Source organism: Triticum urartu, chromosome 3, assembly GCF_003073215.2.
Source record: "Triticum urartu cultivar G1812 chromosome 3, Tu2.1, whole genome shotgun sequence".
NCBI lineage: Eukaryota > Viridiplantae > Streptophyta > Magnoliopsida > Poales > Poaceae > Triticum > Triticum urartu.
In genome coordinates, this window is record NC_053024.1 from 429,725,587 (window position 1) to 429,797,675 (window position 72,089).

A 72,089-nucleotide genomic window follows, 5' to 3' on the forward strand; every position below is an offset into this window, starting at 1 on the left:
AACAGGTTCACTAGAAGCATGCAAAGTCCTATCATTTTTCTTCTTCTTCTTCTTAGAAGAACTGGGTGCATCAACATTAGTTCTCTGAGAATCTTGCTCAATTCTCTTAGGATGGCCCTCAGGATACAAAGGTTCCTGAGTCATTTTACCCCCTCTAGTCATAACTCTAACAACATTATCATTTTTCTTATTATTTAATTCATTGAGCAAATCATTCTGAGCTTTAAGTACTTCTTCTACTTGAGTGGTAACCATAGAAGCATGTTTACTAATAAGTTTAAGTTCACCTTTAACTCTAGACATATAATCACTCAAGTGTTCAAGCATATCAGCATTGCATTTCAATTGTCTACCAACATAAGCATTGAAGTTTTCTTGTTTAACAATAAAATTATCAAACTCATCTAAGCATTGGCTAGAAGACTTATTATGAGGAATATCACCTTCATCAAATATATAGAGAGAATTTACCTTTACTAGCTGTGTCTGGTTATCAAGACCACGTATTTCTTCAATAGGTGGTAAATTCTTAACATCTTCAGCTTTAATACCTTTTTCTTTCATAGATTTCTTTGCCTCTTCCATATCTTCAGGACTGAGAAATAGAATACCCCTTTTCTTCGGAGTTGGCTTAGGAGTTGGTTCAGGAAGTGTCCAATCATTTTCATTACTCAATATATTATTCAATAGCAATTCAGCTTGATCAACAGTTCTTTCCCTGAAAACACAACCAGCACAACTATCCAGGTGGTCTATGGAAGCATCGGTTAGTCCATTATAAAAGATATCAAGTATTTCATTTTTTTAGGGGATGATCAGTCAAAGCATTAAGTAATTGGAGAAGCCTCCCCCAAGCTTGTGGGAGACTCTCTTCTTTAATTTGCACAAAATTATATATTTCCCTTAAGGCAGCTTATTTCTTATGAGCGGGGAAATATTTAGCAGAGAAGTAATAAATCATATCCTGGGGACTACGCACACAACCAAGATCAAGAGAATTAAACCATGTTTTAGCATCACCCTTTAATGAGAACGGAAATAGCTTAAGGATAAACTCATAGCGAGTTTTCTCATCATGAGTGAACAAGGTGGCTATATCATTTAATTTAGTAAGATGTGCCACAACAGTTTTAGATTCATAGCCATACGAAGGATCAGATTCAACCAAAGTAATTAACTCAGGATCGACAGAGAAATCATAATCCTTATCAGTAATAAAGATAGGTGAAGTAGAAAAAGCAGGGTCATATTTCATTCTAGCATTCAAAGACTTTTATTTAAGCTTAGCTAATAATTTCTTAAGATCAGATCTATCATTGCAAGCAAGAAAGTCTCTAGCAGTTTCTTCATCCATAACATAACCCTCAGGCACAACATGCAATTCATATCTAGGGGAGAATCTTCATCATCACTTTCATCAATATTATCAGTTTCAATAATTTCATTGTCTCTAACCCTAGCAAGTTGTTCATCAAGAAATTCACCTAGTGGCACAGTAGTATCAAGCATATAAGTAGTTTCATCATAAGCATCATGCAAAGCAGAAGTGGCATCATCAATAACATGCGACATATCAAAATGAATAGGAGGAGTAGGTGTCGCAAGTTTACTCAAAATAGAAGGTGAATCAAGTGCATAGCTAGATGGCAGTTTCTTACCTCCCCTCTTAGTTGAGGGAAAAATCTTGGTTCTTTTATCTTTCAAGTTCTTCATAGTGATCAGCAGATATAAATCCCAAGTGACTCAAAGAATAGAGCTATGCTCCCCGGCAACGGCGCCAGAAAATAGTCTTGATAACCCACAAGTATAGGGGATCACAACAGTTTTCGAGGGTAGAGTATTCAACCCAAATTTATTGATTTGACACAAGGGGAGCCAAAGAATATTCTCAAGTATTAGCAGCTGACTTGTCAATTCAACCAAACTGGAAACTTAATATCTACAGATAATTATTTAATAGCAAAGTAATATGATAGTAGTGGTAACGGTGGCAAAAGTAACGGTAGCAGTTTTGGTTTTATAGTGATTGTAACAGTAGCAACAGAAAACTAAATAAGCGAAGAACAATATATGAAAAGCTCGTAGGCAATGGACCAGTGATGTACAATTATGTCGGATGCGATTCCTCATGCAATAGTTATAACATAGGGTGACACAGAACTAGCTCCAATTCATCAATGTAATGTAGGCATGTATTCCGAATATAGTCATACGTGCTTATGGAAAAGAACTTGCATGACATCTTTTGTCCTACCCTCCCATGGCAGCGGGGACCTATTGGAAACTAAGGGATATTAAGGCCTCCTTTTAATAGAGTACCAGACCAAAGCATTAACACTTAGTGAATACATGAACTCCTCAAACTACGGTCATCACCGATAAGTATCCCGATTATTGTCACTTCGGGGTTAACGGATCATAACACATAATAGGTGACTATAGACTTGCAAGATAGGATCAAGAACTCACATATATTCATGAAAACATAATAGGTTCAGATCTGAAATCATGGCACTCGGGCCCTAGTGACAAGCATTAAGCATAGCAAAGTCATAGCAACATCAATCTCAGAACATAATGGATACTAGGGATCAAACCCTAACAAAACTAACTCGATTACATGATAAATCTCATCCAACCCATCACCGTCCAGCAAGCCTCCGATGGAATTACTCACGCACGGCGGTGAGCATCATGAAATTGGTGATGGAGGAAGGTTGATGATGACGATGGTGACGGATTCCCCTCTCCGGAGCCCCGAACGGTCTCCAGATCAGCCCTCCCGAGAGAGTTTAGGGCTTGGCAGCGGCTCTGTATCATAAAACGTGATGAATCCTTCTCTCTTATTTTTCTTTCTCCCCGAACGTGAATATATGGAGTTTGAGTTGAGGTCGGTGGAGTGTGAGGGGGCCCACGAGGCAGGGGGCGCGCCCAGGGGGTAGGCACGCCCCCACCCTCGTGGACAGGGTGTGGGCCCCCTGATGTGGATTCTTTCACCAGTATTTTTTATATATTCCAAAAATATTCTTCGTTGATTTTTAGTTCATTTCGAGAAATTTTATTTCTGCACAAAAATAACACCATGGCAATTCTGCTAAAAACAGCGTCAGTCCGGGTTAGTTCCATTCAAATCATGCAAGTTAGAGTCCAAAACAAGGGCAAAAGTGTTTGGAAAAGTAGATATGATGGAGACGTATTAGTCACCGCACAAATCAAACGAAGCTTCTCCGACAATGGTGGGCAACCCATGGATGAAGAGCTGGCAATCGCTGAGAGCGTTCGAGCAACCGTTCCTCCGCTGCATACCTTGCAATGACGGAGCCCGTCCAAGCCCAGATCGCGGCCTCCCATGCCCAGCTCGTGGCGGCCTTTTCCAAAGAGATGGCAGACGCAGATGGCGAGATGCTTGCCGAGTATGGTGCGATGGATGCCATGGGGCCCCTTCCCCCGGAGACCGTCGGGCGTGAGCTGGACATGGAGGCGGCGGTGGGGATTGGCAAGCACCAGTCGTAGTAGTACTCTTTGTTTTGTTTAATTAAGAACACCGGTCTTTAATTTGTTAGAGTAATGTTTAGGTCAACTAGCACTGTTTAATTGTTGGACTTGCTCGATTAAGAAGTGCGGGTGTGTTGTAGTCTCCTTTTTGTACCCAAATTATGCAATGATGTGGATGACCACTGTAACCATGGAAATTCGAACCAAATTTTTTGACGTTCAAACTCATCACACACGGGTTAAGCTATCTGAATCGTTTGTGATGTTCACATATCGTACACAGTTCTGAATAAGGGACCCTATCTGATGACACTTTGCGTGCCAGTTTTTTCACTGAAGCGATTCCAGGTTTTCGGCTTCCGTGGAAATATCTACCTCCCCGCCCCCCCCCCTTACCAAAAGCCACATTTCCCCCGTTTCTGCCTTCCTTTACAAGTTGAAACCTTCACTCCTTGCTTGCAACGCCGCCTCCTCCCCGGCGACCCTCCTTCACGCTGCTTGGCCTCGCCTATCCAGGCAGGTAATCCACACCCGACCACCATCCTCCTCCTCCTTCGACATCTCACATGCCCCGACCGCCAGTGCGAGTGCAACACCTTCCACCCAAACCACCGACCCCTCCACCAAATAAGCGCTGCCCTAAGCCATGGTGCATGCAGTATAGCCAGGACCTCAAGGAGCATTTGGCAGCGGAGAAGCAAATCGTGGCCGCACGCGCGGATGAGGTCGCGATGGCTGCCATTCGTGCCGACCCCAGATCTTGGAGGAGCACCTTGCCGTCGAGGCCACCTTCAATGCCTCGCGCGCCGACGCCGCGACGCGGTTGGCTGCTTTAAATGATAGTTCATGCCGTTTTCTCGATGGCACTGACGGTGCCTTCGACGAAGACTACAAGGTGTTTTCTCAGTGTGCATGTGCTTACCTCATCTCGAGAGCTAGCAGGTTGGTGCCCGGAGCGGCTCAGGCAACTCACCACTACGACGAGAGCACCCACGAAGCGGAGGCATCTCCCTCTTCCATGTCCAAGGAGCCAATCGTCATTGATATCTCTGACAACGAGGAGTAGCTTGTCTTATTAGCTCACTATAAGGACCCATGTTTAGTTTGCTAGCTACTGCCTTTCCTTAACAAATTCTAGTGAATTGTGCTATCTACTTTTACCATGCAATCTTCTGCTCTAGAGTATATGTTCTATATGTCGTGCAATATGGCGTTCAGTTAACTGTATGGTTCAATTCTGCAAATGTGATGTTCAATTCTTCAGGGTGCAATTTTCCAAGTTATCTAGCATGCTTGGTTTGGTTAGCTGTCTGGTATTCTGTTAGGAGTATGTTATATTGTGCAATGTGGTGCTCAGTTAACGTTTGGTTCATTTGTTGTGGTGTTTAGTTAATCGATGGTTCAATTCTGCAATGCGATGTTCAATTGTTGTGGGTGCATTCTGTTATTGTATACCATGTGAGAAATAAATCGAATTTGGCTGTACTAAATACATGAGAAACAAATACAATTGCTATATTTCCAAGTTGTTAAGCATGCTTGGTTTGGTTAACTGTCTGATCTTCTATTAGGAGTATGTTATATTGTGCAATGTGGTGCTCAATTAACGTTTGGTTCATTGTTGTGGTGTTTAGTTAACTGCACGTGCATGGTCCGCTGTCCAATAGCACATTATTGTGCAATTGGAGGAACCATTCTAATATTTAGGTTTTTAACAATTTGGTCTTCCACATGTAGGTCCTACTGTTAGAGGTTTTGACCCACTGTTCGACCCTTTTTGATATGGGGAAATGAGTTGTCCATGAATATCAATCAAGTCAAGAAACTCAGAAAGATTGTTAGGATAATGAAATTAGCGACAAAAAACAACAAGATATTTGTTTGCACAATGAACAAGACACCATTCACTACAAGATGGTACTAACTATTATACCTTGCCTTTTTTATTCCTTTGCCCCATTTACAATATAGAGAAGATATTTATGCACATCCTTGTTTTCAGGCCTTTCCAAAGCAGTTCATTGATGATTACCTCTCAAAACGCCTCTATGGTCAGGAGGCAAGGAAGGTTTTCATACAACACCCACGGTTCAATATTGAAGTGTTTCTGAAGAGGACGAAGGACGGACGGTCAATCATCCACAGGCACTGGCCTAAAGTTGCAAAGACCTTCAACATGAATGAAGGATCAATATTCGCCTTCCGCTTCAGCAGTTTTCCAGATGAGATACATCTGTCTATATACCATCTATGATGCTAATTTCGGAAGGTTCTACATGTTGCATGTGAAACTTGTTGCTGGTGCAGTTGTGTAATGGGGTAGCTGAGTGTTGAAGCTATGACATGTTGTACTCTGATGTATTTAAATTATGAAATTCTGCTTCCTTAATATGGAAATGTAATATATTATGTGCTTAATATGGATGTTAATTAGATTAATAAATGGATTATTAATAATATGGCAATTAGTCTGCTAATTGGGTTTTGCTATTGCAAACGATTATTGAAAAAATACTGTGGGCGATGACCTCAGGCAACGTACACAGTTTCTAGGAATAAACTGTGTTGGATCAATGACCAATCACACACGACTTTCTCTTAAAAACTGTTTGAGTTAGGCCACCTTGCGCAAACGTTTACCACATAGAAAATGTGTGTGATGGACAACCTTTGCCACACAATTTCTTCTACGGACCGTGTGTGATGCATTCAATAACGCAAACGATAAGTTTGTTAATATTGTCTGCAATGGCAACGCTATCACAAGCGTTTTAACAGGAAACATTGTGTGTGATGTACATGTGAACGGAAACGTTTTCCTTGGAGCGACTGTGTGGGATGTACATACGAACGGAAACGTTTAGCGGGGACTGCCTGTGTGGGATGTACTTGCGACTGGAAACAATTTTGCCTGTATAATTATATTTTTTTAGCTCTACTGTCCGTATTTCCATATTTCAGCGCTCGCCGGTCGCACAAGAAATCATTTTGCCGAGCTTGTGTGCCAGGAGGGCATATCCCCGACGGTTTCTGGGTCGTGTGGGAAGGACCCACCTATCACCATCACTCACTAGGCGATGGTTCCAAATGCCATCGCGGAAAGGGGTTAATTTTTTTTATGTAGCACCAACGCGTACCAGTGATGTTATTTATTTTTGTGATGAAGTTGTTAGAGTTGCCAAACCCGATGAAAAAGATAAACATAGACCTGTTGTTGGCATGCATGTTGTCTCAGTTAAAGTAGGAGATCATTGTTATCATGGCCTATGTGATTTAGGTGCTATTGTGAGTGCTATTCCTTTTACCTTATACCAAGAAACTATGAATGATATATCACCCGCTGATATAGAAGACATAGATGTAACTATTAAATTTGCTAATAGAGACACCATCAAACCACTTGGAATTGCTAGAGATGTGCTACCTCTTGAGCATGCGTTGGTTTTCCCTTGAAGAGGAAAGGGTGATGCAGCAAAGTAGCATAAGTATTTCCCTCAGTTTTGAGAACCAAGGTATCAATCCAGTAGGAGACTACATGCAAGTCACCTAGTACCTGCACAAAAAAACAAGAACCTCGCAACCAATGCGTTAAAGGGGTTGTCAATCCCTTCACGGTCACTTACGAAAGTGAGATCTGATAGAGATAATAAGATAAATATTTTTGGTATTTTTGTTGTATAGATTGAAAAGTAAAGATTGCAAAATAAACGCGACAGAAATAGCTAGTTGACGGGAAAATAATATGATGTAAAGTAGACCCGAGGGCCATAGGTTTCACTAGTGGCTTCTCTCAAGATATCATATATTACGGTGGGTGAACAAATTACTGCCGATCAATTGATAGAAAAGCGCATAGTTATGATGATATCTAGGCATGATCAAGAACATAGGCATCATGTCCGTGTCAAGTAGACCGAAATGATTCTGCATCTACTACTATTACTCCACACATCGACCGCTATCTAGCATGCATCTAGAGTATTAAGTTCAAAAGAACAGAGTAGCGCATTAGGCAAGATGACATGATGTAGAGGGATAAACTCAAGCAATATGATATAAACCCCATATTTTTATCCTCGATGGCAGCAATACAATACGTGCCTTGCTGCCCCTGCTGTCACTGGGAAAGGACACCGCAAGATTGAACCCAAAGCTAAGCACTTATCCCATTGCAAGAAAGATCAATCTAGTAGGCCAAAACAAACTGATAATTCGAAGAGACTTGCAAAGATATCAAATCATGCATATAAGAATTCAGAGAAGAATCAAATATTATTCATAGATAATCTTAATCATAAACCCGCAATTCATCAGATCTCGGCAAACACACCGCAAAAAGAATTACATTGAATAGGTCTCCAAGAACATCGAGGAGAACTTTGTATTGAGATCCAAAGAGAGAGAAGAAGCCATCTAGCTAATAACTATGGACCCGAAGGTCTGTGTTAAACTACTCACACATCATCGGAAAGGCTATGGTGTAGATGTAGAAGCCCTCCGTGATCGAACCCCCCTCCGGCAGATCGCCGGAAAAGGTCCCCAGATAGGATCTCACGGGTACAGAAGGTTGCGGCGGTCGAAACGTGGTTTCGTGGCTCCCCTAGATGTTTTTAGGGTATAAGAGTATATATAGGTGAAAGAAGTAGGTCGGTGGAGCTGCGAGGGGACGATGAGGGTGGGGGGCGCGCCTGGCCCCCTGGGCACGCCGCCCTACCTCGTGGCCGCCTCGCTACTTCCTTGACGTCCACTCCAAGTCTCCTGGATTGCATTTGTTCCAAAAAAGATCCTCGTGAAGGTTTCATTCCGTTTGGATTCCGTTTGATATTCCTTTTCTGCGAAACCCTAAAATAGGCAAAAAAACAGCAATTTGCACTGGGCCTTCGGTTAATAGGTTAGTCCCAAAAATAATATAAAAGTGCATAAGAAAGCCCATAAACTTCCAAAACAGATAATATAATAGCATGGAACAATCAAAACTTATAGATACATTGGAGACATATCAAGCATCCCTAGGCTTAATTCCTGCTCGTGCTCGAGTTGGTAAATGATAAAAACAAAAATTTTGATGTGGAATGCTACCTAACATAATTTTCAATGTGTTTCTCTTTATTGTGGCATGAATGTTTAGATCCGAAGATTCTAGACAGAAGTTTAATATTGAGAAAAAATAATAATACTTCAAGCAATGCTAACCAAGCAATCATGTCTTATCAAAATAACATAGCCAAAGAAAGCTTATCCCTACAAAATCATATAGTTTGGCCATTGTCGGTGTCAAAACCAGCGGATCTCGGGTAGGGGGTCCCGAACTGTGCGTCTAGGATCGATGGTAACAGGAGACGGGGGGCACAAGGTTTTACCCAGGTTCGAGCCCTCTCTATGGAGGTAATACCCTACATCCTGCTTGATTGATCTTGATGAATATGAGTATTACAAGAGTTTATCTACCACGAGATCGTAATGACTAAACCCTAAAAGTCTTGTCTGGCTATGATTATCAGGATTCAGCCTATCTACGGACCTAGCCCTCCGGTTTATATAGACATGGGAGGGATCTAGGGTTACATAAGGCCGGTTACAAAGAAAGGAATCTTCATAGTTGGTCGCTAAGCTTGCCTTCCACGCCAAGGAGAGTCCTATCCAGACATGGGTGCAGTCTTTGGTCTGTGTGTTCTTCACATCCCATCAGTCCGGCCCATGGCTAACAGGCCGGATGCCCGAGGACCCCTTAGTCCAGGACTCCCTCAGCAGGCCCTGAACCTAGCTTCAATGACAATGTATCCGGCGCGTAGATCTGTCTTCAGCATTGCAAGGCGGGTTCCTCCTTCCGAACTCCAAGATAGTCTTCGGACGTAATGATCGTGTCCGGACCTGTAACATAAGTACCACAACCGTAGAGCATAGTATTTTACGAGTCCAATCTGCTGATAATTTTTATAACGTGACATCATGCTCACCCGGTTATTTATTTCAAACCGTTTCCTATCCCACCGTTCCACGTTTTGAGGTGTGGTTGTTATTGGCATGTCCTGTCGAAGCAGAGATCGCGTCCCCTTATTGCGGGATTCTCATCAATACGAGCATGGGTAACCCAACCGTTCTTTTGGAAAGATTCCTTAGGAATAGGCAAGTCTTCAGGCTCAGGAGGAGGCGTTCAATACCCGGTGCCTTTATAAAGGAGCCAAGGGCCGTCTTTTTGCGCCAAACCTCTCTTCAGCCTTTCCAACCTCAAGTTCTAGCACCCAAGGTTCGACTCCATCACTCCAAGCTTCCCCATCATGTCCAGACCCAGCCCTCAAGGTCGATGGGTGGCCTCCTCCGTTACAGAGGAGGATATCGCAAAGCATCGGGTGGCCAGATACCTGACTGCGGAGATCCCCCACATGCTTCCTGCTCAAGGATAGGTTATTCCGACCCCCAAATCCGGCGAGCGGGTCGTATTCATCTCTCACTTCCTTTGAGGGTTAGGGTTCTCTCTCCACCCTATTGTCTGGGGGCTAATGTTTTATTACAGACTGGATTTTCACGATCTAGCTCCGGATTCTTTCCTCCACGTCTCGGCGTTTATCATCATGTGCGAGGCCTTCATCCGAATCCCCCACACTTTGGCCTATGGCTCAAGACCTTTAGTGTGAAGCCGAAGGTAGTCGACAGAGAACCGGTGGAGTGTGGCGGTGCTGTAGTAAGCAAGCTTACCAACACTCTCTGGCCAAAAGGCTCCTTCACAGAGATTTCCAACCAATGGAAGCAAGAGTGGTTTTACATCACGGAACCCCATAGCACCAAGTGGGCAGCTATACCTGCATTTTGTTCCAGTCCTCCGTTATAGCTTGCATCATGGATCAATAAGGGGCTGGACTGGGGATTAGTTGATGAAGTACAGACTCTACAGAGCCGCATCTGAACCCTCCTTGAGAAGGACTTAGATCTTGTAGACGTGATTCAAGTAATGCTAGTCCGCTGAGCTCTGCCATGCCAGCGTAGGCCTCTCCGCATGTGGGAGTTTAATCCGGAAGGACCACAAACCCTCCAACACTTCTTCGGCATTATGCACAAAGGGATGTGGAAGTTGTTTTTCAGGAAACGAAAACATTTGCCGGACACCACTGAGGACGCCGGCCTCGACTACAAACGTCCAGATACCCCGGTAAGCACTCGACTTTCGAACACTTTGTAGTTAAGTATGCCATAATACGTTACTGAGAAAACTATCCTCTTTCAGGGCTGGATAAAGAAAGCGGAATTAATTAGGTGTTCGGCCCCCCTTCCCGAAGGTTCAGCGGATCCCGTGTTAACAAGGATGTTGGCCCCGGCACTATACCAAATGCCTGTGAAGGAGAGCAAAACGGAGAGTGGGAGGACCAAACATGGCCTCCATTCCAAAGGTATATCAGACATTGTGTCTGAGGGAATCAAGATTCCATCATCCGAAGACAAAAATGAAGGGGAAGTCGACGTCTCTTCCCCCCCATGGAAAGAAAAGGGCCGCTTCCAAAGATTGGAACGAAAAGGCTCCCAAGCGAGGCAAGATGCCTTTGACGGGTGGCCCGGGCTTGGAGGACGACATTATCGCGTAGTCCCATGACGAGGACAAGCCTCAGGCCAAATCGTAAGTGAACAAGGGTGTTTTAAATATGTCCTGTTCCCTTCTTGTAATGTCTAGAATACATGTTTTTTTGAAGTTCGGCACGCAGTCTTCTCCAACAATCCTCTTCCTCAGGGGACCTTCTCCCAGAGATGATGGAAAGCGAGACGCCTCCACTGGTCTCCTCGCCCAATAGGGAGGACGACTTCGAGGTGTCGTCACGGAGGGTCTCCCCCGATCAACAAGTGGTGCAAGGTATGACGAAGACACTACCCGAAGGTGATACTTCGGTGGCCCAGGGTCCGGAGACCAACAATGGAGGTCCCGAAAGTCCGGTCTTCAGTCGGATACGAATAAACAGATCCCTTCAAAGGGAGGCCATACTCCTACAACATCTTCCGGAGACCCAAAGGCGCCGGATATATTGACGAACATGCTGCGGCAGGCGTCTGTCTCAGAGGAACATCGTACCTTGATGGGCACGGTGGTCGAAAAGGTCCTGTCCGTGAAAAGCGGATTGAATGAGGCCTTCGTGGGCTTGCTAAGAGGCTTCGAGGTTTGTACTATAATATGTTCGATTGTGTTTTATTCACAAAATACACCTGTGTATAGATAGTAGCCCCTGAGACTCTGATTGGCTTCCCGAGGGAGGCGATCAGAGGATCAAAAGATATGCCCAGGAAATAATATGGTTAATTGGAACACAGGTTGTGACCTCCCCAGAAACTGTCCGGACTATAGTGGTTTCGGAGTTGCAACACAAGATTGATGAGGCGGATAATGATATCGCGCTTATCAACAGGCGGCTTGACAAGGCGCAAGGTATGTTTTTGGGGCAGCCATGCTATGCACGTGTTTACAATATAAGAATCATGCAAACATTTGTGTAATAAGATGTACATATCTGCAGATGGTGCTGCCGTGGTCGAGATCCTTCGAACTGAGCTAGCCTGGGCCAAGGAGCAGGCCCAGATTAGTAATGCGGCTACTGAAAAGGCATCTGCCGAGTTAAAGGCCGAACAGGCTGCTCGACATCAATACGAGGAGAAAATATCCTCGATGACGCTTGAACTAAAGGAGGCCGCTAGCCGCTGCGGATTGCTCGAGAGGGATAATAAAGCCAAAACGGCTGATCTTGGCAAGGCCTTACGAGGGGCAAGAGAAGCCCGGTCCGAATCTAGAGCGGCCCGGGAAGAGATCCGGCAAGCTGGGGAGATCACGGCTGGTAAGCCCTTTTTATTGCAAACTAAGTTCGGCGATCCGAATTATGCTCGGCTTAACCAAGTGTGGAGCTCTCTAGACGTGTTTTTGGACCTGCCGAAGAGTTCTTCCGATGCAGTGCAGTTTTACCAAGCACAAGAGTGATATGCAACGGAGAAGCTTTTCTGGTCACAATTTGGTGCATCAAAATGCCCTCTACTGCTGAATGAACAGATGTCCCAACGGGCCGAGCTTCAAAGGATGTCCAGTACTGCCATGAAGAATGTCATACTCCGGCTGTGGCCGACTGAGCCTATTCCGAATAGCTACTTTGGTTTGGTGCAACAGCTTGCTGATGCGGTGCCACGTGTTGACGCCGTGAAGCGGTCAACGTGCATTGAAGGTGCACGGGTGGCCTTTGCCCGAGTCAAGACATACCAGGGGAAGATGAAGCCCATCAATATTGCAGCGGAGGGTCCACCCAAGGGCAAGGACCATCACGCACCAGAGCATTACTTCGAGGACGTCTTACAGGCTGCCCGCTTGATAGAGGGTCAATGTTCGAAAGGCATAATATTCGAGTGAACTCTTTATGAATTGTAAAAGACAATTTTTATAATCAGTTTATATTTTAGTTTTGCCTAAAGGCTTTTGTTCCTCCTATGCGGCCATTTGTATGTGATCTGAAAGTTTTCCAATCGTCGGCTTCATCCCCCTCATAGGAAATACGGGGGTGTTCGGAAAAGCATCCGATCACTCTTGACCCAACGTCTTGGTCCGTGAAGGAGGTGTCAGTACGGCGAACCAGGCAACCGGACTATAGGGCGTTAACACTTTCACTTAGCCATAGGAGTTTTATGGTGGGTCTATGATATAGCCCCTGTTATGTACGTGGCATATTCTCGTATAATGCATTTACATATTTGACCTGAAATAGATCCTTCGTGTGACACGGCGGGAATCACGAAAGATTCCAATAAGTCATCGAGTGGTTTACCAGCTCTCGCCGCATCATGACAGTCAGTTTTAGGCTTTCTCTACTGAGGTGTTTAACCAGGTGAACCGGTAGCACAATCATAGTAGTTCTCCCTTTACTACCCTAGCCGATAGAGCGGAACATAAGGTAGCAAACACAGGAGCCGGGCAACCCAACTTTTGACCCAAGACATGATTCGGAGCTGATGCATATAAGGCCAAAACTCACGACGCTGAGGTACGCAATAGAGCTGTTCGGACTTTTTCGGCAACTCGTTTGTTCCCATACCGAGCCCCTGGCAAGTTCTGCCGAGGTGTATGTTTGAAACAACCGTAGGGATAAAACTCAGTTCTTTAGAAAAGAGTGGATTATTTTTACTGGGATCTGAGTGATGTGCCAATTGTTTATATAGATATATAACAAAGCCACAACCCCGGCTATTTTACATGCCAGGTGTTGAAGGCAGAGGAAAAAGGCACTTTACATGCTCGAAATAGAGAGTGCGGTCTACAAAAAGTTATTTTGGACCTCCTGTCGCACGTCTGCGCCGCCTTTCCTCGGTGGAGGGCCTCCTTATTAGGAGTATACTTTGGGTGGATTTATGAACCCAGACTCTGATATAGCCCATGATATGGCTAGCTTGTGCACTACCTGTGGCAAAGGATAATGGAAAAGGAAAGAGTAATTTAGAAAAAAGGGGAAAAGGGAGTAGTTTATGGGAGTACTTGTAGACCCGTCCGTATTGTGCTTTCGCCGACGCCCAGGCTATTTGAAGTGCATAGTTATATGTGCGGCACAGATTTCGCAGGTGTATGAGGCGGACGGCGGAAGCCGAACTGCTAGTCCTGCTCCAAAATTGGTCGATCCTATTGAGTGGAGACTAGAGGCTTAATGGCCAACAAGGTATGCGGTTTAATGGGACCGCTTTTATACTTCGGCTGAGGTTGCCGTAGTGTGATCCTTAGTCCGGAGGGAGTGTTTATCCTGCTCCCCTATAGAATTGTGTGTCATGTATACCATGTTCACTGTTTTCACTTCGGGGGAAATTGCTTCTGACCCCCGGTATTTGATTGGTGAGCCTCTTCGTCATTGCTGTCGCCTGGTGGCCTCCTCCCCTTGTGTTCGGCATTGAGCTTGCCGGCCTGCTTGAAGACCCAACAGCTTCTGTTGGTATGATTGGCTAGTTTGTCGGGGTGGCCATGAATCTGGCAGGGCCAGTCCGATATCTTGTCCAAATTGGATGGTCCGTCTATGTTTGCCTTGAATGGATTCTTCTGTTGACCGGATTTGGGGCCGCTGAATCCGGCATTGACCGCTGTCTCATGCTTTCTTTCGTTATCATTGCGGCGTTTGTATTTACTGCGTTGTGGTTTTCCATTGCTGTCCCGGACTTCAGAAGTGCCCGGATCGCTGGCGCTGTTACTTCTACGAGCGAGCCAGCTGTCTTCTCCCGCGCAAAAGCGGGCCATCAGAGTGGTAAGGGCTGGCATGGATTTTGATTTTTCTTGACCGAGGTGGCGGGTGAGCCACTCGTCCCGGACGCTGTGCTTGAAGGCCGCTAGGGATTCCGTGTCCGGACAATCGACGATTTGGTTGTTTTTAACTAAGAACCTACTCCAAAGCTTCCTGGCCGACTCTCCGGGTTGTTGGACAATGTGACTTAAGTCATCGGCATCTGGTGGCCGGACATATGTACCTTGGAAGTTGTCAAGGAAGGCCTCTTCCAAATCCTCCCAGCTACCAATAGAATTTTTAGGCAGACTGTTTAGCCAGTGCTGAGCTGGCCCTTTGAGTTTTAAAGGAAGGTATTTGATGGCGTGGAGGTCATCTCCACGAGCCATATGAATGTGGAGAATAAAGTCCTCGATCCACACCGCGGGGTCAGTTGTTTCGTCGTATGATTCGATATTTACGGGTTTAAACCCTTCTGGGAATTCGTGATCCATTACTTCGTCAGTGAAGCAAAGAGGGTGTGCGGCGCCTCTATGTCGGGCCACATCGCGACGTAGCTCCGATGGAGTCCGTCTGCGGTGTTCGGCCCGTGTATGACTAGGCTTGTCATAGCCGAATAGATAGCTGTCGTCACGTGTCGAGGTACGTCCTCGTGATCCGTAGAATGATCTGGTATGTCCTGCTCTATTATTCAGGTCCTGCCGAAGGTCATATGTATGACCACGAGCTATTTTATCTCTGCCTTTATAATGAGGCATGGAGGGCTGGTATTCGGCTTGAGTTGCCGTTTTATCCCGACCTCGTGGTATATAGTCGGTCAGCCTCATTGCGTGATGATGGTATGGGCTCCAGCGCCTCATCATCGAACTGAGGTGGCAATTTGCACTTCGGGTAGCTTTTGGCTGGGCGCTTGAGGCCGTATTCTTCGGCTGCTAGGACATCGGTCCATCTATCATTGAGCAGATCTTGGTCAGCTTGAAGCTGCTGCTTCTTCTTTTTTAGGCTCCTTGCAGTGGCTATTAGCCGGCGCTTAAAGCGCTCCTGCTCGAGGGGTTCCTCGGGTATGATAAAATCTTCGTTGCCGAGGCTCACCTCATCCTCGGAGAGCGGAAGATAATTACTGTCCTCCGAGTCTTCGTTTATGGCCTGTTCGTCGGGCTAACCTGCCCATCTTCCCGTTCTTCTTGTTCGGAAGTTGCCTCAACGGGGTCTTCATTATCGTCAGCACCGTCCGGAGTATTATCTTCTCCCGTGCCGGTGTTGCTGTCTTTTGAATGACGTGACTTAGAGCGGTGCCGAGGACGCCGACGTTTTTGCTGTATCTGAGGAGGTTTATTCTCGACTGGATTTTCTTTGTCACCGTCGTTGGTTGTTTTGGGTGTGTCCACCATGTACACATCGTATGAGGAAGTGGCCGTCCAACGTCCGGTGAACGGCGGATTTTGGTTTTGATCCTCATCAGCATCGTCGTCCATACCATCGATGTCTTCGGAGTCATAATCAAGCGTCTCGGTTAAGTCCTCGACCGTGGCTATGAAGTGGGTGGCGGGTGGGAAGCAAAAATTCTCCATCATCAGCTCCTAGTTCGAACTGGACAAAGTTTGGCCATGAATCCCCCGCCAAGGACAAGTTCTTTAATGAGTTTAGCACGTCTCCCAAAGGCGAGTGCTAGAAGATGTCTGCGGTGCTGAATTCGAAGATCGATAAACGATCAAGTTCGGCGTCCACGAACTCACACGGTTCGGAACTTATTGCCGGAGATGAGTCCGGAGTTCCAGTGACACAGATATCGTGTGAGGTTAAGTCCATGTGCGGCTCCAACACCGGGGGATCTATGTCCTCCGTGGTGGGGTTGATCCTCTGGTCCTTGGATGGTGCAGTATGCTTCGGATCTAAGGCCAGAGCGGCTACGGGAGCTATCTCCTAGATGTGGTCCGATGACAGATTTAAGTCATGTCCATCGGGGTGACCAGGAGTGGTTGCCGCGGTCTCGATTTCGGCGAAGATCAAGTCTCCACGGATGTCGAAAATGTAGTTCAAGCTCCCAAATCTGACCTGGTGGCCAGAGGCGTAGCCATCAATCTACTCCAGATGGCCAAGCGAGTTGGCCCGCAGTGCGAAGCCACCGAATATGAAGATTTGTCCAGGGAGGAAGGTCTCGCCTTGGACAGCATCATCGTTGACGATTGAAGGGGCCATCAAACCTTTTAGGGACGGCACAGTGGAACTCTCAATGAAAGCACCAATGTCGGTGTCAAAACTGGCGGATCTCGGGTAGGGGGTCCCGAACTGTGCGTCTAGGATCGATGGTAACAGGAGACGGGGGGCACAGGGTTTTACCCAGGTTTGGGCCCTCTCTATGGAGGTAATACCCTACGTCCTGCTTGATTGATCTTGATGAATATGAGTATTACAAGAGTTGATCTACCACGAGATCGTAATGACTGAACCCTAAAAGTCTAGTCTGGCTATGATTATCATGATTCGGCCTATCTACGGACCTAGCCCTCCGGTTTATATAGACACGGGAGGGATCTAGGGTTACACAAGGTCAGTTACAAAGAAAGGAATCTTCATAGTTGGTCGCCAAGCTTGCCTTCCACGCCAAGGAGAGTCCTACCCGGACACGGGTGCAATATTCAGTCTTCGTGTTCTTCACCACCCATTAGTCCAACCCATGGCTAATAGGCCGGACACCCGAGGACCCCTTAGTCCAGGACTCCCTCAGCCATGCTTCATTTTCGTCACACAAAATGCTCCCATCATGCACAACCCCGATGACAAGCCAAGCAATTGTTTCATACTTTAGTCTTTTCAAACTCTTTGAACTTTCATGCAATATATGAGTGCGAGCCATGGATATAGCACTATGGGTGGAATAGAATATGATGATGAAGGTTGTGTGAGAAGACAAAAGGGAGAAAGTCTCACATTGACGCAGCTAATCAACGGGCTATGGAGATTCCCATCAATTGATGTCAATGCAAGGAGTAGGGATTGCCATGCAACAGATGCACTAGAGCTATAAATATATGAAACTCAACAAAAGTAACTAAGTGGGTGTGCATCCAACTTGCTTGCTGACGAAGACCTAGGGCATTTTGAGGAAGCCCATTGTTGGAATATACAAGCCAAGTTCTATAATGAAAAATTCCCACTAGTATATGAAAGTGACAACATAAGAGACTTTCTATCATAAAGATCATGGTGCTACTTTGAAGCACATGTGTGGAAAAAGGATAGTAACATTGCCCATTCTCTCTTTTTCTCTCATTGTTTTTGGGCCTCTTTTTTTATGGCCTTTCTCTTTTTTTCGAATAACTTTCCTCACATGGGACAATGCTCTAATAATGAAAACCATCACACTTTTATTTACTTTACAACTCAAGAATTACAACTCGATACTTAGAACAAAATATTACTCCATGTGAATGCCTCCGGCGGTGTACCGAGATATGAATCAAGAGTGACATGTATGAAAGAATTATGAAGGTGGCTTTGCCACAAATACGATGTCAACTACATGATCATGCAAGGCAATATGACAATGATGGAGCGTGTCATAATAAACGGAACGGTGGAAAGTTGCATGGCAATATATCTCGGAATGGCTATGGAAATGCCATAATAGGTAGGTATGGTGGCTGTTTTGAGGAAGATATAAGGAGGCTTATGTGTGATAGAGCGTATCATATCACGTGGTTTTGATGCACCAGCGAAGTTTGCACCAAATCTCGAGGTGAGAAAGGGCAATGCACGGTACCAAAGAGGCTAGCAATGATGGAAGGGTGAGAGTGCGTATAATCCATGGACTCAACATTAGTCATAAAGAACTCATATACTTATTGCAAAAATCTACAAGTCATCAAAACCAAGCACTACGCGCATGCTCCTAGGGGATAGATTGGTAGGAAATGACCATCGCTCGTTCCCGACCGCCACTCATAAGGAAAGCAATCAAAGAACACCCCATGCTTCAAATTTGTCACACAACTTTTACCATACGTGCATGCTATGGGACTTGCCAACTTCAACACAAGTATTTATCAATTCCATAATTACTCAACTAGCACAACTCTAATATTACCACCTTTATATCTCAAAACAACTATCAAGAATCAAACTTCTCATAACATTTAATGCACTCTATATGAAAGTTTTTATTATACCCATCCCGAATGTCTATCATATTAGGAATAATTTCATAACCTAAGCAAATTACCATGCTGTTATAAAAGACTCTCAAAATAATATAAGTGAAGCATTAGAGATCAATAATTTCTATAAAATAAAACCACCACCGTGCTCTAAAAAGATATAAGTGAAGCACTCGAGCAAAATTATCTAGCTCAAAAGATATAAGTGAAGCACATAGAGTATTCTAATAAATTAAGATTCATGTGTGTCTCTCCCAAAAGGTGTGTACATCAAGGGTTATTGTGGTAGACTAAAAAGCAAAGACTCAAATCATACAAGACGCTCCAAGCAAAACACATATCATGTGGTGAATAAAAATATAACCTCAAGTAAAGTTACCTATAGATGAAGACGAAAGAGGGGATGCCTTCCGGGGCATCCCCAAGCTTAGGCTTTTGGTTGTCCTTGAATTTTACCTTGGGGTGCCTTGGGCCCAAGCTTAGGCTCTTGCCACTCCTTGTTCCAAAATCCATCAAATCTTTACCCAAAAACTTGAAAACTTCACAACACAAAACTCAACAGAAAATCTCATGAGCTCCGTTAGTATAAGAAAACAAACCACCACTTTAAGGTACTGTAATGAACTCATTCTTTATTTATATTGGTGTTAAACCTACTGTATTCCAACTTCTCTATGGTTCATAGCCCCCGATACTAGCCATAGATTCATCAAAATAAGCAAACAACACACGAAAAACAGAATTTGTCAAAAATAGAATAGTTTGTAGTAATCTGTAGGTTTTGAATACTTCTGTAACTCCAAAAATCCTGAGAAGTTATGACATCCTAAATAATTTGTATATTTATCTACTGCCGTTGGAATCAGTATTTTATCGCTCTCTGGTTAAAAATGAAAATTATTCTCGTGAGCGCATACTTTCTGTTGTTTTTTCAGCAAGATCAAATAACAATCATCCAAGAAGATCCTAAAGGCTTTACTTGGCACAAACACTAACTAAAGCATAAAAAACACAATCATAATAGAGGATAGATGATTTATTTATTACTAAAAAGGAACAAAAAGCAAGGAACAAAAGTAAAATTGGGTTGCCTCCCAACAAGCGCTATCATTTAACGCCCCTAGCTAGGCATAAAAACAAGAATAGATCTAGGTATTATCATCTTTGGTATGCAACCCATATGTGGCTCTCATAATATATTCATAAGGTAATTTAATTTTATTTCTATGAAAGTGTTCCATGCATTTCCTTAAGGGAAATTGGAATCTAATATTTCCTCCTTTCATGTCAATAATTGCACCAATCGTTCTAAGGAAAGGTCTACCAAGAATAATAGGATATGTAGGATTGGAATCTATATCAAGAACAATGAAATCTACGGGAACATAATTCCTATTTGCAACAATAAGAACATCATTGATCCTTCCCATAGGTTTCTTAATGGTGGAATCCGCGAGATGCAAATTTAACGAACAATCATCAAATTCACGGAAACCTAACACATCACACAAAGTTTTTGGAATCGTGGAAACATTAGCACCCAAATCACATAAAGCATAGAATTCATAATATTTAATCTTAATTTTAATAGTAGGTTCCCACTCATCATAAAGTTTTCTAGGAATAGAAACTTCTAGTTCAAGCTTTTCTTTGTGGGATTGCATCAAAGCATCAACGATGTGTTTAGCAAAAGCTTTGTTTTGATCATAAGCATGAGGAGAATTTAGCCCGGATTGCAACAAGGAAATACAATCTATCAAAGAGCAATTATCATAATTAAATTCCTTGAAATACAAAATAGTGGGTTCATTGCTATGTAAAATTTTGACCTCTTCAATCCCACTTTTACTAATTTTTGCATCAAGATCTAAAAACTCCGAATCATTGGGACGCCTTCTAACTAAAGTTGACTCATCTCCAGTCCCATCTTTATTAAGATTCATATTGGCAAACAAAGATTTAAAAGGAGACACACCAATCAGTTTTAGATCTTCATCATTATTATCATGAAAACTAGAAGAACACGCCTTCACAAAGCAATCCTTTTTAGCACGCATCCTAGCGGTTATTTCTTTGCACTCATCAATGGAAATTCTCTTGGTTTTGAGAGACTCATTGATATCATGCTTAGGTGGGATAGATCTAAGTTTCAAAGAATCAACATCAAGATAAATTCTATCAACGTTCCTAGCCAACCCATCAATCTTAAGCAATCTTTCTTCAAGCAAAGCATTGAAATTCTTATGCGAATTCATACATTCTTTAACACTAGTCTCAAAATCAGAGGGCTTCTTATTAAAATTTCCATAAGAGTTGTTGTAGGAATTACCATAATTATTAGAGGAATTACTAGGAAATGACATAGAATTGAAATTTCCTCTGTACGCGTTGTTGCCAAAATTGTTCCTACCAACAAAATTCACATCCATAGATTAATTATTATTCTCAATCAAAGTGGACAAAGGCATATCATTAGGATCAAAAGTAGCACTCTTATTAGCAAATAATTTCATAAGTTCATCCATTTTTCCACTCAAAACATTAATCTCTTCTATCGCATGAACCTTTTTATTAGTATATCCTTCGGTGTGCCATTGAGAATAATCAACCATAATATTATCTAGGAGTTCAGTAGCTTCTCCTAAAGTGATTTCCATAAAAGTGCCTCCCGCGGCCGAATCTAAAAGATTTCTAGAAGCAAAATTCAGTCCAACATAAAAAATTGTATAATCATCCATAAATTCAAACTATGCGTAGGGAAATTACGTATCATTAATTTCATCCTCTCCCAAGCTTGTGCAACATGCTCATGATCAAGTTGCTTAAATTTCATAATATCGTTTCTAAGAGAGATGATCTTAGCGGGAGGAAAATACTTAGAGGTAAAAGCATATTTGCACTTATTCCATGAATCAATACTATTTTTAGGCAAAGAAGAGAACCAAGTTTTAGCACGATCTCTAAGCGAAAACGGAAATAGCTTCAATATAACAATATCATTATCCCCATATTTATTCTTTTGCATATCACATAAATCAACAAAGCTGTTAAGATGGGTAGCATCATCTTCACTAGGAAGTCCAGCAAATTGATCTTTCATGACAAAATTCAGCAAAGCAGTATTAATTTCACAAGACTCAGCATCGGTAAGAGGAGCAATCGGAGTGCTAATAAAATCATTATTGTTGGTATTGGAAAATTCACATAATTTAGTATTATCTTGAGCCATCATGACAAACAATCAATCCAACAAACAATCACACAAGAGGCGAGCGAAAAGAAACGAACGGAAAAAGGGCAAATGGAAAAGAGGCAAATAAAACGGCAAGGGTGAAGTGGGGGAGAGGAAAACGAGAGGCAAATGGCAAATAATGTAATGCGAGGGATAAGAGTTTGTGATGGGTACTTGGTATGTCTTGACTTGGCATAGATAACCCCGGAAACGGCGCCAGAAATCCTTCTTGCTACCTCTTGAGCATGCGTTGGTTTTCCCTTGAAGAGGAAAGGGTGATGTAGCAAAGTAGCGTAAGTATTTCCCTCAATTTTGAGAAGCAAGGTATCAATCCAGTAGGAGACTACACGCAAGTCACCTAGTACATGCACAAACAAACAAGAACCTCGCAACCAACGCGATAAAGGGGTTGTCAATCCCTTCACGGTCACTTACGAAAGTGAGATCTGATAGAGATAGTAAAATAAATATTTTTGGTATTTTTGTTGTATAGATTGAAAAGTAAAGATTGAAAAATAAACGTTGATAGAAATAGCTAGTTGACGGGGAAATTATATGATGTAAAGTAGACCCGGGGGCCATAGGTTTCACTAGCGGCTTCTCTCAAGATAGCATATATTACGGTGGGTGAACAAATTACTGCCGAGCAATTTATAGAAAAGCGCATAGTTAAGATGATATCTAGGCATGAACATAGGCATAATGTCCGTGTCAAGTAGACCGAAACGATTCTACATCTACTACTATTACTCCACACATCGACTGCTATCCAGCATGCATCTAGAGTATTAAGTTCAAAAGAACAGAGTAACACATTAGGCAAGATGACATGATGTAGAGGGATAAACTCAAGCAATATGATATAAACCCCATCTTTTTATCCTCGATGGCAACAATACAATACGTGCCTTGCTGCCCCTGCTATCGCTGGGAAAGGGCACCGCAAGATTGAACCCAAAGCTAAGCACTTCTCCCATTGCAAGAAAGATCAATCTAGTAGGCCAAACCAAACTGATAATTCGAGGAGACTTGCAAAGATATCAAATCATGCATATAAGAATTCAAAGAAGAATCAAATATTGTTCATAGATAATCTCAATCATAAACCCAAAATTCATTAGATCTCACAAACACACCACAAAAAGAATTACATCGAGTAGATCTCCAAGAACATCGAGGAGAACTTTGTATTGTGATCCAAAGAGAGAGAAGAAGCCATCTAGCTAATAACTATGGACCCGAAGGTCTGTGGTAAACTACTCACACATCATCGGAGGGGCTATGGTTTTGATGTAGAAGCCCTCTGTGATCGAATCCCCCTCCGGCAGATCGCCGGAAAAGGTCCCCAGATGGGATCTCACGGGTACAGAAGGTTGCGGCGGTGGAAAAGTGGTTTCGTGGCTCCCCAGGATGTTTTTAGGGTATAAGAGTATATATAGGCAAAAGAAGTAGGTCGATGGAGCTGCGAGGGGCCCATGAGGGTGGGGGGCGCCTGCCCCCCCTGGGCGCACCGCCCTACCTCGTGGCCACCTTGCCGCTCCCTTCACGTCCACTCCAAGTCTCCTGGATTGCGTTTGTTCCAAAAAAGATCCTCGCGAAGGTTTCATTCCGTTTGGATTCCGTTTGATATTCCTTTTCTGCGAAACACTGGAATAGGCAAAAAAACAACAATTTGCACTGGGCCTTCGGTTAATAGATTAGTCCCAAAAATAATATAAAAGTGCATAATAAAGCCCATAAACATCCAAAACAAATAATATAATAGCATGGAACAATAAAAAATTATAGATACATTGGAGATGTATCAAGATGTTGAAGTCTTGTGTGGGAAAATAAAATACCCTACTGATTTTCTAGTCCTTGGTTCCCCACAAGATGACTTTTGTCCCATAATCTTTGGTAGAACCTTCTTGAACACGGTCAATACTAAAATAGATTGCCTTAAAGAAATTGTCAGTGTTAATTTTGGTGATGTGTCTCATGAGTTTAATTTCTCTAAGTTTCATAGACAACATCATGATAAAGAATCACCTAGTAAAGATGAAATAATTGGTCTTGCTTCTATTACCGTACCTCCTACTGATCACCAGAACAATATTTGCTAGACCATGAAAATGATATGCACTTGCATGAAAGAAATGAAATAGATAAAATATTCTTTGAACAACAACCTCTCCTTAGACACAATTTTCCTATTGAAACTCTAGGAGGACCACCTTCACCTAAAGGTGATCCTGTGTTTGAATTAAAGCAATTACCTGACTCTTTGAAGTATGCTTATATTTATGAGAAAAAGATATATCCTGTTTTTATTAGTGCTAACCTTTCAGAACATGAAGAACAAAGATTATTTAAAATTATGAGGAAGCACCATGCCGCTATTGGATATACTCTTGATGATCTTAAGGGCATTAGTCCCACTCTTTGTTAGCACAAGATTAATATGGAACCTAATGCTAAACCCGTTGTTGTTCACCAACGATGATTGAATCCTAAGATGAAAGAAGTGGTAAGAACTGAAATACTAAAGCTTCTGGAAGCAGGTATAATTTATCCCATAGCTGATAGTAGATGGGTAAGTCCCGTTCATTGTGTCCCTAAGAAAGGAGGTATCATTGTTGTTCCTAATGATAAAAGTGAACTTAGTCCACAAAGGATTATTACTGGGTATAGAATGGTAATCGATTTTAGAAAATTAAATAAAGCTACTAGAAAGGATCATTAACCTTCGACTTTCATTGATCAGATGCTAGAAAGATTACCTAAGCACACACACTTTTGTTTTCTTGATGGATATTCTGGTTTCTCTCAAATACCTATTTCGCAACCTGATCAAGAGAAAACCACTTTTACTTGTCCTTTTGGAACATATGCTTATAGACGTATTCTCTTTGGTTTATGTAATGCACCCGCTACCTTCCAAAGATGTATGACTGCTATCTTCACTGATTTTTGCGAAAAGATTGTTGAGATTTTCATTGATGATTTTTTCGCTTATGAAACTTCTTTTGATGACTGCTTAAGCAACCTTGATCGAGTTTTGCAGAGATGTGAACAAACTAATCTTGTCTTGAATTCGGAGAAGTGCCACTTTATGGTTAATCAAGGCATTGTCTTGGGGCATAAAATTTCTGAACGAGGCATTGAGGTGGATAAAGCTAAAATTGATGCAATTGAGAAAATGCCATGTCCTAAGGACATCAAAGGTATTTGTAGTTTCCTTGGTCATGCTGGTTTCTATAGGAGGTGTTGGTGGGAAACGACACATATGGGGTCACTGGGATCCCTTCTACGGTTGGCGGGCGCGGGGTTGTGCAAAGAGCGGGTCTGGCGGTCAGCACACAAATCGTTTACCCAGGTTCAGGCCGAGGAGATGTGTAAAACCCTAGTCTAGCTTTGATGTATATTTAGGTGTTCTTGTGTTCTTGAACTAGCTGCAGTGGCTCTCTAGTCCAAAAGATCCGAATCCCCCTCCAGTACGCCTCGGGCCTCCTTTTATAGACAAAAAGGGGTCGCCACAGTGGCACACTGGAGGCGAAAAGGTGTACAGGGGCTGAGTCTATCCCCTGGCATCATCGGACAAATGCATTTAATGCACTGCCGACGTGCCCCTCTTGCTTTATTGGGGGCGGCAAAGAAGCTCGTCCCAGCTGTCGTCGCCTCGCCTGGCTCCGACGCGCGTCCAAGCTGACGAGGCGTTGTAGCGCCACGTTGGCTGGCTGCTGGGCTGGCGCGGTGGTGGAGCCTTCACGAAGATCTGCATGCCACCACGCAGGTGCTTGCTGAGTTGGTGTAGAGGCTGCGCACTGCCACGCAGGTGCCTGCTCAGCTGGTCGAGCTGGCAGCTGAATGGGAGCGGCGGTGGAGTCTTGGCGGACGCGGTCCTGGCTGCGGCCCCGCAGGCGTCCTCGGCAAGGGTTTTGCTGTGGCACCGCGGTCGTCCCCGGCAAGGATCTTGCCGGGGGTCTCGTGGATCTCCTTGGCAAGGATCTCGCCAAGGACCATCGTCTTCTGCTTTCCATCTGATCTTGTGTATCTATGATCTCTACAAAGATCTGCATGCCACCACGGAGGTGCCTCCCGAGCCTTGGTTCCTATATGGCGTGGGAACCCCTTGGGCTCAAGGGTGGCGCACTCTGCTGGCGTCAGGCAAGTTGCCTCAACAAGGATCTTGCCGAGGCTGCGGAAGCCACCCCGGCAAGGGTCTTGCCGGGGGAGTCCACCTCGCCCTCTTTCTCTCTTCGTGTCTCCGGTATTGGCGTCGCTCTGGTCGTCTTGTGCTCCGGCATCCCTCCTCTGCCCTGCTTAGTCTGGGCCGTGTGCGTGACTCTGACCGCCCGTGCACAAGTAAAGGGGTGCAAAAGGAGGGCCCCCTACTTTTGTACACCGACAGGAGCCCTCGGGCCTGGGCCACACATAAGCGTGACATGTTGTTGGGCTAGGCCCAGAACGGTGTGTGGGCAGGTGGGGCAGATTTTTACCGTAGCAACTCCTCCGTCCGCTGTGCTTCCCCATGACCCGCGTTGAACGCGCGACGTGGAGGGTCATGCGTGATGTGGGGGTAGTGCGTGGGGCGGTTTCCGCACGCATGTGTCACATCGTGGTAAAGAGGCGGCCCGCGCCTTCCCCGTAAAAAGGAACAACCGCGGGCGCGCTGCTCATTTACCCTCTGTGTATTCTCCAATCTCGGAACCGCCGTCCCCTCCTTGTTCCTCCTCAAGCCTTTGCTCTTGCTCGCTGCCGCCGCATTTTCGCTGCCCTTTCTCCTCCGCCTCTCATAGCCGCCATGGCACCCAAAACCAGCAAGAGCAAAGAAGTGGCCAGGGACGCTGGGGGGACGGAGCCGTCGGAGAGCGAGTGGCGGCGCGGCGGACGCAGCTCGCCTACTTCCCCTCGACGGTCAACACGGTCCACCTCTGGGACAACTTCAGGCCCCTGTAGGGTGCAAAACGGGGGAGAGACGATAGGGCATCCGGCCATGCGTGTCATCCCCGCCGGTTGCGCCAAGGCCGCCCCGAATCGGTACCCATTCTTCGTCGACTACTTTTCCTACGGCCTCTGCCCCCTTTCTCTGATTTCTTCAACGACATCATGCACACCTACGGCTTCCATCTTCTGGATTTCACTCCAAATGCCGTGGCGTGCATGGCTCTTTTTGCCCATCTCTGTGAGGGCTTCGCCGGAGTGCTCCCTAGCACGTCGCTCTTCCGCCACTACTTTTATCCTCGGATCCAGAAGGGAGGCGCCATCTCCGGTTGTGTCACTTGGATCCCAAGGCCCCTAGAGAAGGGGATGTACCCAGAGGACGCCCAGAAGAGGTGGGAGGAGTGGTAGAGCCGGTGGTGCTGGATTGAGGAGGAGGACCCTCAGGAGTTTTGCCAAGTTCGCCAGACGCTGCCGGTCCGCAGAGATGACTGGGGCGACGTCGACGCCCCGGACGGGAGGCTCACGGTCGCCACCATCAGGATCCACCACCTCTCCACTTCCGAGGTCACCCTGGAGATGATTGGGGCGGATTTCATCCGCCGCCGCATCGCTCGTCTGCAAAAACAAGGGGAGGCCGATTTGGCTTTTCAGCAACGCGACCGACATCATGCGGCTCCGCCCTGGTCTGAACCACAACTTCATGGTGATGGGGCACGCCCACTTCTGCCAGCGGATCTTCTAGCTCGACGTGAGTCGTGACGCCAGGGCCGAAAGGGCCTGCAAGGCTGCGAAGGCCGGCAAGGTCGCCAAGGGTCCATTGTTTGGGTTGCCGGCGGGGGTGGTCCCGCTGAACAACTCTCGCCGAACCGACATCATCGCCATGATGCCGGACTTCAATGCGCACGGCCTTGACCCGAATTGGGCCGAGCCGGGGGAGGATCAGGTGCAGGAGTTCTTCGACACCTTGGTGGAGAGGTACGTCCGCAAGGATCCGCGGCTCATCCAGGACACCACCCAGGCGGAGCTGGACTACATCGCCGCCAGGGCGGCGGAGGTGGAGCTCGCCAAGGAGGCCGGCAGCGCTGGCGGCATGGAGGATGAGGCCACGACGGCCGCGGAGGAGAAGGAGCTCGCCCAGTGGGCGGAATCCGCTGGGGAGGCCAGCAGCACCGGCACCGGGGACCCTCTCATCGAAGATGACGCCAATGAGTCGTCTGAGGAGGAGGCCGATGCTGTCAAGCCCCCGGCCATGGGAAGAGGGCGTGTCCTGCTGCTACCTCTTGAGCACTGTGTTGGTTTTCCCCGAAGAGGAAGGGATGATGCATCAAAGTAGCGTAAGTATTTCCCTCAGTTTTTGAGAACCAAGGTATCAATCCAGTAGGAGGCTACGCGCGAGTCCCTCGTACCTGCACAAAACAAATAAATCCTCGCAACCAACACAAATAGGGGTTGTCAATCCCTATAAGGCCACTTACGAGAGTGAGATCTGATAGATATGATAAGATAATATTTTTGGTATTTTTATGATAAAGATGCAAAGTAAAATAAAGGCAAAGTAAATAGCAAAGGAAATAACTAAGCAGTAGGAGATTAATATGATGAAGATAGACCCGGGGACCATAGGTTTCACTAGTGGCTTCTCTCGAGATCATAAGTATTCTACGGTGGGTGAACAAATTACTATTGAGCAATTGACAGAATTGAGCATAGTTATGAGAATATCTAGGTATGATCATGTATATAGGCATCACGTCCGAGACAAGTAGACCGAATCCTGCCTGCATCTACTACTATTACTCCACTCTTCGACCACTATCCAGCATGCATCTAGAGTATTAAGTTAAAAACAGAGTAACACCTTAAGCAAGATGACATGTTGTAGAGGGATAGACTCATGCAATATGAAGAAAACCCCATCTTGTTATCCTCAATGGCAAAAATACAATACGTGCCTTGCTGCCCCTACCGTCACTGGGAAAGGACACCACAAGATTGAACCCAAAGCTAAGCACTTCTCCCATTGCAAGAAAGATCAATCCAGTAGGCCAAACCAAACTGATAATTCGAAGAGACTTGCAAAGATAACCAATCATACATAAAAGAATTCAGAGAAGATTCAAATATTATTCGTAGATAGACTTGATCATAAACCCACAATTCATTGGTCTCAACAAACACACCGCAAAAAGAAGATTACATCGAATAGTTATCCACAAGAGAGAGGGGGAACATTATATTGAGATCCAAAAATAGAGAAGAAGCCATCTAGCTACTAACTATGGACCCGTAGGTCTGAGGTAAACTACTCACACTTCATCGGAGGGGCTATGGTGTTGATGTAGAAGCCCTCCGTGATAGATGCCCCCTCCGGCGAAGCTCCGGAACAGGCCCCAAGATGGGATCTCGTGGATACAGAAAGTTGCAGCAGTGGAATTAGGGTTTTGGCTCCATATCTGATCGTTTGGGGGTACGTAGGTATATATAGGAGGAAGGAGTACGTCGGTGGAGCAACAGGGGGCCCACGAGGGTGGAGGGCGCACCTGGGGGGTAGGTGCGCCCCCTACCTCATGGCCTCCTCTTTTCTTTCTTGACGTAGGGTCCAAGTCTCCCGGGTCTTGTTCGTTCAGAAAATCACGTTCCCAAAGGTTTCATTCCGTTTGGACTTCGTTTGATATTCCTTTTCTTCGAAACCCTAAAACAGGCAAAAACAACAATTCTGGCTGGGCCTCCGGTTAATAGGTTAGTCCCAAAAATAATATAAAAGTGGATAATAAAGCCCAATAATGTCCAAAGCAGTAGATAATATAGCATGGAGCAATAAAAAAATATAGATACGTTGGAGACGTATCACCTGCGGTGGGCCGTCTCTGGTGAGCCGGTCTGGCCCAGCAGGACCGCACAACCGCAACAACCTCCGGAGGCGCCCATGCGCCAGACGAGGGCCGCGACGGTGGGAAGGCAGTGAAGGTTGCGGTGGCAAAGAAGAAAGCAGCTGCCCCTTCTTCGTCCAAGCGTCCCCCAACTCCACCTGCTTCCCCTCCTCCCGCAGGTGACGACACAGAGGTCTTCTTCGACCTCGGGTCTCTTAGCCCGAGGAGGAAGAGGAAGGCCACGTAAGAAGAGGCGGAGGATGAGTAAGTGTCTCGTCTTTTGTCATCTCCGTCCCTTCGGACTGTGCCACTTTTCTTGACTTGTCTTCATCTTTGCAGGTATAGGGAGACTATGGCCCAGAGGGTGGCGAAGAGGGCCAAGGCCTCGGCGAGCGGCCAGCCCCCGATAGGCACCTCAAGTACGCCACAGGTGGTGGTGGAGAGCAGCCTGGAGAGCAGTCCCCGGCGCAGCCCCCAGCGTGCGTTCATCACTCGCTCCCCATTGACGTGTGCTGGGGCACGATTTCCTGGTGCTGACCTTGCCGTGGTTGCAGGAGGAGAACGGCAGCAGGAGGAGCCACCGAGGGCCACCCCAATGCGTCGCCCCCGTCGACCACGCCACCCCGAGGGGGGGGGTCCCCGGCAAGGGCACCAAGCATCGAGCCCATGCGCACGGAGGAGGAGGAGGTGAACCCGGGCATCGGCGGCTCCATCCCGGCACCGAATGTCAGTGGGGAGGGGGCCACTTTGTCCCAGCTTGGCACATGTGAGTTGTTTGCCTCCCGTTCCCGCTCGTATTTCTTCTTTCAAATTTTTATCTTGGCTTCGCCTCATTCTCCTTCTCGGTACCCACATCCTTCCTCGGCGGACCGGGAGGACGTGGACACCATCATCGGAGATGTTGCCAGAGAGGTCGCGGACGAGGCCGATGAGATCGCCGCTGAGGAGGCCGCCAAGGACTTTGTTGAGGACGCCGCTGAGGGGCCTGCTGGGGAGCCCGGCGAGGCCGCTGCCGAGGAGGCCGGCAAGGGGCCTGCCGGGGAGGCCAGCAAGGCCACTGCCGAGGAGGAGGTGGTCGACGACCAGCCTTCCTCCTCCGCCTCTTCTGGCTCAGGCAAATATCTGAAGGTGGGCGACGACTTGTTCGTCCAGCTTCCATGGACGACGAGCACCAGGGCGCCCGCCGAGGGGGAGGTGTTTGATGACGAGGTGCTTGGCGCCGCTGGGCTTGAGGTCGTCGACGGACCGAGCATCGTCGGCGGTGGTTCCCAGGAAGAGAGGCTCCTCCATAGCATGAGCGCCAGCTTCCACAAGCTTCAGGCGCTTCACCGTGCCCGCCTGGATAAGGCCAAGTCTAGGATGGCAGCGATGGACAAGGCGGAGGCGAACCTCGAAGGGCGCGTCGCCGAGGTGCAGGCTTGGTTCCGCCAGGACTGTGAGGAATTCAAGGCCGCCCAGGACTAGCTGGCCGAGCACAAGCTGGAGCTTGTCTTGAAGCAGGCCGACATCAAGAAGGCCCATGAGACGGCGAGTCGACAGGCCGCCAAGGAGGAGGCCGCTCGGCTCCAGCACCAGGCCGAGCTGAACTCCCAGGAGGAGGACCTTGCCGCTCGCGAGGAGAGTCTCACCGCGACACTCCGCAGCAAGGACAAGGAGGTCCAGGAGCTCGTCGTGCAGCAGACCCAAGAACTAGAGCAGAGGCACGAGGAGGCCCTCAATGCCCAGGCCCAGGTCCATGCCAGCAAGGTGAACGAGCTAGAGGCGGAGCATGACGGGCTGAAGAGACAGGTCCAGGAGCTGACGGGGGAGAGGGACGCGGCCAAGGGCGCTTTGGTTGACGCATAGGCCGCAATCCTTGAGAAGGCCGAGCTACTCTCCATGGCCAACGAGTCCATCAAGGACCTGAAGCTGAAGCTGGAGGGTCTTGAAGAGACGCTCTTGAAGGTCAGGGCCCGGGAGGAGACCCTGACCAAAAATCTGGAGGAGGAGAGGCAGCTACGGAAGAGCGACACCGCCAGCCACGCAGAGTTCGTGGCGGGCGAGAAGCTCTGGATCAGCCTCCTCTCCGATGTCGCCGAGAGGATCACCACGCAGCTGGCTACCATGGGGATGCCAAACATGAGGTACGTCCCGGAGCCGAACGTGAGTCCTAATGCCAGGCTGAATCTATTCTTCGATGGTGGTCTCGGGGCCCTGGAGCGGTTCCACTCCAACAGGGCGGCCTCTCTGGCCGAAGAGGCCTAGAGGCTTTGCCGGGGTGCCATGACCAAGGTCCTCACCAAGATGGTGTACTGGAATCCTAACCTCGACTTCAAAGCTTCGCTGGATAGCTTGCCGGACTACATGGACCCCGCGCCACTCGAGGAGCGCATCGAGCCCGTCATCGGCCGCATCGACGGAGTTCGGAGGGTACACGGCCAATGCCGGGACTAGGCACCCCGTTTCTTATCGTCACTGCAGGTTCATGACCAAGACAATTTTTATCTTTAGTTAGAACCGCAACAACAAATGATGTAATATAACTCTGTAGTACTTTTGAAACGATGCATGTTATTTCCCCGTTTGATCTCCCTTTGTATGTCCATCCTACGTTAATTGGGTATGTTTGCCGGCACGGAAACCCAGGCAGCGTCTTGAGGACGGATCCTCAATGGCATGTCAGGCATGCTTGCTGCCGGGCAAACCACCTCACTGCTCTTGACACGGCCGCTCGAGCTATCGAGCGAACTCGAGACAGAACGAGAGCGTTGCCAATCGCAGAAGGTCACCCTGCCGTTCTCAATGCAGTCGCTCGAACTGTTGAGCGGACTTGAAACAGAACGAGGGCATTGCCAATAGTGGTAGGGCCCCATTACGTGCAGGTTTTCCATACACAGGGCAAGATCTTCGAGGATGATAACCATATATATAAAAAGGAATTACTCAAAGTTTTGCATGACTTAGCTTTTCTGCCGCTGCGCGAGCGTTCGTTGCGTCCACCGAGGACGTCGTTTGTTCGGTCGTCTTCTTGCTTGAAGTGACGACCACGATGAAGCCGTTGCTTCATCCAGACCAGATTTTCACAACTATGCACCCCCTACCTGGCGCGCTAGAGATGTCGGTGGGAAACGGCACCTATGGGGTCACTTGGATCCCTTCTACGGATGGCGGGCGCGGGGTTGTGCAAAGAGCGGGTCTGGCAGTCAGCACACAAATCGTTTACCCAGGTTCGGGCCGCGGAGACGCATAAAACCCTAGTCCTGCTTTGATGTATATTTAGGTGTTCTTGTGTTCTTGAACTAGCTGCAGTGGCTCTCTAGTCCAAAAGATCCGAATCCCCCTCCAGTACGCCTCGGGCCTCCTTTTATAGACAAAAAGGGGTCGCCACCGTGGCACACCGGAGGCGGAAAGGTGTACAGGGGCTGAGTCTATCCCCTCGCATCGTCAGACAAACGCATTTAATGCGCTGCCGATGTGCCCCTCTTGCTTTATTGGGGGCGGCAAAGAAGCTCGTCCCAGCTGTCGTCGCCTCGCCTGGCTCCGACGCGCGTCCAAGCTGACGAGGCGTTGTAGCGCCACGTTGGCTGGCTGCTGGGCTGGCGCGGTGGTGGAGCCTTCACGAAGATCTGCATGCCACCACGCAGGTGCTTGCTGGGTTGGTGTAGAGGCCGTGCGCTGCCACGCAGGTGCCTACTCAGCTGGTCGAGCTGGCAGCTGTATGGGAGCGGCGGTGGAGTCTTGGCGGACGCGGGCCTGGCTGCGGCCCCACAGGCGTCCTCGGCAAGGGTCTTGCCGAGGGCCTGGCAAGGGTCTTGCTGGGGCACCGCGGTCGTCCCCGGCATGGATATTTCCGGGGGTCTTGTGGATCTCCTTGGCAAGGATCTCGCCAAGGATCGTCGTCTTCTATGATCTCTACGAAGATCTGCATGCCACCACGGAGGTGCCTCCCGAGCCTTGGTTCCAATATGGCATGGTGAAAGGACATGCGGTTCCCCCATGTGTGGTTTTGGTAATTGATGACAATCTCTATGGACTAACGGTTGCCTTGAGTTATATTTGAAGGATTTGTCCATAGGATTGTCTTGAAGTCCATGTGTTGGTTTCAAGGAGTTTATGTGATGGCCAAAGTGCTTTTCAAGGAATTATCCAAAGATTGGTCATGTGAGAGTTGAGCTTATTGCATGCATGTCTTGAAGAAGAAGATTGTGTGATCATTCATGTTTGCCTTCATGACATCATCCAAATGAAGAGAGTTGGAAAGATTCAAGGTTGATCAAGACTAAGTCAAGAGTGAATCAAGTTGATCAACTCACAAAGCGTAGAAGAAGTACTGAGAGGGATCAAGTGATCCCATGGTATGGTAAGCATTGTCCATTACACTTTGTGTACTAACCCATGGTCTACGTGAGAGTTCTTTTTGGGGTTAGGTATGCTTCCATGGTCTTGCATCAAGTGGAAGATCTCATACAACCCATGGAGGATGACATCAAGTGGTGATCGTCATCAAGTTTGCAGTGTGCAAGTTCAAGTGGAGCAACACGAAGAGTGGCTCACCCATAATGGAGTATGGGGGAGCAATCAAGCTTGAAGCTTGCCATCCATTGTGGTGTCAATGGAATTGTGAAGATGTGCCGAAGAGTGGCTCACCCATAGTGGAGTATGGGGAGCAATCAACTAGTCTTCATCGAGCCAACACAATCAAGAAAGGTGGTCCAACTTGAGGAAGTCAAGATCGTCATCATCTAGCTCAAGTGGACTATGTGCAAGGCAAAGGTTTGCCATTGATAGGTTTTTTATTTCACCGGTCTCATAGTGGTAGTTGGGAGACCGGGTTGTAGGATCGATTGCCATACTATCAAGGGGGGCTCTCTAGTGAGTAGCTTGATCATATCGTTCGTCGAGAGCTCAAATCATTGCATCCTTGCATCATCTTTCTTGGTTCTCGTTTGTTTCTCTTTGTTAATCTTAGAGCTTATGGCCATCTTGATGATGAGCTCGAGTTCTTCGAAAATGGAGTTCACATGCATCTTCTTTTGCGTTTTCGGTGTTGGAGTTTTTACCGGTCTTATTCGATGAAGGGTTCTCACCATTTTCTTACGGGCCTCTTATTATTTGCTTATTATTGTTATTTCTATCAAGATTGTGTTAGCCCTTGTCGCTAGCTTTCCAACAAACTTGATTTCGTCGAATTCGGAGCTCGTATGTGAAAGTTGTGGCTGTTTTGATATTGCCTGTTTTACATAGAGAGGTTGTACCGCCCCATAGAGAGGTTGTACCGGTTGACCGGTACGACCGGTGTTTGGAGCGGTTGTACCGCTCCAGAATTGGTCCCGAGGTTGTACCGGTCATGTACCGCTCTACCACCGGATTGGTCTCTGTTGTGATGCGGTTGTTGGGCGGTTGTGGGCCGGTTGTACCGCTTATTGCCTGTTACCGGTTGTACCGGTGCTCATATCGGTTGTACCGCTCGTATGTTTTCCTGTACCTAACGGGCAGATTCGTGGGGACCTATTTAAGGGGGTCTTCTTCCCCAATGGTTCCCTATCTCTTGAGCTCATTTTTGCACCCATTGTTGACCTTCTTTGAGCTTGCTAACTCTCAATCCCTCCATGGATTCTTGCTAGTTTTTTAGGAAAAAGAGAGAGGAGATCTAGATCCACATTTCCACCAATCACTTTCTCCTCTTTGTGAGGGGAACCCCTTGGATCTAGATCTTGTTGTTCTTGGTGTTATCCTTCTTATTCTTCCTCTCATTTTCCTCCCCAACATTAGTTGCTTCAGTGGGATTTGAGAGAGAAGGACTTGGGCACTCCGTGTGTCCTTGCCATTGCATTTGGTGTATCGATTTGAGTTCTCCACGTGATACGTGGAAGTTACAAGTTGAGAAGCTTATTACTCTTGGGTGCTTGGTACCCTTGAGCTTGTTCCTCTTGGGTGCTTGGGCGCCCTAGACGGTTGTTGGTGTTCAGAGCTCAATCATTGTGGTGTAAAGCTCCGGGCAAGCGTCGGGGTCTCCAATTAGGTTGTGGAGATCGCCCCGAGCAATTTGACAGGTTCCGGTGACCGCCCCCAAGGGTTGCCAAAGTGTACGGGTTCGGTGACCGCTCCCAAGGGTTGCCATTTGTACGGGTTCGGTGACCGCCCTCAAGGGTCCCTTAGTGGAATCACGGCATCTTTCATTGTGTGAGGACATGAGGAGATTATGGTGGCCCTAGTGGCTTCTTGGGGAGCATTGTGCCTCCACACCGCTCCATACAGAGATTAGCATCCGCAAGGGTGTGAACTTCGGGATACATCGTCGTCTCCGCGTGCCTCGGTTATCTCTTACCCGAGCCCTTTACTTATGCACTTTACTTTGTGATAGCCATATTGTTTCTTGTCATATATCTTGCTATCACATAGTTGCTTATCTTGCTTAGCATAAGTTGTTGGTGCACATAGGTGAGCCTACTTATTTTAGGTTTTGTGCTTGACAAATTAACCGCTAGGTTTATTCCGCATTTGTTCAAGCCTAAACCGTAATTATTTTAAAACGCCTATTCACCCCCTCTAGGCGACATCCACGATCTTTCAATTGGTATCAGAGCCTCATCTCTCTTTATTAGGCTTTACCGCCTAGAGAGTAAAGATGTCGACTAGGGGATTAGGATTCTCTGACACTCTTAGTTTCGATGGCACAAATTTTGATGTTTGGGTAATTCACATGCTTAATCTCTTTAGGGTCATGGACCCAAATTTAGAGCGAATTGTAGATATGGGTTTTTCTCCTCCAAAGGATCCCCAAAGATTATCTTTAGAGGATGAGAAAAACTCTTATCTCAATGCTCAAGCTTCTAATGTGCTTTTCGATGCTTTGAGCAATGTAGTTATATTTCAACTCATGCCATTCCGGGATGCTCATGAGTTGTGGACGAAGCTTCAAGATAAATATGGAGTGTCCAAGATCTGTGGGGATGATTGTTCTCCCTCCACCTTCGGTCGTATAGTCTTCTCAACTTCTTCTACTTCACCTACATGTTGTTTGCCACAAGGTAATGATATGGTGAGTAGTGTTGGTCATTGCAATGATGATAGTATGCTTATTGTGGATGATCCTTCATCACTATCTTATTGCAATGCTCCTTCTTTGGGATTTAACACTTCGAGCACTCCAAATGTTTCACATGCTTGTGTTGATAGTCCTTGCATATCATGTAGAAATTTCTTGACTAAATCTCATGATGATATGTTTACTATGTCTTGTTGTCATGATAAAAATGCATCATTTTCCTCGAGTTGTTGTGCTAACAATGTAGAGGAAACCCAACACTCCATGGAACAAGATGTGGTCTTGAACGGTGCTTCAAGGGATCCTACATCATCATCGATTGCTTTTTGCCTTATGGCTAAGGCTTCAAAGGTATCTCCCACTTTGAATCCCAATATATCTGGTGATGATATTGATGATGGCAAGAGTGATGATGATGTTGATTATGATGAAGAGAATGATGATGTTGCCTGCTTAAAAATTAAGGGGGAAATGTTTTTAAAGCTCTTCTTAAGAATAAAATTGCTCGTTCCAACTTCATGGAAATCATGTCTATTGCTATTGAGGGCAAGAAATATATTAATGAGTTGGAATCTCGTCTTGAGGAGCATGAGGTCACCACTGATCAAATGGAAGGTCATGAGCATGATTATGCTAATGAGATTGCGGACCTCTCTCAAGCTCTTGAACTTGAACAGACCACCAAGGAATCTCTTGAGGAGACTTTTGCTCTAGAATTATCTAGAGTGAGGGAATCTCGTGATAGAGCTCTTGAGGTGGCCAATGATTTTGAAACTAAAAATGAGGAGCTTGAAGTTGCGCATGCTAAACTCCTTGAGGACTTTGAGCACCTCGAAAATGGCTCAAGGGTCATTAAGAGTGAGCTCATCAAACTCACCGAGTCTCATGCTCAACTTAAAGCTTCATATTTTCAAAAGATCTTGCCAAGTTGTCTTCTCCTCTTGTTGCTAATGATGATACTTGTGCCACTAACTCTATCTCTTGTGAAGCATCCATATTGAAGGAGAATGTTGAGCTAAGGGCTCAACTTGAGTTGCTATCTAGCAATTATGGGATGTTGGAAGAAAATCATGTAAAGCTCACAAGCTCTCATGATGATCTTCTAGTATCCTATAATGTGCTAAAATTACCTCATGAGGCCATGCTTGCTAAGGTAACATCTAGTGAGCCTCATGTGGATACTAGCACTACTTTTATTCAAAATGCTATATTTCCTTGTGCTAGTCCTCGCGATTCATCCATGCATAACATTGGCACATCTTGTGATGAATTGCTTTCCTTGCCTTGTTTCTCTAAAGATGAAGCTTATACTTCCTCTAGTGCTTGTGTTGGGACTAACCATGTAGAGGAAATCAAAGAGCTCAAGGCCCAAGTCACTTCTTTGAAGGAAGACTTGGAAAAGAGTCATGAAGGGAAATTCACACTCAACAATATCTTAAGTGTGCAAAAATCCCCCAATGACAAAGGTGGACTTGGATTCAACTCCAACAAGAAGAAGAAGTCCAAGGTGAACAAAAAGAAGGGCCAAGAACAAGTCAAGAATTCGGCCAAGATTGTTTGCTTCAAGTGCAAAGTAGAAGGGCATCATGTTAGATCTTGCCCATTGAAGAAGAAGCCCATTAGTGACAAGCAACAAGGGAAGCGGCCACAAGTTCACTCTCATTCTCAACCTCAAGTTGAAGAAAGGCCTCTTCCCAAGAAAACTCAAGCAAATGCTTCTCAAGTTGAGAAATCAAGTGAGAAGAAAGTAAAGAGTAGACGTTGCTACCTATGTCGTGAAAAAGGTCACGTCGCTTCTTCATGCACAAATGGTACCTTATACAACCCTATTCTAATTGATGATATCTATTCTCTTGGGAAGGATAAGGTTGGCAATGTGTTTGCCAAATTTGTTGGTGCTCAAAGTGGTGTCAAGAAAAGAACCATTTGGGTTGCCAAGCCTATTGTGACTAACCTCTTAGGACCCAACTTGGTTGGGGACCAACTAGCTCATACTTGATCAATAGGTGTTGTTGGAGGTCATTGGAGACTTGGCTACATTATGAAGAATTAAGGGGACTTCATCATTCTTATTGTCTCAAGCCAAGTCAATTGAATCATCAAGTTTATATCTTATATCCAATGTGCCTCCTTGCGATAACTTGTACTTAAATTGCTTACATTGAAAGTTACTTGCCCCCTTGCATGTTTTGGTTTTGTTCCTTGCATGTGTTTGTATATGTTGTGCTTCCAACTTGATTATCTTGAGCAATCAAGTATGTGTGTGTTGGTTTGCACATCATGTACGTGTGTGTCATGCGTTGAGCCTTTTTGCATCTTGTTTATTTCTTAGTTGGCTCTTGTGAGAGATTAATGGAATATCCCATTATGGGGGAGTGATGTTCTTTGTGCACCTCACAATCCTATAAATGTTTGTACATGAGTAATACCACCTAGTATTGATATTTCAAGATTATCTAGTCGCTATGTGGTATGTCTTCTCATGAGAAATTCAAATTCTAAATAGTCCATTAATTATCTCTTGTTGGATCCTTTTATTTGCATCTTTTTTATCCTTAATTGGTATCACATTATGGGGGAGTAATATGCTATGTGTATATTACTAGCCTAGAAAATGTGTACATTTGAGATATTGTCACCTAGTGTTGATATTGTAAATTATCTTGTTCCTAGGTGGCATGTTAGCTCTACAAGTTGCTATTTGCTTGTGTTTGGTGTGAGGATGATGTTGGATATCCTTGCAATCTATCACCAGGAATTATTTCCAAATACTTCTTGCCTTTTGACAATTGGTACTCACTTGTGTGGTAGAAATTATTGATCATCTTTACATTAGCCTTTGCTTTTATTTGCCTTATCTCTTGCCTAGGATTGTGTCAACTCCCATTGTATTCCATACCACTTGTGGATCTTGTTATTTCCTTGAGCTTGTCTAGTGTTTGTATAGATATAGTGAAAGTGGTGATCCCATCTTGTGCTTTTTGTATTCAAATGCAAATTCTCCATAATGCACAATGCTTGGGGGAGCTATCCTATTTTTCTTAGAACACTCACATTGTGATCCTTTTCAAGTGTGTGTTGGTGGAATGCATATCGTTTCTTTTGGTACTTTGTGCCATCATGAAACTTTGTAGAGCACTTGGTTTGTTTGGAACCATTCTCTCTTTTGGGAGTTTGACATCTTTCTTTTTGTGTATCAATGGATATCTCTTTCCTTGATGTCGTTTAATGATATCCTACAAGTGACGATTTATTCATTTGGTATCCTTTCTTCACTTGGTTTTTCTTTTTCTTTTGGTATCGGTTCTTGAAAGTCTTGAGCATGCATTTTAACTTCATGTAGTTTCTTTGGCATGCTTTCCTTCTTTGACCCAATATATAGGGGAAACTCCACCAAGTCTCAAATTGGATGAGATGTGCATGTAATTCATTTTCATATCTATGTGCACATATCTATGTGGAGTTTGTCCTATGTACATTGGTGTTTCTAACTCTTTGGCCCCAATGAGTTTTGGTACCATTTTGTCTGTGTTGTTGTTCTAGGAACAATTGGAGATGCATTGGATGCTCGGCTCACTCACAAGGAAGGTGGTGTGACCATGTGCTTATTAGAGTCAAGCTAGGATGCTCAATGAACTACTATCTACTACGTTCAATTGGTTTCTTCTACATCCTTCCAATGATATCTCGGTAACAAGTATCTATTCATGCATTCTTTTCTTGCATTCAACCTTGTGTAGGTTGCATCTTGGCATAATATTCATTCCATATTGTGATACTTGTTTCCTTTCTCAAAGCATCTCAACGATGATCTCATGTTGCTAGTTGTGATGTCTTTGATGGGTGTGTGGTAGGAATTCATTTATATACAATAAGACCATATCTAGCCATGTGCGATGCTTCCAAACAAATATCTTATTGGTATATCTATGACTTCCTTTTGGATATCTTGTTCCTTTGTGTTGTAACTATTTCGGGTGTACATCCTTCTTTGTAGATATATATCATCATGATTTCGTCTACCTTGAACCTTGTACACTTGAGAGAAATTACATCTCTAGATGATATCCTTTCTTTCACGTCCACCTTGTCTTTCTTATGTTATTTCTTTGGTGGCTCCATGAAAGCTTTTGCCTTGAGTGCGTGTCTTCTCTCGTTGCATCTTGATGCACTCTTGTGTGGTGAAGATTATTTTCATCATGCTTATCTTTACGAGGCTTTTGCCATCTTAATTGGTATCCCTCGTCTTGATGAGGGTTTCATCTTCTATCTTCACCACGGGTTGTCACAAGCATAGGTTCTTTATATGCTTATTAGTAAGCTTGTGAACCCATTTACTTGTTGTGTGTAGGAATGATAGGCCTTGCACCGTGTTGCCTCATTCTTTCAAGACTCTATTGATGCTTAATGCTCATCCATACATTAGTCTTCTCAAGTGCATTGCCTTGACTCACACACATCATTTTGGTTGAGCCCATTCTTAAGTTGCCTCTTTCACTTGTTGCTCAACCATGTGTTTGTTACATGTACTAGGCTTAGTTTCCTATATGCTCACTTGCACTTGTTGTAAGTTTCTATTGATTTTGGGGGAGCTATGATCCTATTTTGTGCACTTTGTATCCAAATACAAATATTCTTATGTGTGCACAAATCATGGGGAGCTTCTCTAGTTTCTTTAGAACACTCCTTTGCTCATATCATAATATCCTTTATTCACGTGGCTCATAGGATCTTTGGTCTAGTTGGTTCAATTGATATCCTTTGATTGCTTGCTTCAATTGGTATCTTTTGATTGCTTGATTGTTTGTGTCTCTATTTGTTATGTCCTTGTGGCATATCTTTCTGTTGCAATCTTTGGGCCTCAATATAGTTTGTCTTCCCCCAAGTATTGAAAGTTGGATATGTGTACTGCATTCCACTCTCTTGTTGAGAGATACACAATTTATGGGGGACCACGATTTATATTGGCCCTCTAAGCTTTTCGCCCATTTTGGCAATCGATGCCAATGGGGGAGAAGTTTCAGAGAGTTTTGTGGATAAGTTTAGAGAGTTATTTCTTCTTGCTTTGGTTTTGTTCCTAAGCATTTGCATCTCATACACATGCATTATTGGTTGTTGCATTGCATGGTGATGCATAATTCCTTATATAAACTCTCTTGAAAGTGATTGTCATCAATTACCAAAATGGGGGAGATTGAAAGGACATGCGGTGCCCCCATGTGTGGTTTTGGTAATTGATGACAATCTCTATGGACTAACGGTTGCCTTGAGTTATATTTGAAGGATTTGTCCATAGGATTGTCTTGAAGTCCATGTGTTGGTTTCAAGGAGTTTATGAGATGGCCAAAGTGCTTTTCAAGGAATTATCCAAAGATTGGTCATGTGAGAGTTGAGCTTATTGCAAGCATGTCTTGAAGAAGAAGATTGTGTGATCATTCATGTTTACCTTCTTGACATCATCCAAATGAAGAGAGTTGGAAAGATTCAAGGTTGATCAAGACTAAGTCAAGAGTGAATCAAGTTGATCAACTCACAAAGCGTAGAAGAAGTATCGAGAGGGATCAAGTGATCCCATGGTATGGTAAGCATTGTCCATTACGCTTTGTGTACTAACCCATGGTCTACGTGAGAGATCTTTGTGGGGTTAGGTATGCTTCCATGGTCTTGCGTCAAGTGGAAGATCTCATACAACCCATGGAGGATGACATCAAGTGGTGATCGTCATCAAGTTTGCAGTGTGCAAGTTCAAGTGGAGCAACACGAAGAGTGGCTCACCCATAATGGAGTATGGGGGAGCAATCAAGCTTGAAGCTTGCCGTCCATTGTGGTGTCAATGGAATTGTGAAGATGTGCCGAAGAGTGGCTCACCCATAGTGGAGTATGGGGGAGCAATCAACTAGTCTTCATCGAGCCAACACAATCAAGAAAGGTGGTCCAACTTGAGGAAGTCAAGATCATCATCATCTAGCTCAAGTGGACTATGTGCAAGGCAAAGGTTTGCCCTTGATAGGTTTTCTATTTCACCGGTCTCATAGTGGTAGTTGGGAGACCGGGTTGTAGGATCGATCGCCATACTATTAAGGGGGCTCTCTAGTGAGTAGCATGATTGTATCGTTCGTCGAGAGCTCAAATCGTTGCATCCTTGCATCATCTTTCTTGGTTCTTGTTTGTTTCTCTTTGTTAATCTTAGATATTATGGTCATCTTGATGATGAGCTCGAGTTCTTCGTAAACGGAGTTCACATGCATCTTCTTTTGCGTTTTCGGTGTTGGAGTTTTTACCGGTCTTATTCGACGAAGGGTTCTCACCATTTTCTTATGGGCCTCTTATTATTTGCTTATTAGTGTTATTTCTATCAAGATTTTGTTAGCCCTTTTCGCTAGCTTTCCAACAAACTTGATTTCGTTGAATTCGGAGCTCGTATGTGAAAGTTGTGGCTGTTTTGATATTGCCTGTTTTACATAGAGAGGTTGTACCGCCCCATAGAGGTTGTACCGATTGACCGGTACAACCTGTGTTTGGAGCGGTTGTACCACTCCAGAATTGGTCCGGAGGTTGTACCAGTCATGTACCGCTCTACCACCGGACTGGTCTCTGTTGTGATGCGGTTGTTGGGCGGTTGTGGGCCGGTTGTACCGCTTATTGCCTGTTACCGGCTGTACCGGTGCTCATAGCGGTTGTAGCGCTCCTATGTTTTTCTATACCTAACGGGCAGATTCGTGGGGACCTATTTAAGGGGGGTTTTCTTCCCCAATGGTTCCCTATCTCTTGAGCTCATTTTTGCCCCCATTGTTGACCTTCTTTGAGCTTGCTAACTCTCAATCCCTCCATGGATTCTTGCTAGTTTTTTAGGAAAAAGAGAGAGGAGATCTAGATCCACATTTCCACCAATCACTTTCTCCTCTTTGTGACGGGAACCCCTGGGATCTAGATCTTGGAGTTCTTGGTGTTCTCCTTCTTGTTCTTCCTCTCATTTTCCCCCCTAACATTAGTTGCTTCGGTGGGATTTGAGAGAGAAGGACTTGGGCACTCCGTGTGTCCTTGCCATTGCATTTGGTGCATCGGTTTGAGTTCTCCACGTGATACGTGGAAGTTACAAGTTGAGAAGCTTATTACTCTTGGGTGCTTGGTACCCTTGAGCTTGTTCCTCTTGGGTGCTTGGGCGCCCTAGACGGTTGTTGGTGTTCGGAGCTCAATCATTGTGGTGTAAAGCTCTGGGCAAGTGTCGGGGTCTCCAATTAGGTTTTGGAGATCGCCCTGAGCAATTTGACGGGTTTCGGTGACCGCCCCCAAGGGTTGCCAGAGTGTATGGGTTCGGTGACCACCCCAAGGGTTGCCATTTGTACGGGTTCGGTGACCGCCCTCAAGGGTCCCTTAGTGGAATCACGACATCTTGCATTGTGCGAGGGCGTGAGGAGATTACAGTGGCCCTAGTGGCTTCTTGGGGAGCATTGTGCCTCCACACCGCTCCAAACGGAGATTAGCATCCGCAAGGGTGTGAACTTCGGGATACATCGTCGTCTCCGCGTGCCTCGGTTATCTCTTACCCGAGCCCTTTACTTATGCACTTTACTTTGTGATAGCCATATTGTTTCTTGTCATATATCTTGCTATCACATAGTTGCTTATCTTGCTTAGTATAAGTAGTTGGTGCACATAGGTGAGCCTAGTTGTTTTAGGTTTTGTGCTTGACAAATTAACCGCTAGGTTTATTCCGCATTTGTTCAAGCCTAAACCGTAATTATTTTAAAATGCCTATTCACCCCCTCTAGTCGAGATCCACGATCTTTCACATGGGAACCCCTTGGGCTCAAGGGTGGCGCCCTCTGCTGGCGTCAGGCAAGTTGCCCCGACAAGGATCTTGCCGAGGCTGCAAAAGCCACCCCGGCAAGGGTCTTGCCGGGGGAGTCCACCTCGCCCTCTTGCTCTCTTTGCGTCTCCGGTCTTGGCGTCACTCTGGTCGTCTTGTACTCCAGCATCCCTCCTCTTCCCTGCTTAGTGTGGCCGTGGGCGCGACTCTGACTGCCCGCGCACAAGTAAAGGGATGCAAAAGTGGAGCCCCCTACTTTTGTACACCGACAATAGGTTTATTGAAGACTTCTCTAAAATTTCTAGGCCTCTTATTAATCTTTTACAAAAGGTGTTCCATTTGTTTTTGGTGATGATTGTGTAGAAGCCATTGAAACACTTAAGAAAGCCTTAACTTTTGCACCTATTGTTCAACCACCTGATTGGAACTTGCCTTTTGAAATTATGTGTGATGCTAGTGATTATGCCATTGGTGTTGTTCTAGGACAAAGAGTTGATACAAAATTAAATGTTATCCATTATGCTAGTAAAACTCTAGACAGTGCCCAAAGAAATTATGCTACTACTGAGAAGGAACTTTTAGAAGTTGTGTTTGCTTGCGATAAATTCATATCTTACATTGTTGATTCCAAAGTAATTGTTCACACGGATCTTGCTGTTATAAAATATCTTATGGAAAAGAAAGATGCTAAACCTAGACTCATTAGGTGGGTTATCTTGGTACAAGAATTTGACTTACATACCACTGGTAGGAAAGGAGCTGAGACCCCCTAGCTGATAACTTGTCTAGGTTAGAAAATATTCTTGATGACCCACTACCTATTGATGATAGTTTTCCTGATGAACAACTAGTTGTAATAATTTCTTCTCATAATACTCCTTGGTTTGCTGACTATGCTAATTATTTTGTTGCTAAATTTATACCACCTAGTTTCACATACCAGAAAAAGAAAAAAATTCTTTTATGATTTAAGACATTACTTTTGGCATGCCCCACATCTTTATAAAGAAGGAGTAGATGGTATTATTAGATGTTGTGTACCTGAGCATGAACATGAACAAATCCTACGGAAATGTCACTCCGAAGCCTATGGAGGACATCATGCGGGAGATATAACTGCTCACAAGGTATTACAATCTGGTTTTTATTGGCCTACTCTTTTCAAGGATGCCCGTAAGTTTGTCTTATCTTGTCTTGTGTAAGAATTGGTAATATTGGTAAGCATCAGGAAATGCCTATGAATTATTCACTTGTTGTTGAACTATTTGATGTTTGGGGTTTTGATTATATGGGACCTTTTTCTTCCTCTAATGTCTATACACATATTTTGGTTGTTGTTGATTATGTTACTAAGTGGGTAGAAGCTATTCCAACTAGTAGTGTTGATCACAACACCTTCATTAAAATGCTTAAAGAAGTTATTTTCCCAAGGTTTGGAGTCCCTAGATACTTAATGACTGATGGTGGTTCACACTTTATTCATGGTGCTTTCCCTAAAATGCTTGCTAAATATGATGTTAACCATATAATTGCATCACCCTATCATCCTTAATCTAGTGGTCAAGTTGAACTTAGCAATAGATAAATAAAATTAATATTACAAAAAATTGTTAATAGGTCTCGAAAAAATTGGTCTAAGAAATTAGATGATGCACTTTGGGCCTACAAAACAACTTATAAAAATCCTATGGGTATGTCTCCATATAAAATGGTTTATGGAAAAGCTTGTCATTTGCCTCTTTAGTTAGAACATAAAGCATACTGGGCAATGAAAGAACTCAATTATGACTTCGAACTTGCTGGTGAAAAGAGGTTATTTGATATTAGCTCACTAGATGAATGGAGAACCCAAGCTTATGGAAATGCCAAACTATTTAAAGAAAAAGTTAAAAGATGGCATGACAAAAGAATCCAAAAGCGGGAATTCAAAGTTTGTGACATGTTCTATTGTACAACTCTCATTTTAGATTTTTTGCAGGGAAACTTCTTTACAAATGGGAAGGACCTTATATCATCGAAGAAGTTTATCGCTCTAGAGCTATTAAGATCAATAATGCCAAAGGTACTAACCCGAAGGTGGTCAATGAACAAAGAATTAAATGTTATATCTCAAGTACGCCTATTAGTGTTGAAACCAATATTATTCAAACGATGACACTGGAGGAACACATAAAAGAAACCTTCTAGAACACTCCAGAACCCTGAAAGAGGTACGTGATATAGTAAGTAAACATACTTAGAAAAATCTGCGAAAATATTTTTTGACAGTTTTGGAATATTAGAAAAATAGGAAAATTAGAAACAACTGGGAAGGCAATCCAGGTGCCCAGAAGGCACCAGGGCGCGTCTGCCCCACCTGGCGCGCCCTGGTGGGTGGTGGGCCCCTCGGGCACCTTCCCGACTCCGTTTTCCTTCCGTATGCTTGTTTCCCAAGGTAAAAAATCTTTATATATACTCTCGAACGATTTGACCACTATATCGCGAAGAAATCCTCTGTTCTTATTTCGTGCTGTTTTTTAACAGATCTAGATCGCCATGGCCGCACCAAGCTCCTGTAAGGACAAGTTATTCGAGAGGGTAATCAATCCCTACTTGTCGGAGGTGATGAAGCACCCTCAAGCCATTGAGATGCGTGAGGGGGTGCTCCACATCCGGGATGTTCAAGGGCCCAAGAAGACGGGAACTGTGGAGGCCAGGCTCGAGGCAGTGGAGCAGGAGATCTTCAAGTGCCAAGGGATGGTGGAGTGTGGACTCAGTGCCAATCACCTCATGATTATGGAATTTACCCATGATCACAAGGTGGATGGCCGGTCTATGAAGGACATCGTCTTCACCTTCAACGAGCAAATCAATTTTCTACAAAGCCAAATCTATGATCTTCAAAATCAAGTCTTTGAGTATGAGGCAAGGTTTAAAGTTATGATTTTAGCTGCCAGTTGCAGTACTCAGGAGACTCATGCTTCCTCTTATGATGATGAGCCGTTGCCATGGAACCCGGAGGATAAGCTCGCTACTATGTAACACCCACAATGCGGCTATATCTCCCACGTGTCGGGGCATGACTCAGAGGCATAGCCGCATGGTAGTTTTGTCACAAGAGGGGTAATCTTCACACAATCCCATGTACTGAATAAGAAAAGGGATAAAGAGTTGGCTTACAATCGCTACTTCACACAAATACAAGTTAAACATACATCATCCAGAGTACAATCAAGGTACGACTATGGAACCAAAATAAAAGAATACAACCCCAAATGCTAGATCCCCGATCGTCCCAACTGGGCTCCACTACCGATCAACCGGAAAAGACACAAAATAATGATCAAGACCTTCATCAAGCTCCCACTTGAGCTGGGTTGCGTCACCTGCACTGGTATCATCGGCACCTGTAACTCTTTGGAAGTATCTGTGAGTCACGAGGACTTAGCAATCTCACACCCGCGAGATCAAGACTATTTAAGTTTATGGGTAGGAGAAAGTAGTGAGGTGGAGCTGCAGCAAGCACTAAGCATATATGGTGGCTAACATACGCAAATAAGAGCGAGAAGAGGAGCAACGCAGCGGTCGAGAAGCTAGAAAAGATCAAGAAGTGATCCTGAAACTACTTACGGTCAGACATAACACAAGAGCCGTGTTCACTTCCCGGACTCCGCCGAGAAGAGACCATCATGGCTACACACGCGGTTGATGCATTTTAATTAAGTTAAGTGTCAAGTTCTCTACAACCGGATATTAACAAATTCCCATCTGCCACATAACCGCGGGCACGGCTTTCAAAAGTTCAAACCCTGCAGGGGTGTCCCAACTTAGCCCATCACAAGCTCTCACTGTCAATGAAGGATATTCCTTCTCCCGGGAAGACCCAATCAGTCTCGGAATCCCGGTTACAAGACATTTTGACAATGGTAAAACAAGACCAGCAAGACCGCCCGCTGTGCCGACAAATCCCGATAGGAGCTGCACATATCTCATTCTCAGGGCACACCGGATGAGCCATACGTCGGGTTGGCATAGACCCTGGTTGCCCAGGGGGCGCTGGACATCGCTCAGGTTGGACCAACACTTAGAGAAGCATTGGCCCCGGGGGGGGGGTTAAAATAAAGATGACCCTCGGGAGCGTGACTCCCAAGGGAAAAGTAGGTGGTGGTGAGGCAAATGGTAAAACCAAGGTTGGGCCTTGCTGGAGGAGTTTTATTCAAAGCGAAATTTCAAGGGGTTCCCATAACACCCAACCGCGTAAGGAACGCAAAATCAAGGAACATAACACCGGTATGACGGAAACTAGGGTGGCAAGAGTGGAACAAAACACCAGGCATAAGGCTGAGCCTTCCACCCTTTACCAAGTATATAGATGCATTAAAGTAAATAAGATATATTGTGATATCCCAACATATCCATGTTCCAACATGGAACAAACTTCATCTTCGCCTGCAACTAGCAACGCTATAAGAGGGGCTGAGCAAAAGCAGTAACTTAGCCAAACAACGGTTTGCTAGGAAAGGTTGGTTAGAGGCTTGACATGGCAATATGGGAGGAATGATATAACAAGTGGTAGGTAGCGCGACATAGCGATAGAACGAACAACTAGCAAGCAAAGATAGAAGTGATTTCGAGGGTATGGTCATCTTGCCTGAGATCCCGCAAGGAAGAAGAACGAGTCCATGAAGAAGACAAACAGATGTAGTCGAACGGATCCTCACAAACGCGACGTTATCGGAACTAACCCAAAGAAGCAACACCAGAAAGAAGCAAACAACATGGTAAACAACCATCACATAAATATGGCATGATCTGCAACCAAGTATGATGAATGTCCACTTTAAATATGCATGGCATGGCAAAGTGCACAAACAACACTACAAGTTAAGTGGAGCTCAATATGCATCGGGATGCATATTGACAAAACACCACATTCCATTATTTAGTTCACTCCCGATTAGGTACTCAACAAAATTAAATGTTGGTTAACATGGCAAGAGGTGAAACATGATTAAAATACATAGCTAGGCATTTTAAATGAGGTCATAAACAACAACAACAACAATTCCGGTAAACCCCCATGTGCATTTAGCAATTGAAGCAAACGACAATTTAAACATTCTTGATGTTGTTATCATAATGCGGATGACATTTGTAAGTTTTATGCAATAATTATGAAAATGTTGATACGAGCGTGATGAAGCATTTGTCATCGTGGAGGAAACGAAAGGGGTGCCATGACAACGATAACGGGAATGGTGCCATGGCAACATTCCAGTTCCGGTAACTCGATTGAGATACCGGTGCAAAAGAAAAAGCTACGGGAGCGTGTCATGCAAGGATGGTGGGGCGATCCTGGATACCGGGTTCCCACGGGTCGACGACGGTGCCAAGCGAGGGAAACAACTAACGTTCACGGGAGGATACAACATCCAGACATGCATCTCATACAACACATGCATTCGTTCACGGGCGGTCGTCTCGGGGTTATACCTTCGAAGCGTGCAAACGGGATGGTTCTCGTTCGATGCAAAGTAGAGGAAGTAGACGTTCACAGAACGTTCGTAGTGGAAGTAGTCGTTCATGTTTGGGAAGCAGTAGAGGTACGGGTCTTTGACAACGGTCGCTGTTCACGCTCCGAGGTCGTCGGTAGAGGTTCTCGCAATCTCGACGACGATAGTGGAACACGTTTTCATAGATGTTCGAGTCATTGGTAGCGGTACTTGGTGAATCCCAAAACGGTCTTGGCCTCTTCGCGCGTAGGGGTACTTGGCGGTTCCATGTAGTCGAACTTGAGGGGCATCGACGTCATGGTACTTGGCATCCTCTCGGCCTTGACAAAGATGAAACCGAATGCAATGGTTGGTACTTGCGTCCATGGGTGCTTGGTTATTGTTGCATGGTGGCCTTCGGTGGATTTGGAGGAAACCACGATGTGTGCATGAGGCAAACGACTCAAAACATCCATGGCCGAAAGTGTTCACAGCGAGGAAGAAATGGAGGGCCGACATGCAGCGTGAAGAACGGGGCGAGGCGGAGGTGGAGCAGCTCTAGCATGGGGAGGCGCAGGGTGCCGGAGTAGGGAACTTGGCGTGGCGGCGGCTTGGCGAGGTAGACGAGCTCCAAGACGGGCGCGTGGAGCAGAGCAGCAGCGACCCGGGGTCTACCACAGGAGGTGGGGGCGTGGTCGTGGCGTGGAGGAGGAGTAGCAACTCGGAGCTGGAGGAAGGCCATGGCAGAGGCGGTCCGGTGAGGTAGGCAACGCTCCGGTGGAGCTGCTCGCTGGCGGCGGCCAGAGTCAGAGGCAGGGGCGATCCAGCGATGGAGAGGGATACGCGAGGAAGGAGGGGCCGGCGCGGGATCCGGGCAGCAGAGGGAGGAGGGCCACGGATCGGGAGGAGCGGGCGTGCGCTCCTCTCTGTCACTCCTGGCGACGCAAGGAAGGAACGAGAGGATAGAGACGAGGGGGGGTGGAGATGCTGCGAGGATCGCTAGGGGATCGGGCAAGAGAGCGATGGGGATCGAGGGGATACGGTGGCGCTGCGGGAACGAGGGAGATAGTGGGGTTCGGGCTCAGGGAGGCTAGGGTTAGACGGGGGCGCTGGACCTAGGGTGCAAATGGCCTAGGTGGGCTGACGCAGGAGGTTGGGAGGCCCAGCTGGGCTGGCTTATCTCTCTCTCTTTCTACTCTCTCTTATTCTCCTTAGAAGAAAGAGAGAAAAAATAGAGAGAAGAAATAGAAAGAGAGGGTTAGGGAAAGAATTTGCGCACAAGGGTAATTTTTCTGGACTCACAAAAATGTGAGGAATTTAAATAAAATGGCAAGAGGATTTTTGGAGAAAAATAGATTCGCACATGTTGAATTTAATTCAACATGTTTGAATTTTGAAACCCATTCGAAAGGACTCTAAATGGACTGAGATTTTAGAGGAGCCTCGATAAGAAGTGACAAGAATTGTTGGGAAAGTTTGAGGAAGAACTTGAGATAGAATGGGCATGGGAATTAAATTGCAAGTATGTTAAGGTGAATTCCAAAATAGTGGAATATTTATTATAGCTCCCTAATATTGGTTATATGTTGTAAAGAGAATCACCACGTGAATTCCCTTGGTTTAAATGGACCTAAGACCCATGCAATTTATTTAGTTGAGTTTTAAGAAGAGGTGCAAGAAGACATGATGCAATGCACATGATGAAAAAATGAAAGCAACAAGCAAAACAAATCACACAACGAATCTCGGAACCCACGGAAGGCATCTGAAGCTCCGGTCTTGAGGCGTTACATACTACCACATCACCACCACCATCATCATCTTCCCCACCAAAGGAGACTTGAGTACACAGGTACGGGCACTCCCCTTGGCTTTTTCCAAGCTTGGGGGAGATGCCCCAGTATTGCAACACCATCACTTTTATTACCTTTACCTATCTTAGTTTGATTTTTAGCTATTTCTTGATTTAGTTGAATACAAGTTCCGTATGATCTATTTTCGAGTGATAGTTTCGTGATCTATCTATCTATGTAATCGAGTGAGAGTTATATAATAAAGTTTAGTTTGCGTTTTTGCTTCTTTACTTTTATGTTTTAATCAAAATAAGAGGAAATAATAATAATAGATCATATGCTAATCTTATGGTAAGTATTGACATCTCATAAGGAAAAGTATAAGTTGTAAAATATGTTGAAAGTTGACAAACACAGCGTTGGTCAATAATGCTATTCATGAAAGAATCAATAAGGGAAGAGAACATTCACATGCAAATACACTATCTTGGACATCTTTTATAATTGAACCCGATCATCGGGAAAGTCCACTAAAGTCCATACTTTGTTCTCATACATGGACCCTATCTCAGATTTCATGTCCTCAAGCCATTTTGTTGGAATCTGGGCTCATCATAGCTTCTTCATAGTTCATAGGCTCGCTGTTGTCTAACAACATGACTTCCAGGATAGGATCACCGTACCACTCTAGTGCGGTACATATGTGTTCTGGTCGACCTACGAGGTTCAGTAGTAACTTGATCTGAAGTTTCATGATCCTCATAATTAGGTTCCTCTCTAGTTGGTGTAGGCATCACGGAAACAGTTTTCTCTGATGTGTTACTTTCCAATTCGAGAGAAGGTACAATTACCTCATCAAGTTCTACTTTTTTCCCACTCACTTCTTTCGAGAGAAACTCCTTCTCTAGAAATGACCCATTCTTAGCAACAATTATTTTGCCTTCGGATCTGTGGTACAAGGTATACCCAATAGTTTCTTTAGGGTATCCTATGAAGACACACTTCTCCGCTTTGGGTTTGAGCTTATCAGGCTGAGGCCTTTTGACATAAGCATCACATCCCCAAACTTTAAGAAATGACAGCTTAGGTTTCTTGCCAAACCATAGTTCATACGGTGTCGTATTAACGGATTTAGACGGTGCCCTATTTCACATGAATGCTGCTGTCTCTAATGCATAACCCCAAAATGATAAAGGCAAATCAGTAAGAGACATCATAGAAACGCACCATATCTAATAAAGTGCGGTCACGATGTTCGGACACACCATTATGTTGTGGTATTCCAAGTGGACTGAGTTGTGAAACAATTCCACATTTTTTGAATGAAGGCCAAACTCGTAACTCAAATATTTGCCTCCGCGATCAGATCGTAGAAACTTTATTTTCTTATTACGATGATTCTCCACTTCACTCTGAAATTCTTTGAACTTTTCAAATGTTTCAGACTTGTGTTTTATCAAGTAGATATACCCATACCTACTTAAATGATTCGTGAAGGTTAGAAAATAACGATACCCACTGGGTGCTTCAACACTCATTGGACCGCATACATCGGTATGTATTATTTCCAATAAGTCATTAGCTCGCTCCATTGTTTCGGAGAATGGAGTTCTAGTCATCTTACCCATGAGGCATGGTTCGCAAGTATCAAATGATTCATAATCAAGTGATACCAAAAGTTCATCCACATGGAGTTTCTTCATGCGCTTTACACCAATATGACCTAAACGGCAGTGCCACAAGTATGATGCACTATCATTATCAACTTTGCATCTTTTGGCATCAATATTATGAATATGTGTATCACTACGATCGAGATTCAACAAGAATAGACCATTCGTTAAAGGTTCATGACCATAAAAGATATTACTCATATATAAATAGAACAACCATTATTCTCTGACTTAAATGAATAACCGTCTCACAATAAACAAGATCCAGATATAATGTTCATGCTCAACGCTGGCAGCAAATAACAATTATTGAGGTCTAAAACTAATCCCGAAGGTAGATGTAGAGGTAGCATGCTGATGACGATCACATCAACCTTGGAACCATTCCCGACGTGCATCGTCACCTCGTCCTTAGCCAATCTTCGTTTATTCCACAACTCATGTTTTGAGTTACCAATATGAGCAACCGAACCAATATCAAATACCCATGCACTACTACAAGCATTAGTAAGGAACACATCAATAACATGTATATCAAATATACCTTTGTTCACTATGCCCTCCTTCTTATCTGCCAAGTATTTGGGGGCAGTTCCGCTTCGAGTGACCATTTCCTTTGTAGTAGAAGCACTCAGTTTCAGGCTTGGGTCCAGCTTTGGGTTTCTTCACAGGAGCAGCAACTTTCTTCCTATTCTTATTGAAGTTCCCTTTCTTCCCCTTACCCTTTTTCTTGAAACTAGCGGTCTTGTTAACCATCAACACTTGATGCTCCTTCTTGATTTCTACCTCCGCTAATTTCAGCATCAAGAGAGCTCGAGAATCATTTTCGTCATCCCTTGCATATTATAGTTCATCACGAAGCCTTTGTAGCTTGGTGGCAGTGACTGAAGAACTTTCTCAATAACACTCTCAACTGGAAGATCAATTCCCAGTTGAGTCAAGTGGTTATGATACCAAGACATTTTGAGTATGCGTTCACTGACAAAACTATTCTCCTCCATCTTACAGCAAAAGAGCTTGTTGGAGACTTCATATCTCTCAACCCGGGCATTTTCTTGAGATATTAACTTCGGTTCTTGAAACATCTCATATGCTCTGTGGTGTTCAAAACACTTTTGAAGTCCCGGCTCTAAGCCGTAAAGCATGACACACAGAACTATCGAGTAGTCACCAGATCGAGTCTGCCAAACATTCATAACATCTGCTTCAGCTCCTGCAGCAAGTCTGTCACCTAGCGGTGTATCAAGGACATAATTCTTCAGTGCAGCAATGAGGATAATCCTCAAGTTACGGACCCAATCCGTGTAGTTGCTACCATCATCTTTAAACTCAGCTTTCTCTAGGAACACATTAAAATTCAAGGGAACGGTAGCACGGGTCATTGATCTACAATATAGATATGCAAAAACTATTAATACTAAGTTCATGATAAATTTTAGTTCAAACAATCAAATTAGTAATGAACTCCCACTTAAATCAACATCCCTCAAGTTGTCTAAGTGATACATGGTCCAAATCAACTAACCCATGTCCAATCATCACGTGCGATGGGGTAGTCTTCAATGGTGAGCATCTCTATGTTGATCATATCTACTATATGACTCACGTTCGACCTTTCAGTCTCCAGTGTTCCTAGACCATGTCTGTACATGCTAGGCTCGTCAAGTTTAACCCAAGTATTCTACATGTGCCAAATTGGCTTACACCCGTTGTATGTGAACATAGAGTCTATCACACACGATCATCATGAGCTGCTTCAAAACGACGAACTTTAGCAACGGTGCATACTCGGGGAGAACACTTGTATCTTGAAATTAAGTAAAGGGATCATCTTATAATGTTACCGTCATTCTAAGCAAAATAAGATGCATAAAGGATAAACATCACATGCAATCAAAAATATGTGACATGATATGGCCATCATCCTCTTGTGCTTTTAATCTCCATCTCCAAAGCATCGGCCTGATCTCCACCGTCACTGGCATGACACCTTGATCTCCATCGTTGCGTCGGGGTCGTCTCGCCAACTATTGATTCTACAACTATTGCTAACACATAGCGATAAAGTAAAGCAATTACATGGTGCTTAAGTGATTGACACACAGGCCATCCAATAATTAAAGACAACCCTAAGGCTCCTTCCAGTTGGCGTACTCATCGACATGCAAGTCAAGAACTTATTACAAAACATGATCATCTCAAACATCAATATATATCACATCACAACATGCCCTACAAAAACAAGTTAGACGTCCTCTACTTTGTTGTTGCAAGTTTTACATGGCTGCTACGGGCAACTAGCAAGAACCGTTCTTACCAATGCAAAACCACAATGGTGATTATCAAGTTGCTATTTAAGGTTCTGGAACGACCATCATAGTCAAATCCAATTAAACTAAAGTAGGAGAAACAGACACCCGCCAGCCACCTTTATACAAAACAAGTTGCATGTCAGTCGGTGGAACCGGTCTCATGTGCGTGGACATGTAAGGTTGGTCCAGGCCGCTTCATCCCACAATGCCTCCGAATCAAAATAAGACATTGGTGGGAAGCAATATGAACATCACCGCCCACAACTCCTTTGTATTCTACTCATGCATATCATCTACGCATAGACCTGGCTCATGATGCCACTATTCGGGAACGTTGCATGGAAAACAAAAAAAATTTACGCACACGCAAGATCTATCCATGGAGATGCATAGCTACGAGAGGGGGAAAGCATCTACATATTCTTGTAGATCTCTAAGCAAAAGCATTTATCAAAGCGGTTGATGTAGTCGTACACCTTCACAATCGTCCCGATCATGTACCGATCGTTCGGCACCTCCTGATACGTACATTTTACATCATGCTTTTATATCGATATTTATTGCATTATGGGCTATTATTACACATTATGTCACAATACTTATGCCTATTGTCTCTTATTTTACAAGGTTTACATGAAGAGGGAGAATGCCGGCAGCTGGGATTCTGGGCTGGAAAAGGAGCAAATATTACAGACCTATTCTGCACAACTCCAAAAGTCCTGAAACTTCACGGAAGTTATTTCCAGAATATATAAAAAATATTCGGCGAAAGAAGTTCCAGAGGGGGCCCACACCCTGGCCACGAGGGTTGGGGACGTGCCCTACCCCCTGGGTGTGCCCCCTGCCTCGTGGCCCCCCTGGTGGCCCTCCGATGCCCATCTTCTGCTATATGAGGTCTGCCGTCTGAGAAAAAATCATAAGCAAGCTTACGGGACGAAACTCCGCCGCCACGAGGCGGAACCTTGGCGGAACCAATCTAGGGCTCCGGCGGAGCTGTTCTGACGGGGAAATTTCCCTCCAGGAGGGGGAAATCATCACCATCGTCATCACCAACGATCCTCTCATCGGGAGGGCGTCAATCTCCATCAACATCTTCACCAGCACCATCTTATCTCAAACCCTAGTTCATCTCTTGTATCCAATCTTTGTATCCAAATCTCAGATTGGTACCTGTGGGTTGCTAGTAGTGTTGATTACTCCTTGTAGTTGATGCTAGTTGGTTTACTTGGTGGAAGATCATATGTTCAGATCAATTATGCATATTAATACCCCTTTGATTATGAACATGAATATGCGTTGTGAGTAGTTATGTTTGTTCCGAGGACATGGGAGAAGTCTTGCTATAAGTAGTCATGTGAATTTGGTATTCATTCGATATTTTGATGAGATGTATGTTGTCATCCCTCTGGTGGTGTCATGTGAACGTCGACTACATGACACTTAACCATTGTTTGGGCCTGGAGAGGGGCATTGGGAAGTAATAAGTAGATGATGGGTTGCTAGAGTGACAGAAGCTTAAACCCTAGTTTATGCGTTGCTTCGTAAGGGGCTGATTTGGATCCATATGTTTCATGCTATGGTTAGGTTTACCTTAATACTTCTGTTGTAGTTGCAGATGCTTGCAATAGGGGTTAATCATAAGTGGGATGCTTGTCCAAGTAAGGGCAGTACCCAAGCACTGGTCCACCCACATATCAAATTATCAAAGTACCGAAGACGAATCATAGGAACGTGATGAAAACTAGCTTGACGATAATTCCCATGTGTCCTCGGGAGCGCTTTCCTTCATATAAGAGTTTGTCCAGGCTTGTCCTTTGCTACAAAAAGGATTGGGCCATCTTGCTGCACCTTATTTAATTTTATTACTTGTTGCTCGTTACAATTTATCTTATCACAAAACTATCTGTTACCGATAATTTCAGTGCTTGCAGAGAATACCTTACTGAAAACTGCTTATCATTTCCTTCTGCTCCTCGTTGGGTTTGACACTCTTATTTATCGAAAAGGCTATGATAGATCCTCTACAATTGTGGGTCATCAAGACTCTTTTCTGGCGCCATTGCCGGGGAGTGAAGCCCCTTTGGTAGGTGGAATTTGGTAAGGAAAAAATGTATATAGTGTACTAAAAATTACGGTCACTTGTTACTATGGAACATAATCCTTTGAGGGGTTTGTTCGGGGTATCTTCACCTCGTCCGGAACCACAATTAGTTACCCCTCAACCTACTGAACCTACTGAAAATGTTTACTTTGAAATTCCTTTGGGTATGATAGAGAAACTGCTAGCTAATCCTTTTGCAGGAGATGGAACATTGCATCCCGATTTACACTTAATCTATGTGGATGAAGTTTGTGGATTATTTAAGCTTGCAGGTATGCTCGAGGATGTTATCAAGAAGAAGGTTTTCCCTTTATCTTTGAAGGGAGATGAATTGACATGGTATAGGCTATGTGATGATATGGGATCATGGGACTATAAGCGATTGAAATTGGAATTTCACCAGAAGTTTTATCCTATGCATCTTGTTCATCGTGATCGTAATTATATATATAATTTTTGGCCTCGCGAAGGAGAAAGCATCGCTCAAGCTTAGGGGAGGCTTAAGTCAATGTTATATTCATGCCCCAATCATGAGCTCTCAAGAGAAATTATTATTCAAAATTTTTATGCTCGGCTTTCTCTCAGTAATCGCTCCATGCTCGATAATTCTTGTACTAGATCTTTTATGATGAAGACTATTGAATTCAAATGGGATTTATTGGAAAGAATTAAACGCAACTCTAAAGATTGGGACCTCGATGAAGGTAAGGAGTCAGGTATAACACCTAAGTTTGATTGTGTTAAACTTTTATGGATACCGATGCATTTCGTGAATTTAGCACTAAATATGGACTTGACTCTGAGATAGTAGCTTCCTTTTGTGAATCCTTTGCTACTCATGTTGATATCCCTAAGGAGAAGTGGTTTAAATATAATCCTCCCATTGAAGTAAAAGTAGTTGCACCTATTAAATTTGAAAAAAAGACTATCACTTATAATGATCCTGTTGTTCCTACTGCTTATGTTGAGAAACCACCTTTCCCTGTTAGAATAAAGGACCATGCTAAAGTTTCAACGTTAGTCAACAAAAGTAATATTAGGACACACAAACGCCCTGAGCAAGTTAAAGTTGAACGTAATATTTCTATGGTTAAATATCTCTTGGCTGATAATATTGATGGGCATGTTATTTACTTCTGTGATGAGACTGCTAGAATTGCTAGACCTGATACTAAAAATAAACATAGACCTGTTGTAGGCATGCCTGATATTTTTGTTAAAATAGGAGATCATTGCTATCATGGCTTATGTGATATGGGTGCTAGTGCAAGTGCAATACCTCATTCCTTATACAAAGAAATTATGCATGATATTGCACCTGCTGAGATAGAAGATATCGATGTTACCATTAAGCTTGCCAATAGAGATACTATTTCACCAATTGGGATTGTTAGAGATGTTGAAGTCTTGTGTGGGAAGGTTAAATATCCTGCTGATTTTCTTGTTCTTGGTTCCCCACAAGATAGCTTTTGTCCCATTATATTTGGTAGACCCTTCTTGAATACTGTTAATGCTAAGATAGACTGCAATAAGGATATTGTTTCTGTTGGTTTAGGGGATATGTCTCATGAGTTTAATGTTGCTAAGTTTCGTAGACAACCCCGTGATGAGGAATTTCCTAGTAAAGATGAAATTATTGGTCTTGCTTCTATTGCCGTGCCTCCTACTAATCCTTTAGAACAATATTTACTAGACCATGAAAATGATCTATATATGAATGAAATAAGGGAAATAGATGAAGTATTCTTTAAACAGGGACCTATTCTGAAACACAACTTGCCTGTTGAAATCCTAGGGGATCCTCCTCCACCCAAGGGTGATCCCGTGTTTGAGCTTAAACCATTACCTGATACTCTTAAATATGCTTATCTTGATGAAAAGAAGATATATCCTGTTATTATTAGTGCTAACCTTTCAGAGAAGGAGGAAGAAAAATTATTGAAAACTCTGAAGAAGCACCGCACTGCTATTGGATATACTCTTGATGATCTTAAAGGCATTAGTCCCACTCTATGTCAACACAAAATAAATTTGGAGAAAGACGCCAAACCAGTTATTGATCACCAACGACGGTTGAATCCTAAGATGAAAGAAGTGGTAAGAAAGGAAATATTAAAGCTCCTTGAGGCAGGTATAATTTATCCCGTTGCTGATAGTCAGTGGGTAAGTCCTGTCCATTGTGTCCCTAAGAAGGGAGGTATTATTGTCGTTCCTAATGATAAAGATGAATTGATTCCACAGAGAATTATTACAGGTTATATGATGGTAATTGATTTTCGCAAATTAAATAAATATACTAAAAAAGTTCATTAGCCTTTTCCCTTCATTGATCAAATGCTAGAAAGATTATCCAAATATACACATTTTTGCTTTCTAGATGGTTACTCTGGCTTCTCTCAAATACCTGTGTCAGCTGATGATCAAGCAACGACCACTTTTACTTGTCCTTTTGGTACTTTTTCTTATATATGTATGCCTTTTGGTTTATATAATGCACCTCCTACCTTTCAAATATGCATGATGGCTATATTCTCTGACTTTTGTGAAAAGATTTGTGAGGTTTTCATGGACGATTTCTCCGTTTATGGATCCTCTTTTGATGATTGCTTGAGCAACCTTGATCGAGTTTTGCAGAGATGTGAAGAAACTAATCTTGTCTTAAACTGGGAGAAGTGCCATGTTATGGTTAATGAAGGTATTGTCTTGGGCCATAAAATTTCTGAAAGAGGTATTGAAGTTGATAAAGCTAAAGTTGATGCTATTGAAAATATGTCGTGTCCTAAGGACATCAAAGGTATAAGAAGTTTCCTTGGTCATGCCGGTTTTTATAGGAGGTTCATTAAGGACTTCTCAAAAATTTCTCGGCCTCTAACTAACCTATTACAAAAAGATATTCCTTCTGTCTTTGATGATGATTGTGTAGAAGCATTTGAAATACTTAAGAAAGCTTTGATTTCTGCACCTATTGTTCAGCTACCTGATTGGAATTTACCCATTGAAATTATGTGTGATGCTGGTGATTATGATGTAGGGGTGTTCTAGGACAAAGAGTTGATAAGAAATTAAATGTTATTCAATATGCTAGTAAAACTCTAGACAATGCCCAAAGAAATTACGCTACTAGTGAAAAGGAATTCTTAGCAGTTGTATTTGCTTGTGATAAGTTCAGACCTTATATTGTTGATTCTAAAGTAACTATTCACACTGATCATGCTGCTATTAAATATCTTATGGAAAAGAAAGATGCTAAACCTAGACTTATTAGATGGGTTCTCCTGCTACAAGAATTTGATTTGCATTTTATTGATAGAAAGGGAGCTAAGAACCCCGTTGCAGACAACTTGTCTAAGTTAGAGAATGTTCTTGATGACCCACTACCTATTGATGATAGCTTTCCTGATGAACGATTAGCTGTCATAAATGCTTCTCGTACTGCTCCATGGTATGCTGATTATGCTAATTACATTGTTGCTAAATTCATACCACCTAGTTTCACATACCAACAAAAGAAAAAGTTTTTCTATGATTTGAGACATTACTTTTGGGATGACCCACATATTTATAAAGAAGGAGTAGATGGTATTATTAGACGTTGTGTACCTGAGCATGAACAGGAACAGATCCTACGCAAGTGTCACTCCGAGGCTTATGGAGGGCACAACGCTGGAGATAGAACTGCGCATAAGGTATTGCAATCTGGTTTTTATTGGCCTACTCTCTTCAAGGATGCCCGTAAGTTTGTCTTATCTTGTGATGAATGTCAAAGAACCGGTAATATTAGTAGACGTCAAGAAATGCCTATGAATTATTCACTTGTTATTGAACCATTTGATGTTTGGGGCTTTGATTATATGGGACCTTTTCCTTCCTCTAATGGGTATACACATATTTTAGTTGCTGTTGATTACGTTACTAAGTGGGTAGAAGCTATTCCAACTAGTAGTGCTGATCATAACACCTCTATTAAGATGATTAAAGAAGTTATTTTTCCGAGGTTTGGAGTCCCTAGATATTTAATGACTGATGGTGGTTCACATTTTATTCATGGTGCCTTTCGTAAAATGCTTGCTAAGTATGATGTTAATCATAGAATTGCATCTCCTTATCACCCACAGTCTAGTGGTCAAGTAGAACTTAGCAATAGAGAGCTCAAATTAATTTTGCAAAAGACTGTTAACAGATCTAGAAAGAATTGGTCCAAGAAACTTGATGATGCATTATGGGCCTATAGAACTGCATACAAAAACCCTATGGGTATGTCTCCGTATAAAATGGTTTATGGAAAAGCATGTCACTTACCTCCCGAACTAGAACATAAGGCATATTGGGCTATCAAATAGCTCAACTATGACTTCAAACTTGCCGGTGAAAAGATGCTATTTGACATTAGCTCACTTGACGAATGGAGAACCCAAGCCTATGAAAATGCCAAACTGTTTAAAGAAAAAGTTAAAAGATGACATGACAGAAGGATACAAAAGCGTGAGTTTAATGTAGGTGACTATGTGTTGCTATACAACTCTCATTTAAGATTTTTTGTAGGAAAACTTCTCTCTAAATGGGAAGGTCCTTACGTTATCGAGGAGGTTTATCGTTCCGGTGCCATAAAAATCAACAACTTCGAAGGCACAAATCCGAGGGTGGTGAACGGTCAAAGAATCAAACATTATATCTCAGGTAATCCCATAAATGTTGAAACCAATATTATTGAAACCGTAACCCCGGAGGAATACATAAGGGACACTTTCCAGAATGTTTCAGACTCCGAAAAGGAATAGGTATGAGGTAGGTTAAGTAAACCGACTCCAAAACAGTTCTAATGGCAATTTTCTCCATTTTGGAATATTTAGAAAAAATAGGAAAATAAGAAGCAGTCCGGGAAGGACACGAGGCTTCCACGAGGGTGGGAGGTGTGCCCTACCCCCCTGGGCGTGCCCCCTGCCTCGTGGGCACCTCGTGTGCTCTACGGACTCCGTTTTCTTGCATGATGCTTCTTTTGGTCGGTAAAAATTTGTTATATAATTTCCCGAAGGTTTTGACCACCGTATCACGCAAAAATCTCCTGTCTTTGTTTCGAGCTATCCTGCTACAGATTTGAGCAACATGTCATCCCAGGAATCGGAAGGAGAAAGCTATGTGGCTGATTACCTTGCAGATCCCAAGGTCTATGAGGATGTAGAGCATGGTGGTTGGACTACGGAAGAAGAAGAGGACTATGAACCTAAGGGAAAGGAGGAGACGAGCTCACATGAAGATGAAGTCCCATTACCTCAACCCGGGGACATGCATGTGGAGTTCAAAAAGTCAAGCCTCCCGGATAGAGCAAAGAAACCTAAGATCGAGTTTATCCCTTTTCGCCTCTTGCAGGAAAACAAGAAGGAATTATGCAAAATGATACTAAGCCTGGAGCAGGAAATAGATGACCTAAGGGATCAAAATTCTGTCCTCAAGCGCAAATTAAGGAAGAAGCCTACGCCATCAACAAAACCAACACCTTCTTCACCAACAAAGAAGAACTGAGCATCGGGTATGGGCACTCCCCTTGGCAACTGCCAAGCTTGGGGGAGTGCCCCGGTATCGTATCATCATCGCTTTTTATCTTTACCGTTTTCCTTAGTTCGATCCTTTTGATAATATCTTGATCTAGTAGAATAAAGTTTTAGTATGATCTATTTATGAGTTTTGCTTTATGATCTTCTTATGTAATCGAGTCCGTGAGCTATATATAATAAAGATTAGTGTTGATTCAAGGGCTTGATTATTTTTCTATGATCTTGAGGGAATAAAATAAAAGAGAAGAAATAAAGAGATCAAATGGATCTTATGGAGAGTAATGAACTCACATATAAAGAGTATGATGAATAAAAGTTGTTGAGAGTTGACAAACATAGTTTTGGTCATCGTTGCAATTAATAGGAAGTAATAAAGAAAGAGAGGTTTTCACATATAAATATACTATCTTGGACATCTTTTATAATTGTGAGCACTCATTAAAGTATGATATTCTAAAGAGTTGATGTTGGACAAGGAAGACAACGTAATGGGTTATGTTTTCTTGCATCTGGCATAAATTATATTGTCATGGATCATCCAACATGTTGAGCTTGCCTTTCCCTCTCTTGCTAGCCAATTCTTTGCACCAAGTAGAAATACCACTTATGCTTCCAAATATCCCTAAACCCAGTTTTGCCATGAGAGTCCACCATACCTACCTATGGATTGAGTAAGATCCTTCAAGTAAGTTGTCATCGGTGCATGCAATAAAAAATTTCCTTCTAAATATGTATGACTTATTAATGTGGAGAAAATAAGCTTTATACGATCTTGTGATGTGGAAGAAATAAAAGCGACGGACTGCATAATAAAGGTCCACATCACAAGTGGCAATATAAAGTGACATTCTTTTGCATTAAGATTTTGTGCATCCAACCATAAAAGTGCATGACAACCTCTACTTCCCTCTGCGAAGGGCCTATCTTTTATTCGTGTCTTATACTTGCAAAGAGTCACGGTGATATTCACCTTTCCCTTTTTACTTTTTATCCTTTGGCAAGCACAATGGGTTGGAAAGATCCATATACATATAGCTAATTGGATGTGAGTCTGCATGAGATATTATTATTGACATTACCCTTGAGGTAAAACGTTGGGAGGCAAAACTATAAGCCCCTATCTTTCTCTGTGTCCGATTAAAAACTTCATAACCATAAATATTGCGCGAGTGTTAGCAATTGTGAAAGACTAAAAGATAGTTGCGTATGTGGACTTGCTGAAAAGCTCTTATATTGACTCTTTCCTATGTTATGATAAATTGCAATTGCCTCTGAGGGAGTCCTGGATTAGGGGGTCTCCGGATAGCCGGACTATATCCTTTGGCCGGACTGTTGGACTATGAAGATACAAGATTGACGACTTTGTCCCGTGTCCGGATGGGACTCTACTTGGCGTGGAAGGCAAGCTAGGCAGTACGGATATGTATATCTCCTCCTTTGTAACCGACCTTGTGTAACCCTAGCCCCCTCCCGTGTCTATATAAACCGGAGGGTTTAGTCCGTAGGACAACATACAATCATACCATAGGATAGCTTCTAGGGTTTAGCCTCTCCGATCTCGTGGTAGATCGACTCTTGTACTACTCATATTATCAAGAATAATCAAGCAGGACATAGGGTTTTACCTCCATCAAGAGGGCCCGAACCTGGGTAAACCAGCGTGTCCCCTGCCTCCTGTTACCATCCGCCTTAGACGCATAGTTCGGGACCCCCTACCCGAGATCCACCGGTTTTGACACTGACATTGGTGCTTTCATTGAGAGTTCCTCTGTGACGTCGTCGTAAGGAAGGATGCCTCATCTCGTTGTTAAAAACAACATTACCGTCGGGGGAGCCCTGGCTGTCGGCCAAACTCTCCGGCTAGGCAGTTTCGTCATGACCGCCTGTTCGGCTGCTGCACCAACGATGACTTCTTGGGTCATCAAAAACAGCCTCCACGTCGGCTCGGAATTCGCTGAGCAGATGGATCCAATGGAGCTCTCTTCCCTAAACGAGCACTTGGATCGCATCGCCACCTTGGGAGTCTCTACGGACTATGATCGGATTGGGCTTAAACCCGATCAAAGGGAGATTAAATCTCCACCGGTCACCCATCATGTTGAGGTGGTGGAGGAACAATGCGGCGATTCTTCCTCTATCTTGAGGACTAACTATGTCCGGATTCCTGAGCTCTCCGAGCCGGATACCCATTTACGGGAGGACATCACCCAAACCCTGAACCTAGAGTCAGGCAACGGGCCAGACTCATCGGGCAACATCCTGAAATCCGAACTTCCAAGATCAGAAACTCCTTGGCCCCTGGGTCTCAGATTGGGTAGGGGTTCAGACTCAAAACCACCCACCCACCCAGACATAAACGATCTTTCTCACATCAGGCAAGAGCCCCATGAAACAGTACATCATTATTGGGCCAGATTCCTCCTTGTGATGAACAAGGTTAAGGACTACCGCGAGGAAGACGCGGTCTCACTTTTCTGCAATAACTGCACGGACAAGGGAATCCTTAACGCCATAAGTCACCGTGACATATCACGCTTCACCGACTTGGCATCCATAGTACGAAAGTACTGTGCGATGGAAAGTGCCTGGAAAACCGAAACGAAATTTTGGGATAATCCGGCTCCAAATATACACCCAGTCCAAGGGAAAAGGGTGCACTATCATAAGACACCCGAGTTAATTACAAAGAATCAAAAACCCTCTACAGGGCGTGGAACCGTATTGGAGGGATGGCTCAACGGACCCTGCAAAATTCATAGTACAACGGATACCATACCAACACACAGCCTTAGAGCATGTTGGATACTCCGGCAGGTTGCCAAAAGCGGTGAGGATCTTCTCATCCCAGATGCCACAGAGCACCATCCCAGTGATAACAATACAGTATTAACAGTCTTTGAGACCTTCACATCAAATAATAGACGCAAGCAAACACTCTGCAGCATTGCCAAAATCTGCCACGTAGCAGCAATAAATCCATGGAGCGACACGGCTATTACCTTCAATGCCAGTGATGAACCTAAATTCCGAACAGCCCGAGGACCAGCGGCACTGGTCCTCGGTCCAATTGTGGACGGCTTTCGACTCACCAAAGTACTCATGGACGGCGGCAGTGGATTAAACCTCATCTACGAGGAAACTCTTAAAAAAATGGAAATAGACTGGAACCGCATTGAGCAAAGCAGCACAACCTTTAGAGGAATCATCCCCAGTTGGGAAGCACGCTGTGCTGGGAAAATCACACTAGATGTGGTATTCGGCACGCCGAAGAACTATAGGTCCGAAGAAATAACATTCCAAGTGGCCCCGTTCAGTAGTGGATACCACGCCCTCTTGGGACGGGATGCGTTCACGATCTTCCAAGCCATACCCCATTATGGGTACATGAAGCTCAAAATGCCCGGTCCCAACGGAATCATCACTCTTGTTAGTGATCCGGACACAGCACTCCGCGTCGAAAACAAAACAGCCACATTGGCCCTCGAGGCATTATCCGAAGCCCTTTCGGCCGAGGAATTAACTGCGCTACGCTCCACAGTGGACATGGACGATGTGATACTTGACAAGAGATCCAAGTCCACCTCTTTTAAACCAGCAGATGAAATAGTCAAATTCCAGGTCCACCCAATAGACCCTACAAAAACAGCCTCCATCGGGGCACAGTTAAACCCCACCGTGGACGCCGCACTACAAGAGTTCCTGCGCGAGAATTGGGACATATTCGCCTGGCACCCCTCAGACATGCCAGGAATCCCACGCAAGCTGGCCGAGCATAGTCTCAATATCCTAAAGGGATTCAAGCCGGTCAAGCAGGCTCTTCGGCGTTTCTCTGAACCTAAGAGACAGGCTACGGGAGAGGAACTAGCCAAGTTATTGGAGGCCGGATTCATTAGAGAAATAAAACACCCGACTGGCTAGCAAACCTGGTGATGGTACCAAAGAAGGACAAATCCTGGCGCCTATGTTTTGATTTCAAGGACCTCAACAAGGCTTGCCCAAAGGATCCCTTCCCCCCACGCACTGATCAAATTATCGATGCTACCGCAGGACACGAGTCATTGTGTTTCCTCGACGCATACTCTGGCTACCACCAAATTAAGATGGCGGAGTCCGACCAAGCCGCAACGACATTTATCACACCATACGACCCCTTTTGTTTTAACACAATGCCTTTTGGGCTCAAAAACGGCGGCGCAACATATCAGCGCATGATCCAGACATGTCTAGAGAAACAAATCGGCAAAACAGTAGAGGCATACGTAGATGATGTGGTCGTTAAAACCAAACACGTCGACTCTCTAATAGACGACTTGAGGCTCACATTCGACAACCTCCAAACATACGACATCAAGCTCAATCCGGAAAAATGCATCTTCGGCGTACCAGCCGGAAAGCTCCTGGGATTCATTGTCTCCAGTAGAGGAATTGAAGCTAATCCGGCCAAAATACGAGCTCTGTCATAGTTGGCTATCCCAACGGACCTCAAACAAATCTAGAAACTAACTGGATGGGTGGCGGCTCTAAGCCGCTTTATCTCCCGCTTAGGAGAAAAGGCATTACCCCTTTATCGCCTCCTTCGGAGCACCCAACACTTCGAGTGGACGGACGCTGCCACAGCCGGATTGGAACAAATAAAAGCCATACTAGCAACCAACCCAATCCTAGTCGCGCCAAACATCGGTGAACCAATGCTATTGTACATTGCGGCAACTCATCAAGTTGTAAGTGCAGTGCTCGTCATCGAATGAGAAGCTGGCGGACATAAATTCCCTCTTCAAAAGTCGGTATACTATGTATCCACTGTCCTCACTCCATGCAAATCACGGTACCCACATTATCAAAATATAGCCTATGCGGTATTCATGGCATCCCGGAAGCTGCGACACTACTTTCAAAAGTGTTCAATTACATTAGCCTCGGAAGTGCCACTTAATGATATTATAAATAACTACGACGCTACGGGCCGGATTGCCAAACGGGCCATTGAGCTCCTCCCGTTCGACATAACATACAAACCTCGGTGAGCCATTAAATCGCAAGTATTGGCCCACTTTGTCGCCGAATGGACGGAAGCCGAACTCCCTAAAGAGTACGGCGCATACTCCAATTGGATCATGCACTTCGACAGCTCAAAAATGCTGGCCGGTCTGGGGGCTAGCGTCGTCCTGACGTCCCCAACCGGAGATACCGTTCAGTACGTACTGCAGATACTGTATACAGACCCCAACAACGCAGCCGAATACAAAGCCCTCTTGCATGGTCTTCGGATGGCAGTCTCCATGGGCATTCAACGCCTGGAGGTGTGTGGGGACTCGAACCTCGCAATATCCCAAATAAATGGAGACTTTGACGCCAAGGATCCGAAGATGGCGGCCTATCGAAACGCCGTCCTAAAGATGTCAGCTCGGTTCGAGGGGCTCGAATTTCACCATGTGGCTCGAGAAAACAATCAGGCGGCAGATATTCTTGCCCGCATCGGCGCAAAACATGGCGCGGTCCCCCCAACATCTTTTTGGAGAGGTTGTTTAAGCCATCAGTGGTATGGGAAGGGGACACCGGTAACAATAGTCCGGACCCGGCCAAAATGCCCGATACCGAACATTCTGACATAATCGGAGGCTGTGCCACCGAAATAACACCTTCAGCCCACATAATAATGGCCGTCATCGCCCCATGGACAGAACCATTCCTGGCCTACCTAACTAGGCAGGAACTTCCCAAGGACCAAAATGAGGCACGCTGCATAGTGCGGCGATCTAAAGCCTACAGGGTCCACGAGGGAGAGCTGTATAAGGAAAGCACTACCGGAGTCCTTCAAAGGTGCATCTCCGAAGAGGAAGGGCGGAAGCTTTTGGCAGAAATTCACGCCGGACTCGGCGGCCACCACGCCGCAGCCCGGGCCCTTGTAAGCAAGGCCTTCCGTACAGGTTTTTATTGGCCGACGGCTCGGGCAGACGCACAGGACTTGGTCCAACGCTGCGCCGGTTGCCAACTTTTTGCAAACCAAAGCCATATGCCACCAACCGCCCTCCAAACAATCCCCATTACCTGGCCTTTCGCGGTCTGGGGGCTTGACATGGTTGGACCCCTTAAAGGGGGAACCCATAAGAAAAAATACTTACTGGTCATGGCGGATAAATTCACCAAATGGATGGAAGCCAAACCTGTTAAAATAGCCGAATCCGGACCGATGATAGACTTCATATCCGGGGTTGTACACCGTTATGGAGTCCCCCATACATCATCACTAACAACGGCACGAATTTCACGGCCGACAAGGTAAAACTCTGGTGCAGCAATATGGGCATCAAGCTCGATTACGCTTCCGTATATCACCCACAAACCAACGGCCAAGTTGAGCGAGCAAATGGTCTTGTCATGAGCGGCATTAAACCCAGATTAGTGCGGTCCTTAACGGAGTCTAACACGCACTGGGTAGAGGAGCTCGACTCCGTACTCTAAGGGCTGCGGACCACGCCGAATCGTAGTACCGGATATACACCCTTTTTTATGGTGTACGGCGCAGAGGTGGTTCTGCCTTGCGACATAATTCATGACTCACCTCGCGTGCGCATGTACGAAGAAAGAGAAGCCGAGCTCGATCGGCAGGACAGTATGGACACCCTGGAGGAGGAGCGTGACGTGGCAAAAGCCCATTCCGCATTTTATCAGTAACAGGCTCGAAGATACCAAAGCAGAGAAGTACGGGCCAAAACTTATAACGTTGGCGAGCTAGTTCTACGCCTGCCGGAGAAGAAGAAGACCAAGATCGAGCCCAAATGGGAAGGTCCCTTCATTATTGACCAAGTTCTGACCGGTGGAGCGTACCGTCTGCGGGATGCATCGAATAATTGACTTGAGCCGAACCCATGGAACGCAGCCAGGCTCCGAAGATTCTACGCCTAGCGTCGGACTCTATGTTCGTCTCCTTCCTCTGTCCATTTTTTGCACATACATTATCTGTTTTTTCTCTCTTTCTTTTATTCTTTCTCTAGGCCTTCAAGGGCCAACTTGTGCCTCGCTTGCACGCTATAGCTGCGCTAACCGCGCTCATTTTACCTGGGGGCTTCTTACACAGAAGCTTAATTATCTATCTAGGCTTCACGCCCAGCACATGTGTTATTCTTCCGCATGTACCTTTTCTTCGCCATTATATGCATCGATATGACTTAAGTTTTGGCCAAGTTGGGTTGCCTGGCTCTTGTATTTATGCCCTACGTTCCCGTTAATTCGGCTAGGGCATAAGGGGAGCATCTCTGCGATTGTTACTGTCGGGTCAGCTGGATGTGTACCTCAGTCTGGGTGAAGCCGAAAGCTAGCGTTCTTAAGAGAATATTCGGTCGGTGAACAAAAGACGAATTTTATCTATTTTCCATATGTGCCCCCAGATGTTTTTTCCTGCGTTTCCTCTCGCAGTCCGGACATGCACTTTAGGGCATGCGTACCCAGGGAAAAGAACCCTTAACGGAACTATTCTCCCTGGAAGATGCTTCTTACTACCTATGTAATATAGCATAACTAGTTGGGCACTTGTCTTTTAAAGCACTAATGACCCTTACGCCTGGTCTCCACGCATACCCTGGTTCTTATATAACTGAGCGGGTATTCGGATACACTCTGGACTATCGGGTCCCGAGGTTGAAGCGAAAAGGGCCGCCATGACAAATGATCTACAATCCGGCTAGAAGGCATTATACATGTCACTTTAATTACATAGTCATGTAGACTGACTAAATTCCTCTTCTATACCATCCAACAGGCGGTCTAGCCTACAATCCTATTGGGAATACTTTGCGGCTAATTCTACTTGCCCATAGACTAAGCTAACGGGGATCTCTTTCCCATTGGGCCCCACAGGTCCGACCTCAGCCATGTGATTTGGGTCAGCCTTGGTATACCGCGTCTTCACCATGGCCCATGCTTCCCTGGCACCTTGACGGCAGGAAGATATCTTCCATAATCGGAAGCGCCGTCATGCTCCCTTGAGCTCCTCCACAAGCTCTCCAACGCCTTCTGGCAGGGGGACGGATGGCCACAAGGCTTGGGTAATACCTTGCATCACCTGCCGAACTTGTTCGTGCAGTTGTGAGAGCTCGGATAGAAGATCACCCGCAGACCCGGGCATCTCCTCCGTGGGACGACCCGTCAGCATACCTGCAGACATAACTCTGTTAGCCGGCTTCTCCGCCGTCCCCTTTATTAAGGGTTCATTCAAGCACTTACTGAAAATGCCGCGTCGAAGCCGCTTATTCTCCTTCTCGGAGTCCGCAAGCTGGGCTCGAACATCTTTCAGTTCCACGCTCAGCTTGGTATTGGCGTCTTGGAGATTGTTTTTCTCCCGCCTGACCTCAGTCAGCATGCGTTTGCCAGCCTTTAGCTGCCGTACAACATGCTGCTCCTTCGGATTCTCTCCGGATTCATCTGCAATATCTATTATTAGATCTGCAGCTATGCCGC